Source organism: Toxotes jaculatrix, chromosome 15 (genome assembly GCF_017976425.1).
Source record: "Toxotes jaculatrix isolate fToxJac2 chromosome 15, fToxJac2.pri, whole genome shotgun sequence".
Taxonomy (NCBI): Eukaryota; Metazoa; Chordata; class Actinopteri; family Toxotidae; genus Toxotes; species Toxotes jaculatrix.
This window is the reverse complement of record NC_054408.1, coordinates 786,604-858,047: the sequence shown is the minus strand read 5'-3', so window position 1 is coordinate 858,047 and position 71,444 is coordinate 786,604. Positions and strand designations below refer to the sequence as shown.

The 71,444-nt window shown below is 46.8% G+C and overlaps 2 protein-coding genes across 2 annotated transcripts in view; one reads left to right on the top strand and one right to left on the bottom strand.

The window, feature by feature from the left end:
- lacc1 (laccase (multicopper oxidoreductase) domain containing 1) overlaps window positions 1-1,684 on the bottom strand; it is a 2,795-nt gene extending 1,111 nt beyond the window's left edge. Inside the window, exons 1-3 of the mRNA XM_041056755.1 lie at window positions 1,009-1,684; window positions 486-664; window positions 41-206 (exon numbers count right to left, since the gene is read on the bottom strand). Of these exons, the coding sequence (XP_040912689.1) occupies window positions 41-206; window positions 486-664; window positions 1,009-1,510 (847 nt within the window). The 5' untranslated portion in view covers window positions 1,511-1,684. The remainder of the gene's footprint in view (window positions 1-40; window positions 207-485; window positions 665-1,008) is intronic.
- Window positions 1,685-20,221: 18,537 nt separating this feature from the next.
- Window positions 20,222-56,604, top strand: enox1 (ecto-NOX disulfide-thiol exchanger 1). The gene is made up of 15 exons (XM_041056740.1): window positions 20,222-20,260; window positions 37,974-38,120; window positions 38,508-38,645; window positions 41,886-42,053; window positions 42,586-42,792; window positions 42,867-43,100; window positions 45,329-45,541; window positions 48,735-48,841; window positions 50,473-50,590; window positions 52,195-52,403; window positions 53,018-53,125; window positions 53,917-53,973; window positions 54,770-54,872; window positions 55,622-55,707; window positions 55,818-56,604. Exons 2-15 carry the CDS (start codon window positions 38,111-38,113, stop codon window positions 55,947-55,949), a joined length of 1,890 nt encoding a protein of 629 aa, XP_040912674.1. The 5' UTR covers window positions 20,222-20,260; window positions 37,974-38,110; the 3' UTR covers window positions 55,950-56,604.
- Window positions 56,605-71,444: the final 14,840 nt, after the last annotated feature.

The window sequence follows — 71,444 nt, the reverse complement described above, 5'->3', positions numbered from 1 at the left end:
AAGATCTGCAGCCTATAGTACAGTAAACCGAAACACCCACCTGCATGAGCAGCTCCAATGGCCTTTGACACCGGATCGGCAAACAGGATGGGCATGCAGTCCGCTCCTGGAGACCCTAGAACAACCCCAGTCTGATTGGTCACGATCCCGTCATAGCTCGAAGGCTCAGCTTTCCCCACAACCCAAACGTCGCTGCCGTGGTTCACCTGCAGGGAAATAAGAAGGGACACGAGACAAATACGAGAGTTTGCAAAGCAGATATTTCTTCTGTGTAACATTAGTTAGAAAATGTTTATAAAATAACAGCCCTAATGTAAATGTTTCGTTATGTTCTAACAGCTTGATCCATTAGGGGGAAGTATACACAAGAGAACAGTCAACTGTCCCTTCACATGTCCTAGCAGGAGAAGCATGGATTCAGATGTCTACGTGCGGCCTGTGACCTGGTGCTGAGCAGGAGAACTCATGTGGAGACGGGTCAGTACCTTGACGAGGCGTAGCGGCTTGGGGTGGAAACCAGCATGGAGGGCCAGGCGGCGTCTGTTCTCCATCACCACGGCCCCGGGGTCCCTTCTCCTGCTGCTGCTGAACAGATTCAAGGAGGACAGGGTCGGGATGTAGGACACACCGCCCGTACGGGTACTGAAGCCATGACCGAAACAGTCTAAGACACAGGAAGAGAATGTGATGAACTGCTGACAGTCACACCAATATCCATTTAAAAATCAGTCAATTTAATCGGTCCTTTCTCGTCAGGACATGGACACTTTGTTTTATAGCAATGTCCTCAACAGGTTACAGCAAGGAAAACAACAGTAATGAGGACAGAGTCAATCAGACTCAGTCAGTGTGTTAAAGTATTTATTCATATTTTACCAGGCGGGGTAAACACTAAAGTGATAAGAAAAGCATAATTAAATTGGCAGATACTTGAATGGGGTTTGGTATTGGTACGGTATGGAAAGATTCCTCTCTTTCAGCTTACAATGTCTTTTTAATTAAACCGACCTGGAATCAGTGTTGATCTCAGCACCATGATGTCTCCCTTCAGTGCAGGTAGCCGCTGCAGAAACGCCGACACTTCTTCATGGACACCTTCACCAGGTGAGTCCGTGTGGGCGGAGCCTGTGCGGCTCGGGCAGGTGAGGTCATCGGATCTAACTTTGTAATCAAACGTGTACACGGACGTAAAAAGCTGCTCCTGGTACAGAGCCAGCACCTCTCGACCCCGAAGGGTCGTGAGAACCGTAACGGAGCTCAGGTCCAGCTGGTCCACTGTCTGCTTGAACCGGTACAGACACTCCGCGGTGGAGCCGGAGTCCAGGACATGCACGCTCTTGCACGAGCTCAAAAACGGGTCCGAAAAGCCGTTTTTCTCCCTTTCTTCCCGGTAACGTTTCACGCACAGCAGAAACACGTGCGAGTCGGATGCAGATATGTCCAGTAGGGACGAGCCGGCGCATGTTGGACAGCAGCTGTGCGTCAGATCCACCAGCACGGCCTGACACATCGCAGACAGGTGTCTACAGCTCGGAGCACGGAGGGAAGCTGCAGCCGTCCCGCCCTTCGTGTGGCAGGAGGAACATGTTTGACAGCTGAAAGAACCCAGAAACTACAGCGGACTCTGGACTTCCTGCATCGCGGCCCCGCAGCGTCGCTCCGCCCAGACTGGAAACTCCTCACACTAGTGTGGAAGTTTTCTACTGAGCAGCTTCCTCGATTTCTGCTGACTGCTGCACGAACAGGAAGTTTAGCGAGGTCAAAGTGAGCTGATGAGGCACGTTAGAATTGTGGATGTGCTTTAACAATGCACGGGCTGCTGCAGCCTTCCTCTGAGACGCTGCAGAATAAAGCCACGGGACACATGCACGAAGGCTGTAAACTAATGCGTGACTCTTTTTGGTTTAGTGCACGAATTCATGCTTTCACCTGACAGCGGGTCCGGTTAAAAACGGCTGCGAATGGACATTCATTAATTTATGATCCAGCATGCATCTACTCACGTCTAGTAACCTGACCTCAGTTTATCATTAAATTGATGGATATTTGAATAGAGTTTGTTATGGGTTCCTCTGATATTGTCATTCAATTGGTAGATATTTGAATGGAGTTTGGTATGGGTTCCTCTGACATTCTCATAAAATTGGTAGATATTTGAATGGAGTTTGGTATGGGTTCCTCTGACACTCATAAAATTGGTAGATATTTGAATGGAGTTTTGTATGGGTTCCTCTGATATGATCATAAAATTAGTAGATATTTGAATAGAGTTTGGTATGGGTTCCTCTGATATGATTATTCAATTGGTAAATAGTTGAATGGAGTTTGGTATGGGTTCCGCTGACATTATCATTAAATTGGTAGATATTTGAATGGAGTTTGGTATGGATTTCTCTGAAACCTGGACGTTCTCAGAGAGAAAATAGACACATCATATGCAAGCCAAAGAAAATGTATTATACATATGGAATCAAGTAGATGCAACAGTCTCACTGGCTGTAGAGTAAATGTACAAGCAGTGGTGGACGGTAACACACTCCACAGCATTGCTTTGACAGATCATCAATGTAACCATCAATGACCAAACCAGAAATTACATTTAGCTGCTTTCAGACAAAAATGTCTGTAGTTTTGTCTGAGTCATGGCAGTAAGTCACCTGACTCAGTGACACAGCTAAATGGAATGCAGCCATGCTGAGTCTTACACCAAATACACCTGTGCTTTTTCCTTCTGTGACAAGTCAAATTTCTGCAGTGAAAACATGTACATGATAAAACTGGTAGATATTTGAATGGAGTTTGGTATGGGTTCCTCTGATATTATGGTTCCTTTGTGTTACACAGTGTGTGTAACAAAGGACACGGACCTTAAGTTCAGACTTGTTTGTGAGAACAGAAAACTGATTGTGTATATTCCATACGAGAGAACCCAACTAAAGCTGCAACACACTGAAGTATGAAGTGTTTTACACGGACTCATCAGTTTCTCCTCACAGTCAGTGTGATCTGCATATTAAAACCTTACAGCTCAACATAAACTGCTCTCATCTGTCTGCTGTGAATCATGAGGAATGCGGGAAGTTGAACTGATCTCTTTACATGTGTGAGCATGTACAGCTGTGTGGGTGTGTGTGTGTGTGTGTGTGTGTGAACCTACCACCTGATGAGCTGAGGATGTAGGAATTTCCCAGGGCTGTTTGTGAACCACAGTGTCAGTGGTTTAAATCAAACTCAGCCAAAATAAAACAATAGCCCGTGGAGAGAAAAACCGTTTCCACTGATCGAGCGCCTCTGATTGGTAGATAGCGCAGCGGTGGAAAGACCAGGCCAGACCACAGTGAGCTGTGTGACAGATCGGTATCAGTGGCTCATCCATTAAAGCTGAATCCAGAGATTTGTGGCTTTAAGAACTTGTGTGGATGAAATTTGCTTTGGAACAAAATCTCTCCGTTCACTGGAAACTGAGGAGAGTTGTCACTGTGCAGCTGGGACTGAATCACTGGAAGAGCTAATGCAGCAGCTGTTGGGGAAATGCTGTCTCTCTCCTCCCCGACTTGATTAATAAGAAGGGATCACTGAACCTCAAATTCTTCAATTTAAAATACACTTTATTCATACAAAGTATATATGGGTAATTCAGATGCAGATATCTGGAGACCTGTGACACACACACTGTACCTTCTGTCACAGATCTAAAGAAACAGTTCAGAACAGCTCATTATATATCGTAAGTAATCCCCCCCATTGCACACCAAGAATCTGACCCCTGGGTTCAATTACTTTACAACTGTTTACCAAACCCTTTTACAGTTTATGACTAGGGGTGTAACGATACACAAAAATCACGGTTCGATACGTACTTCAGTTTTGAGGTCACGGTTCGGTTCATTTTCGGTACAGTATGGGAACAAAATGCAAAACCTAAATTTGCTGTTTGTAAACCAACAATTTATTGTAACATACAAACAGGAAAATAAAATAACTGCAAAGTGCTGCCTGGTAACAAATTAAATAAAATACTCTCAAATAAACAACAAATGTATGAAATATTATAAAAAATGAATTCCTTTTAAGTTTACCCAAGTAAAGCGCAGCACTGACAGTTCCAGCATGAAGCCCTGTTCAGTTTTTGACAAGTCTTGGACAACAGAAGATTTAGCTTGTTCATAAAGGCTTGGTATTATTTTCTGGCTGAAGTGCGGACGAGTGGGTACTTCATACCGGGGCTCAATCACCTTTAGCATGTATTTAAAACCAGCATTTTCAACAACTGAATATGGTCTTAGATCCGCTGCTATAAAAACCCCAATGGCTGTTGTTATAGCTTTGGCCCGATCTGAATTACCAGGGAGAGGCTGCTTGAATGCTGATGCCAGCTGCGTTTGCACTAAGGTGTTCCTTTTTCTTGTAGCGGTGATATTTACACTCGGGTGGTGTCGTTTCAGGTGAGTTAGCATGTTTGTCGTGTTGCCGGAAACGTACCCGATTTCAGCTGAACAGTGTCGGCACACCGCTCTCGTCTTATCCACCTGCCTTTCTCCATTGCAATATTTAACTAGGAAGCCAAAGTGTTCCCAAGCAGGCGACTTTAGCGACAGGGAAGGTTCTTCAAGCTCCGGTTTAGCAGTAGCCATTATGCACACGGCCTGCAAGTGTACCTACACGTGTAGCGGCAGAATGTAACCAAAATACACACAACGTGAACTCACCCGTGCACAGCCCTGTACCGAATTGAACGTCCCGTACCGAAACGGTTCAATACAAATACATGTATTGTTACACCCCTATTTATGACACCATTTGCAGGTCAACCTTGCATGACCTAACACAACTGGTCGGACAATCAAAAACTTAGCCTTCCTATGACCCCACACAGCGGCGTTTTTATAGTCGCTTCTGAACCAAACCTGCAAGTACCTTTGGTCTCGGCCTGCGTTTGGTCCAGGCCTCTGACAGTAGTTAGCTCTGCTGAAGAAGTCTCAGCAGTGTACCAACACTGACATCAGTTTGTGTTTGTCCTTTACCTGGATAGTGCCCATGTACAGAGGAGGAAGGCGTTAGACCTTTGCTCGGAGGCACCAGCAGGGGACGCCACATAACCAGCTCAGATTTTCAGTCTTCACCAGCTTCACAGTGCTCAAACATCTGTCCATCGTCTGTCCTGTGCTCTTCCAGGCTCCTGGACAGGAAGTGAACAAAGAAGTGAATTCTACTCTTTAACTTCACATCCTGGTTTTGTTAGATTTTTTGTTCTGTCATGAAACAATGACTCCAAACAAACTGCTGCCGGGGTCAAACATCTCCTCCGCTTCACTGGACACATTCACATTTCTTCAAGTCTCTTAATACAGGACTAAATTGCCCATATGCAAGTGTGTCCTTTCCCCTGGGTGTTTTGTGTCATATACATGTTTTCGAGCGTTGTATTATTGTTGTTCAGCCTTCACAGTCCTGATAAGAGAGGAAGGAGCTGATGTGAATGTTGATGTGCTGGTCTGAGTCTCCGTCATTATCTCTGTGCAAAGCGATGAGCTTCAGGAGCAGCAGCGGTTTCGCCTCACAGGTTATCTACAGGCTAAAGTGCCTGGTGAAGGTTGGAATGTGAGTGTTGTTTAAAGACAACTGGGGGAAAAATTTGTGAAACTGTCCTTTAATCTGTGATTGGATCTCTGCTGAACGGCTCTGCTGAATCATACACGGAGCAGGAGCATACGGCATGTTTTAGAGGCCACATCCAAAATCAGGTCATGTGACATATTGTCACACAACATGCCCTGCTGCAGCTTGAACCCCCCGGTGGAGGTTTTTCTGTTTTGCCGCCCCGGCTGCTTCTGGGACTGACGCTCAGTGTGTGTGTGTGTGTGTGTTCTCCTGCTGCACAGGAATTTATTATTAGCCCTGCATTATTCTCCAGAGAGATTCACTCTGGTGCTTATAGTCGTCCGCTCTGTCGGTTTTAACATCCCAGACTGACATTTGAAATGTGGCTCTGTGCTATTAGGAAACACAAAGAGTACTTTTGATGTTAATTAAAAAACACAGGGCTGCATGTCTGAACGTAGTATTCTGATAAACTCTTTGACGCTGTATCTCACGAGTCGCTGGTGGTTGAAGTTTTCCTCTGGTTCTGTTTTGTTCATGGGGCAGAGATGTTTACCTGTAACCTGAATAATAAACATGGATCCTGAATATGAGTTTCTGAAAAAACAAAAGTGATTTAAAAACGTGATGCTCTCGATCAAAGTGAATCAGTTACAGTAAAACAGCTTTGACTTCTCGGGGCCACCTGAAAGCATATAGTACTGCAGGGTCCCCCTTTACCTGAAGACATGGTCCCAGTTTTACAAACACCACCAGCAAACATGGGTTTCAGCAGTGAGGATCACTTCCGCGTTCAAAAAGCTGCAGTTCCTCAGCTGCCGCTGGGGGCTGGATCCAGAAGTGAGCAATTCTCCATTGACCCCCATGTTAAAATAGCCAACTTTACAGCCTGAAAATCATATTTACAGCCTGGTACATTTTTTGTTTTTGGTCTCTATTGATAGTTTCTACCTCCGTGACAGTGACTGTACTAACCGACCGTCGAAGGAGTCTGTGTTGCAGTTTTTTCGGTAAGTAAATTTCTCACTATTTTACCTAATTAGCATGTATTAGCATATTTTGCCGCTAGCTTATGACTTCATTGCCGATCTCTGGTCGCTGCTGATACAGATAGAGGACCGGAGCAGCTAATGTTAGGAACGCTGCTGCGATGTGTTCCGTGCTCTCAGAGTCCGTTTATTGTGTGAATACGAGGCTACAATTTTATTTGGTCTCATTTTTCTGTTTAAAAAGTCCGACATTGCATGGACAGAGCAGCTCCGTCAGTCAGCGGCTGCCGTTGTTTGTGTGCGGCTGTAACTGTAAGTGGATAGTGGGTGGAGGCAGCGGTGAAAGCCGGTAAATATTAAATATTAAATATATAAATTTATTATTATCATTATCATTATGTTTGTTGTTATCATTAATAATAATGACAATAATAATAATGTTTTTAACGTTTTAATATATTTTGTTAATTACAGTAATAATGATTGTTTCACAGTTAAATAATAGACGTGAAATAAATTTCCCCTCACGAGTTGTAACGTTAACGTTTAAGATGAGTTTTGGCGGATTTTTTTGGGCTTTATTTCTTATGTAGTATGACCGCAATAAAATATTAATTGTTATTTCAAGAGCTGTGGCGTTATAGTTTGTAAGGAACTTACCTTCAGGTACGAGCGCTCGCTCTGTGTCGCGGCACGGGTCGGACTCGGGGATTGTCGTGTGGTGGATGTAGCTGCGTGTAGCTGCCGCTTAGCTTATTAGCCTAGCCGGTGATTAGCCTTAGGCTAGCTTGGTTGCTCCGAGCTAAGTGGGCGGGTTCTCGGCCGGCTGACCCGTAGAGTAACCGCCTCTCCGCCACATATGGAAAGTACACTCCCACTAAAATCCAAGATGGCGCAGCTCCAATGTCCATGGTTTGGTTACAAAACCGACTCCCCGAAACCAATGGGTGACGTCACGGGTGCTACGTCCATGTTTTATACGCCAGTCTAGCGCCCGCCCTGCAAACGCCATTGGTCGGCTGGCTGAGTGTCGGCGTTTTCTCATTGGCCGTTACGCTTTCAAAGTGAATTGGCGCGAACAGCAGGGGGCGTGTACAGGTAGTGCGACGGTCAAGTTGGCGTCTTCCTCTGTAGACCGACCGAACTATCAGCCGCTTTACTGACTTTTTTTTAATGAATTCATATTTATTTCTTTGAAACGCACGTGAAGACAAATCTTAGCTACGTTCTGTTTTAGAGTCTTCGGTGTTTCCCTTCGCGCGCGAGGTCAAACTTTCCCTCCACAGACGACGCACCTTGTCTGAGTCTCATTCACCTGACCACAGGGACCACAGCTGCGCGAGCCTCTGACGCTCCCTCCGATCATTTCACAGGTAAATACACCTGAAATCACAGCACAGCCGCCGTCTGTATCTGGAACATCAGGATTTTAGTTCCGGTCTCTGTTTGTGGATGAGAGCAGGTTAAACAGCTGTTTCCTGTGGCCTGAGTGAAGCTAACGGAGGTGGCTCCAGCCACGCGCTTGGGTTTGACCTGGTCTCGTTGATACACAGTCTCTAAGCTCTATTGCATTTGACATTCAACCACGCCCACACCGATGATGTCACAGAAATATTTATTACTGTCAGTGACGTGTTCCCGGTGTCATAGAGTTTATGATAATGTCTGATTGGTTTATTGAGTCAAACAGAAAACGCTGCGCCGTCGCGGAGCCTTCCTGTCCGTCTGTCTTTGCTTTATTTTATTTTGTTTATTTAATGCCATAACCCATTTCCCGCCCCCTCACCGCTGTCCCAGGCTCCACCGGTCGGTACCCGCTGACTGAGACCAGACCCGAGCGCCGTGCACGGCGCTCTCTCGGGGACGCGCTCCCGGGTTCCGTCCTACCGGAGGCAGCGGCTCGGTGAGATGCACCAGAGCGCCTGAGAGGAGACGGAGACAGACGGAGGACTGTCTCCAGCCTCACCTACACCGGGATTTATTAACGCCCAGATTCCGGAGCTCGTGTCGGATCCACTCCCCCCCCCGCTCCCCATCTGAACCGGTGAGTAGAAGTCAGCTTTGACCGTAGATGCGTTTTGTTTTCCCGGCTGATGACACGCTCCTGTCAGCCTGCTGAGCGCGGTACAGTCGCTCAGTCCATCACACAAACACCCTCCATCCGAGCCCAGCACTCAGAGGAGGGGGGGGGGGGGGGGGGGCTGTGGTGTCTTTATGATGTGTCCCCGTTAGATGAAGGAGCCTCGTCCTTAAGTTGATGTGATGCGAGTGGCTGGAGTGTGTGTGTGTGTGTGTGTGTGTGTGTGTGTGTGTGTGTGTGTCCATCCTGATGCGATGACCACACACTGTGTTGTGTTCGATTTAACGCTGTGAACGCGCTTCTGCTGAGTTTATGGTTTAAAAGTGTCAGAACCGCCGCGTTCACCCTCACACAGAGGAGGTCCGGCTGAAGTGTGTCCCTGCTCGGGATCCATGTGTAGTAACAGGAGAGAAGAGCGCCTGAGTGAGGGGCTGAGACCCGCGTGGGGCTTTGTTCAATTTCTGTTTGCGCTTCTGCTTCTAGAAAACCATGTAAGAGTCCTCAGGTTTCCACGCGCTCACAGCTGTAATGAGAGCAGCTTCATCGCAGATACAGATGTTTCCCCACTCTGCACTTCGCACCTGATACAGTGTGTGTGGCTGATGGCTTCCTGTGTGTGATGTGGTGGGATGTGTCTGCTGCTGCTGCTGTGATGGGGGGGGGGGGGGGGGGTGGTGTGGTCTGGTGGAGGAGAGGATGTCCTTCATATCCAGTCACCTTGACGACCCTTCAGCACCAGGCAGAGCTGTGTGTGTGTGTGTGTGCGTGTGTGTGCGCGCGCGCGCGCGCCATTGTTACGCTCACACGCTGCAGCCTGCTTCCCCAGTACTGAGCTCAGTTATAGTCTTGCGAGGACATCATGAATGAAGACAGTCATAGAGGATTAAAACACACACAGATCCACTGTGGTCCTCCGCAGGCAGCAGACAGCACAGGGACAAACACATACATCCCAATAATTAAAAAGCAGTACTCAGAGCGGTGACGTCCTCCTGCTCTCAGCTCACTTCATTATGTAAATCAGGTTATAAATCAGTGAGAAGCGTCGTTTCGGGGCCACTGTGAATGTGCTCTGTAATAGGCTTAAAGGAAGGTTGTTCCACATGCAGCCGCAGAGGAAAGAAACCAGCCGTCAGACGAGTGAAGCTGCCTCTGGTTACACTGACGTGACGTAATCAGTGAAAGGTAATAAATAAATGCATCAAATTATCTTAGAAATCAGAGAGAAACTTAATACAGCTGACCTTTTACTCAGCTGTTAGCTGTGATTTCAAATGATGTGACTCTGTTTACTATATATATATATATACACTAATTCATACAGTTTTATCTTCAGTCATGTGACATATTAGCCAGTGAGGTGTGCGGATGTGTGAATTCGTGGAAGGGGTTTGTCCATGAGAGGGATTTTAAATCCTTCGACATGATTGGTGGTCGTTCAGAAGCTAAATCTGTCTTCGGTGATTTTTAAGACTCCTTTAGCCAATCGGTGTCCTCTGCCTGGCCAGGTGTCTTTCACCGCTGCTCGCAGATAATTTCTCACATTGACACACACGCTCTAATTTTCAGTCTCACATGCAGAGAAAATGCTGCAGTGTTAAAGGGGAGCAGCGCTGCAGCAGCAGCAGGCTGAGCTGGACCAACACAGAGTTCAGCCACTGAACTTATTTTGTGTCTTTTTTTTTTTTTTTACTTTCCTGTAAGAAATATCAGCTGTTCCCTTCATAAAGAGGGTCGGTTCCAGGGGCCCCATGACTCCTGGAGCCCCTTGGCCTGTGCCTGGTAGGCCCCTTCAGTAATCCATCCATTATTTGTGCATTTGACAAATAAACCTTTGGATCCTTGACAAACTGCAGCAGCAGCAAACAGAAAGTTTAATCACTTGTTCGATGCCACAGATTCTCAGCTGTTTATTAAATTATAGAAACAGGGTGAAGTTCGCACCTGCTGAGCTCTGAGCGGAGCAGCTCGGTGTCTGAGCACACCTGACTCATAAACACGATGCTCTTGGTAACACATCGCCCGGGCGACCTCAGCACCATGGAGAGGAGCAGGGTTCATAACAAACACTTCCTGTTACCTGACAGGTGAGTGAGTCTCCACACATCAGCCAGCTCTGAGCTGAAACCGCTGCCTCCATGGACAACAAGTCCATGGCCCGAGACCAGGCTCACGTCCAGAGTCCACAGCAGCTCTTTGGTTGACCACCACAGACTCTTTCAATCATTACATGCCAGTCCACTAATCGTTTCAGCTGTGTTCTGATGATGTAATAATCAGTCAGCGGTCAGAGTGTAACCCGGGCGGAGTGGATCTGCTTGTCCTGGGCAGATAATGAGTGACGATAAAACCGTGATTCCCACGAGGCAGAGGAAACGCCGACACCACTCATCATCATCATCATCATCATCATCAACAGACAGCTTCTCTGTTGTCTGGAGGCAAACAGCCGGCTGTTACATCATGAACTGACAGGACGGTTTGACTGCTAAGCATCAGCACTGGAGTCACTGCAGCAGAATCTGACACCCACCCCCCCACTCTGCCCCTCCACCCCGCCTCCCCCACCCCTCCACCCCGCCACCCCCCGGCTCCCGGGTGCTGAGGCTGTGTGAGGTTGCTTTGGTCCGACGGCTGAGGGGGATTAGAGCGGCTGCGGCGGCTACGTAACCCGCCAGATTTCCCCGCAGGCCTGTGTGGTTGTCAGGGAGAGCGTGGCTGAGTTCTCAGAGGAGAGAGAGAGGAAACAAAACAAACCGGCCTCCGTCAGCACAGAGACACAGGATCCTCCCCAGTCCTCAGACCGGGCTGGAAGCCTGCTCAGCCTTCTCCTGTTGTGATTATGTTTTATGCATCTCATTACACCGCGTGGCAAAGGCAGCCTGTCGGCTCCTGTAATGCGATTATCCATCCTCTCCGTGTCTTCGGCAGATTCTTCCATGCTACCTCACAAACGCTAATTGACCCCACGCTGCAGCGCTCAATGGGGACGGCTGTCGCTAATTGCGGTGGTATTTTGAGATACGGTGGGAGCATTAGGCTGCGTTCCACCACAGGAGGAATTATTCGCTGGAGATGACTCCACGAGCATTTATGTGCGAGCCAGAGTCTGTGTGTGTGTGTGTGTGTGTGTGTGTGTGTGTGTGTGTCTGTGTGTGTCTGTGTGTGTGTGTGTGTGTGTGTGTGTGTGTGTGTGTGTGTGTGTGTGTGTGTGTCTGGTTTTCATCACACTGTGGGGACCCAAACCAGACATCCAGGTGCTCTTTGTTTTTGGGATCAGGGTTAGACTTAGGGTGAGGTTCAGAACAAAACATTCCAATCACACGTGACAGGAAGCGTACTTGTTTTGGTCATTTAAGACCATCAACGTCTTGTTGTTGTCTTATTGTTTTTGAATGGAGACAGAAGCAGTGTGACAGTCTTCTACACTACGAGGTTAGTGCGTGTTTTCAGTGTGTTTATAGTGAGTCAGGTTTAACCTGCAGGAGTTTCTGAAGCCTCCTCTAACCTGTGTTAAATAAACGTCTTCACAGCGTCTCCCGATGTCTCTGCTGCGGGGGAGGGGAGGTCTTATGCTCTGTCCCTGTCTCCTGGAAATTCTGTTTATATACAACTAGTTTGAAACAGTCACTGTAGTATGTAGGTTGGGGAAAGATCCTGGGTTCACAGTGACCAGCCCTCTCTGCAGGCACACATGCCCCCTGTAATGCCCCTGTAACCATCATGCATCTGCAGTGTCAGTCTGTAGATCAGAGCACGATACATTGCATATTGTTCCCAACACATCTCGTCAAGTGCAAACACGTGTACATGATATTATAAAAACAGAGATCAGGGTGGAGTTTTTTGTGTGAAACATCCCTTTATGGTTAGACGTGAAGAGGAGGGGGAGGGGGAGGAGGGGGAGGGGGATCGGTTAATTGAGTATTTGTGACTCATCAAAGGAGCCCCTCCCATCAGAGTGATGGAGGAAGCAGAGCAGCCGGACGGGGAAGAGCTGCTGTGACCGAAGCGCTTTCTAATTCACACAATGGCCTGTGTGTGTGTGTGTGTGTGTGTGTGTGTGTGTGTGTGTGTGTGTGTGTGTGTGTGTGTGTGTGTGTGTGTGTGTGTGTGTGTGTGTGTCTGTCTGTGTGTCTGTCTGTGTGTCTGTGTGTGTCTGTGCGTGTGTCTGTGTCTGTGTCTGTGTGTGTGTGTGTGTGTGAACAGTCAGCAGCTGTGTATTGATCCAGAGACGCAGGATTCAGACGGACTCTTGGCTGTAGAGCATCTTTCTCTGCACAGCCGCTTCTTATTCTGTGTCTTATAAATCAGCCTGAGAACAGTAGAGCAGCGTCTGGACTCAGAGCAACACAGTGCATGTGTTTGTGCTTCCTGTATTTACAGTTCAGTATGTTACAGCTGCTTCGCACAGCAGCCAGAGAGCAGATGTGCTGTCATGACTGCAGCAGTTAGTGACCCCATTTTAATTTGAGGGCTGCTCCAGTGATATGATATAACTCAAGATAAATAACAGTTGAAAAAATCTCGCTCCTTCAGGTTGTGATTTTGAGATAAAACGTGAATCCTCCGCCCTCCGTCGCCGTGCTGCCGTGTTTCAAACAGCAACGCAAAAATTAGCTGCTGATTAATTTTCTTTTGACTAATTCATTCATGTAGAGTTAAAACGATCAGTTTATGGATTAGCCTCAGAACTCACCAGCAGTTTTCAAAATTACTGATTAATATGTTTTTCGACGAATGATTTCAGCTGTATGAAAGACATACATACAGATAAGTGTGTGTGTGTGTGTGTGTGTGTGAGTGTGTGAGTGTGTGAGTGTGTGAGTGTGTGAGTGTGTGTGTGTGTGTGTGTGAGTGGCAGCACATCAAAGGAGCCTCTCCCATCAGTGTGATGGAGGAAGCAGAGCAGCCGGAGGGGAAGAGCTGCTGTGACTGAAGTGCTTTCTAATTCACACAATGGCCTGTGTGTGTGTGTGTGTGTGTGTGTGTGTGTGTGTGTGTGTGTGTGTGTGTGTGTGTGTGTACATGTCTTTCTATGGTTGTGAGGACAAATTTTGGTTTGAAACCATCGATGTGAGGACATTTTGTCTGGTCCTCAGACCTTTAAAGGTTCAGACGTGGTTTTCAGGCTCAGGTTGGACTCAGTGTTAGGGTCAGGGGTTATATCAGTGAGTGTCTCCTCAACTAATGTAAGACAAGATTGTGTGTGTGTGTGTGTGTGTGTGTGTGTGTGTGTGTATCTGTGTGTGCGTGTGTGTGGGGTTGTTTTTTTCTGGCTGCACATCAAGACTGCAGAGGAGAGTGGCAGGAAATAGGATTTACTTCCTGTCGGTGTGAGAGGCAGAACGAGGCGCTCTGCAGCGAAGCCCTGATCCTGCCGTCGGTTCATCTGTCTGTTATTCCCTCCATTTAAAAAAAAAATCGTTTGGCCAAAGATATTCAGTTTTAATGTGACAGAAAACAAGCAAACATTTCAAACCTGAGAACAGAACCAAGATCGTTTGTGCATGTGTGTGTGTGATTTTCCTTCGTATTTCAGCGCTGAGGCGAAGTGATCTGGTGCAGTAATGAGGCTGTGGTCTGCCACTGTGAGAGCTCATTTAAAATCCTGTTTGTGTTGGAGGTGGACTCCCTCCCTCGCTCCCTGACGATGGCGCAGAGTGCTGTGGTTTAGGCCCGGGCAGTGGGGCCATTCCCAGTTTCCAAACTGTCGGAACTGTTCTCAGGAACCAGCTCCAACCGTAACAATGGGCTCCAGGTTTTTAGCCTCAGTGTGTAGGCTATTCATTTATCAGCTGAATCCGCTGTGATCAGCTCCCGTTCGCAGTGAACCCGTGGATGTACACACAGCTCTCACTGGATCACTGTGACACTGAGGGGAACTTAAAAACAGCAGGATTCTCAATGGAGTTCTGTGGATATGAAGAGCTACGACTCTGTGGCTTCACATCACATTTGTGGACGTTTATTCTGGGCGATCTCAGAGAGGAAGATATTCTTTGAAAGTGTACGTCGCACTGACTCTGAAGAAAAGTGTTTCGTGTTTGTGTGTTCAGATCCGACTGAGTCGTGGTTCGGAGAGTCACTGAGATGCTGCAGTGATTTGATGCCTCGGGTTTGAAAGCAATTTAATGGTAATAACTAACTTCCTGTTTTCATAACACCTGCATGCACCTCTCTGTCCCTCTCTGTCCCTCTCTGTCCCTCCCTGTCCCTCCCTGTCCCTCCCTGTCCCCCTCTGTCCCCCTCTGTCCCCCTCTGTCCTTCTCTGTCCCCCTCTGTCCCTCTCTGTCCCTCCCTGTCCACCATCTACCAACAACTGATCGCTCAGAGCAGAGTACGTAAATGATGCATTTGATGCTAAACACGACCCAAAGCTACAGATTCAGTGAGAGGAAAGAGACTGTGTGTGTGTGTGTGTGTGTCTGTGTGTGTGTGTGTGTGTGTCTGTGTGTGTGTCTGTGTGTGTGTCTGTGTGTGTGTGTGTGTGTGAGAGAGGTTTTAGCTGAGGTGTTGTAGATAAGCAGCAGGTTCTTGCTCTTCCCATTAGGCTGGCTGAAGAAGGATGACATGACTTCCATTTCCCACACCCTCTCCCACTCATCACACACACACACACACACACACACACACACACACACACACACCCTCTCCCACTCATCACACACACACACACACCCTCTCCCACTCATCACACACACACACACACACGCTTCATCCAGCCTCTCTCGGGGGTTAAATGCAGGTTAAACATCAAGTGTCTGACACGATGTGTATCTGTGTAAGATTCATTATGGCAGACGAACACATCCATTTCCACTGGCACAGCAGAGCTTTGCTTCAGTGAAGAGCTTTTGTGTCCAGGAGTGTTATGCAGATGTGTGTCTGTGTCTGTGTGTGTGTCTGTGTATTTGGACTTCCTGAGTCCGTCTGGGTCTTGCCGTGGACGGGTTTTGTTTTCCTTTGTTTCGTTCTTCTGCACAAAATAAATACGTTACGTCAAAAGAAAAAACTAAAATGATGGATCAGTGGTCAGAATAGCTGTGTGTGCTTTGAACAGAGAACCTGTCTGTATATGTCAGATTATTCCGGGATCGTTGGAGCGTTTTTATTGGACAGAATTACAGGATTTCCTGTGGTAGTAATGGAGGAACAGTGCAGAATGGGCCTGCGATCAGTAGGTGCTGTGATAACGTTGCCATGGTTTCGGTGAGTCCTGTAGTTTCAGGCTCACGTGTGTTTGTTCAGTCTGAGTTGACCTGTGACCTCGGGCAGGTAATCATCTCCGGCTCCCATCCTCCTCCTCCTCCTCCCGCGGTTTCGTTAGCTTGACGCCACACCCTCCTCTCTGGCTTCCCTGCAGCAGCGGTGACATCAGTGCGACAGCTACGGGACCGGCGAGGACAGTGAGGGATGAGCTTTTATTAAAGAGCAGACTGCTCCGGACAAAGAAGACGGATCGTTACGCCGTCCAACACGGGGGAACAATGGAGGGAACAAGCTGCCTGCAGGCTGCCAGAACCCTCCGTTACACCGACAGCACCATCACATACGCCCTCTGTCTCTCTGCTGCTCTGTCCTAATGAACACACACCAGCTACCCTGGTTTCCCACAGCTGTATTCTTCACTCTGCTGAGTCTCTGCCGGCCTCAGTGAGACAGCTGAGACCAAGCGGTCTGATCGGACCTGCTGGATCCGCCCGAGCGATGCGACGCTGTGGGCCGAGACGGAGCAGATCAAACGTCAGTGTCTTGACTCTGCTGAACGTTGGTAGGACTGGGTACCAAGAACCTGCCGCGATTTCATAAGATCAGAGATCAAGATTCAGCTGCAGCCTTTTCACAGTGTCTCCTCTGTCCACAGCGAATCACCCGAGCAACGTAAAACGGTTCACTCTCTTCTTCTTCATCCTCTTTTCGGTCAGTGAACGACAAACAACGCAGGAAACAGACTGAAACATCAGGCCACGTTTCCTCCCCTGCTAACTGTTAAAGCGTCCGGCCTGATGAGGACGTGCTCTATGAGACAGTCAGGGACAGGGACTTTTGTTTGGGTTGTTAATGTACGAGTGTGTGTGTTTGCTTGCAGAGTGCAGTGTGTGACAGTAATGGCTGCTGAGAGCGTCTTCTGCTCTGATGGTTTCCCTGATAAATGCGGTTGGACAGCCTCTTGTCCCCTGCAGCCACATCTCTCACCACACTACACCTCCCAGAATTCATCTGTGCCCCCCCAGCTCTGCTGGTGACTGCAGAGCAGTGGGGGTTTTTATTCACTCTCCACACACGGTGGGTCCGTAGCGCTTTGAGGTGGTCTCAGGGAGAGTTGGACAGTCAGCAGCGAGGTTACATGCATGGACATCCAGTCCTTCAGGTCAGAGATAATGGAGCCATCCAGCTGCCACTGAGCAACGTTATCATCACATCTGAGTTTTCACTGATTCACTGTCCTTTAGCTGCTTTGGTTTCCACCACGGCCTGGCTGGACCTGCTTGGATTTAAATCTGTTTAATGATGTGAGCTTTTCCACGGTGAAACCAGTTCATCAGCAGTTTTCAGGCGTGTTGGAATCCGGGTGCTCTAAATTTAAAAACCAGGAACAAAATGAAAACCTGATTGTGTACCTTCCCGTTTGTCTCTCGTGTGTTCGAGCTGGTGCTCAGCACATTAAACATGCAGGTTATTTCTGAATTGTTCCTTCGTGCTGCGCGGGAAGCCTCGGCCGTGCCGCTGAGACGTCAGAGCTCATCTCTCAACCTTTACGGCTGAGGAGGGGAGCGGCTGCAGGGGATGGAAAGAGAAAACACAGAGGTTAAATAGGCCACGTCTTTTTCTTCTCCTCTGTTTCTGGCCCCCAGTGTGTGCGAGCCCACTGTCTGTGGTATGTAGAGCATGGATAAGTCACAGTGCAGACTCAGTTAAACTGCAGCTGGTAGATACACAGCTCTGTATAAACCCTAACGCTAAAGTCTGGACTCTTCTTTCTCATTTGCAAAACATTCAGTTGTAGTGAAGTGTCACTCTCTGCGTGTCTCTCTACTTCAGTCCACTGACTTGGTTCTTTACGCCCCATTTTATTCTTGATGTTTGTATAGTGCTTTTTCCTGCACTGCATTTATCAATTTATCTGTTCAAATGATCAATATTTCACTAAAAATCAGAGAAAAGTCCAAACACTGAAAACCGATCAGTGAATCCGAGCTTTGTCTTTTCTTCTTTCCCATGATTCATCTGACGACCCCTCACATCTATCTGCCGACCTTTTGTAGGGGCCTGACCCCCAGGTTGGGCATCGGTGGAAGTATCTCTCTGACGGCTCAGGATGATCTCATTTAGCTGACAATGCTTCTGTACTTTTACTGAAGTCTCTTTTTATTTTGTTGTGTTTGTACTTTTTTTTAAAATAACTGATCTGAAAGTTTCTCGTGCCGCTGCTGATGTTCGATCGCCGTCATGTTCGTGCACTCGATGTGAGCGGACCAGAATTCCTCCGCGGGAAGAAGGGGTTAAAATCTGGAAGCTTCATAGTTCCAGCTGTTTCACTTCCACTTCTCTTGGATTTTCCTCGTCGACGACAACGATCTGGAGAATAGAGGGAAAAATAATCTCGCGCGTGAAACCACAAAGTCTCATGCATCGCTGAGGTTTGCAGCTTCTGCCTTTCAGCCCAGTCGCATTTCGTCAGTCGGAAAAAGAAGAATGTGGTTTGCCCTGGCTCCTGGATCCTGGCTCCGGATCAGGGCTGCTGTGTGTCTGTGCTGGCTTCACCCTCAGCCTCAGTTTGTAAAATTTCTTTTCTCAGTGACGCTGTGTTGGTTGCTTTAACCGGTGGGTTAGGTTTAGTTAAATCCACTTGTAAGTCTTTGACTTCTCTTTGCTCTGGTCAGAGAAAGTTCAGTTGTTCTGTGCAGGACTGTGATGGACCCTGGGACACACAAAACCCAGTCCTGATGTGTAGATACAGTACGGAGGACGGATGCAGAGTTTCAGTCACCCTGTAAACTACTTTTCCTGTGTGTCCTCATTAGAAGGACACACAGACACAGTCCAGCGAGCAGGTTTCCTTACAGTGTCTTCACTAACAGGTTCCAGAGTCACATCAGGTGAATCTCTGCTTGTTTGTCCAAGACGTGTGTGAACAAACAAAAACACGGACTCCGGCGAACATCTGCGCCACAGCTGTCCTGCAGGTGTTCCTTAAACGTCTTCTTAAACTGGGCGGAAGAAGACGGGAGAGATATAGGATGAGAAGGTGTTTTCACACGAGCGCCTGTCAGAGCACGTTCACCTTATCCCACAAGTCTTTGAGTTATCAGGTTGCTTGGCAACAGGAGAGGAGCAGCTCGTGTAGTGTGTGTGTGTGTGTGCGTGTGTGTGCGTGTGTGTGCGTGTGTGTGTGTGTGCGTGTGTGTGTGTGTGCGTGTGTGTGTGCGTGCGTGTGCGTGTGTGTGCGTGTGCGTGTGTGTGTGTGTGTGTGCGTGTGCGTGTGTGTGCGTGTGCGTGTGTGTGTGTGTGTGTGTGTGCGTGCGTGTGCGTGTGTGTGTGTGCGTGTGTGTGTGTCACCTCACAAAGTTTCCTGATCGATACTCCTTACTGTAGAATAACTGTAGAATATACAGTGTTGTTTTAAACCCCAGAGGCTGCAGAGCAGATCATGAATCTTCAGCAGACTCAGTTAAATTTTCAGGGCGAGGACGCGGAGCTGGTTAAAACCTACCTTCTTTTTTTTTCTTTTTGCTTGTGAACTTGTCAAACCGAGAAGTTCTGCTGAAGTCGTTCTCAAATTGTAGCTAAACGGACACAGATCTGTGTCCAGGGTTTTCCTCAGGATGTCGGGTGTTGATCCAAGGACACGGGCAGAGCCAGAGAACGTTTGGCTGCAGCAGTTTCACCAGAAATCGAATACTTTCAGGGCCACTCAGTCGGTTTCAAGACGCTTTGAGATCTTTGTATAAATTGTTTTCAGCTCCAGAGAATGTCAGAGAAGTTTCCTGTGGGACGCCTGTAAAAGCTGCTCTTTACCGAGCTCTGATAAACCAGATGTAATGTTACAGATGTGCAGTTTGCGTGTCCATCTGCGCACACACTCATCATGCTTTATTCACAGTGACACAACCTGATGATGTTGAGTCAAGCAGAGAGAAGCTGTGCTGCTTTCACACAGCTTCTCATTCACGTGTGGAAACCATCAAATTATTTAGAAACAAACTGGGATTTCATCATAACTTCAGTCATAACCAGTGATTTCCAGCAGACGTGCTGTGGGCTGTCAGTGACAGATGTGCAGGAGCATTTAAGTTTGTTGCCGTGTCCAAACCTGGTCCATACACCGCCGTTGTGATTACATCTCCTCTGTGGCAGTGGAGTCGGCCAGAGAGCTGAGCTCATCGGCAGCATCTGCCCGGCGTGGTTTTTACACATGAAGTGAACAGAAAGCTGATCCTCTCTCCGCTCGTGTTACACACAGAACCAAACATCTGTACCGTCGGTCTGCCGCCGGTCACGGTGACAGCAGAGCCTCTGAAACCGCGAGGAACTGCCGAACGCTCCGGGAATCACGAAGTTCACGTGTGTGATCGACGGTGAGGTGGTGAGCTCCTTCAAGTCTTTAGCCTTTAGCCTTTAGCCGGAGCTAGCCTTGGTGTCGGGTGGTGAACAGTTAGACTAAGAGCTGGACTGGAAAATCATGTGTGTGTGGATGTAACACGCAGCTCGGTGTGTCCTCGTCCCTGTTTTAGCGTCGTCTCTGATCATGTGTGGACATTCGTGTGTGTATATCTGTCTTTGTGAGGACATGTTTGAGGTTTCAGGCTAGAATTAGGTTTATTAGGTTAGTGTCCTCGCAAAGATAGGAACACAAACGTGTGTGTGTGTCTGTGTGAGAAATCTTTAACCAGCCTCTGAGCCTGCAGGGCCACTGAGGATAAAAACACATTTTCACTCACACTTCCTCTTATCTTCCTTTCTAATTTTCTCACACCCTTGCATGCAGACACACACACACACACACACACACACACAGTGCAGCAGGGTTATTTTTCCACGCACACACTCTAATACATGCAGAGCAGTACAGTGATATTCAGCTGAAAGGGGGATGGTTTAAATTTTAATGACTTGTGCAGGAGGAGGCCGTTATTTCATTGGAAACACTTGGGTGCACAGGGCAAAATCTATAATCCTCTTTATTGGAGGGAGTCTCCATGGTCGTCCTATGGGAATCCTGCCTGTGTACGTGTGTGTGGTGGTGGTGGTGGTGGTGGTGATGGAGCTGCCGTGAAATCTCTTTGTTCTCATTCGGGAATATTTCCATCTGAGCACTCGGGGATAATCAGCTGCGTCTCGTGTGGAGTCATAAATGCTTGATGGCTTATTTCTCAATTCAATTTGAGTCCGACATCAGAAGGTGATGTTTCTCTCTGCTTGTCCATATGATTTATGTATGTGGGCAGGAAGCCGCGCGCTGTAATTGGACGCGATTAAAGCCGCGTTCAGTTCACACGACTCCGCACGAGGAAAAGGCAACACATTCCCCCTCTGACTGACAGCCAAGAATTCAACACCTGATTAATGAGCATGCTCAGTGCGTGAGAAACACTCTGTGTGTGTGTGTGTGTGTGTGTGTTTCGTGACGTCAGGACCCAGCATCATCCGTCTCAGCCTTTCAAATAATCGCCTTCGGTCCGAGTCAGTCGGTCGGCCGTGCGAGTTGCCACTTACAGGGCAAACCAGCCTTTCCCAGCACATCACACCAAATCTCACACTCTGCCCATCCTCATTGTACTGAGGAAAATCCTGATCAGAGCTATTTTCCACTGGCAGCCCCGAAACGTAGACAGGCCTCTGTGTCCCTGCTGCACTGACGCAGCCTTTACTGGTGATGAAATGGGCTAAGAAAGCTGCAGATACTCATGATGGAGTGGGGGGGGTGGGTGCCAGGGACGGGGTTGGGTAGCCAGTTCCATTTTGGATCTGCTTCTAGGTCAGACGCTAACAAATCTCTTTTCCCTCCTCACTCTGTTTTCTCAGCAAACAGAAGTGGAACACGTTTCACAGGATGTGCAGCAGCAGCTTCTCAAGTTCAGCTGTTCGAACGGACAGACGTCCATGTGTCCCCGTTCAGACGAAGGAGACACATGACGAAGATCTTTCCACTAATCAGAGCTGCTAGCTGCTAACGTCATATTTTAATAGGAGGACGTGGGAGTAGAATCAATTATCTGGATGGTTGCTGTCCTTATTCGTGATTGGCTGAGCCCTGTTCGAAGCACAGGTCACATGTCGCGCCTGCTTTGCTACGTTCCCATCACTGAAATACCCAGAAGCCTCGGCCTTTGTTGCTGTGGAGAAGGACGCGATCAGTTTCACGTCCATCCAAACCTCAGACTCATGTTAGCTTTTCAGAACGAGGGACATCTGAAATGTGTCCTCTCGTTCTGCTGAATGTCTTCAGGTGTTGGACGGTTATGGACCTGGCTTCTGCTGCTTCTTAATCTCTGAGATGTTTCTGGTCAATTAAAGGTTAAAAACCTCACAGAGCCTCCCCCCCGGTCTGGGACGCATCTGATAAACTCCACAAAAACCTCACCCTCAGCAGCTCTGAGCTCTGTCCCCTCCACCACCGCGTTCGTCTCGGTGTCATTAACAGTGATTTATACGAGTTCTCTCTGGAACACGGATGGTGCCAATAGGTGGGATGCTGGTACATCGCCCCAGCCGCCGCCGCCGCCCCAGCCCGCCCGCCCTCCCTGCTCACCCTGCTGCTCACTGCACCGGTGATTGATCAACACAAACACAACACAAAGCAGAGACACACATTCAGTGTGTGTGTGTGTGTCTTCTTGTTTCAGGAGACAATAGCTGCTGTGTGCAGCTGTGTGTGTGTGTGTGTGTGTGTGTGTGTGTGCGTGTGTGTGCGTGTGTGTGCGTGTGCGTGTGTGTGTGATGAATAGAGAGGCTTGTCTGCAGAGACCCGGAGCTTTATTTTGGAAAGTGTTGCTGTCTTTAGTATTCAGCTCAAACATCTGCCAACGTAAACAGCCCCGCTGCCTTTATTCACAGCTTTACCCCACATACAGACTCGCTTTCTGTTCACCGGCTTTCCCCTGTCATGAAAGACAAATATGTCATAATATATCAATGAATGAGGCTTTGTCCTGGGAGCTGTCCGTGATGTCTGCGGCTGCAGTGAAAATCCAGTAATCACGAAGGTGTCGGCTCACGTGTCAGCGGTGGATTTAAATCCCGCTCTGCTGCTGAACACGATCCCTGCTGCTTCCCTGGTCCTAGGGGTGGGCGATGTGGCAAAAATATCACCATCACCATTTTTTTTTTAATGGTAAAAAGTCCTCTCATATGGCGTGCTTTTATCAAAGGTTTGGCTCTCAGCAAATTGTTTCGGATGCCGCCTCTTCGGGTGGTTGAAGAGGTTCGCTGTGTTGCCATCCGAAGCACGAACCTTCTCTGTGCAAACTTTGCAAGTGACCGTTGTTTGCGCTTTGTCATTCGGAGAAAACCCGAACCAGTTCCATACGACTGAAGCAGAGTTCTTTTTGGGGACTAACTCCAAGCCTTCGCTTTCGTTGACGGCCATCGCTACGCGCTACACCTCGACTAAAACAGCGAGCCTAGTAAAAAAAATCAGCACTGCTCGTACTTCGCCATGATGGTCGGTTGGTCATGTTCACGTGAAGCGGGCGGTCAGTCGCCCAGTCTGTGCACAAGCATAGAGCTGCGATTAATAGAATGTGCCTTTGGACGATAATACGATCTCTCTCCTCTGGTGGATCGTCAACACTTTCTAATCCTTCACGATCTAATATCGTCATATCGCACACCTCGACCTGGTCCGAAAAACATTTATGTTCACCACTTCCTGCTGAATGTTTCGGATGCATGTGCACAGATGGGACTTCGCTCTTTGATATTAATAAAAACCTAAATGAACGCCACTCGTATCCTTTGAATTCTGCTGATCATCCTGAAGTCGTGTCCCCCTCCTCACCGTGCTGCAGGGATGCTCTCCGTAAACCAGATGCAGATTTATGCAGCCATTTGCACAACAAATGAGTTCGGCGGGTTTGAGGAAATAACGAGAGAGCGAGAACAAGAAAATTCGCAGGAGACCCAAGAGAAAAAACCCCCGAAATAACAGGAAGAAGAGCAGAGGTTTAACAAGACAGGAAGAGGGAAGGTTAACAGCTCACCTGCTGTTCAGGTGTCTTCTGAGTCGTTCTGTCAAACAGTGTCATGTCCACACTCAGTGTCGTCTCTCTTCTGCTGTCTTTTGTCTTTTCGGCAGGATTAAAACCCACACCGTTAGGATTCTCACATGACTCCAGGTTTAAAGAGGAAAAATAAAAGCTGACTGCAGATATAAATGTCTCAGATTTTAGATTCCAGATGTTGTGATGTGAGGACAGGACGGGACGTCTCATTCTGTGTCAAACTCACGGCACGGGTTTTATTTTTTTATTCTGTTGAATGTCTGTTCACCCAGCGAGTCGAGTCTTCGCCGTGCAGGTATGATAGGCGATCTGAACATGAAGGGATCACGCCAACAGAGAGTCGGACCATTTGTCCGTGGGCATGCTGGTACTGTGTGTGTGTGTGTGTGTGTGTGTGTGTGTGTGTGTGTGTGTGTGTGTGTGTGTATGTGTGTGTGTGTGGAGGGCAGCTGCTGGGAGTCCGACCAGTTAATTCCAGTCCTGACTGCTTCGGCTTGGCTCGGGACTCTTTGCCATATGGCCGACTCTGGCAATAACACACAGCGCCGTTCACTTGGCTGAACACTAAACAGTAATTAGTCACTTTCTATTCTCAAGCTTCTCCATAACTGTCAGCCGCCGGTTTATTTAATGCTTTAATGTCTTTTCATAATTTTCTTACAAGAACGGCAAATAAGGGAAACGCATCTGCCGTCCCCTGCTGCGGAAACCAGGCCACTTCCTCTGTGATCAGGCAGGTAAAGGTGAATCTGACTGGGCGTTTTAATCCGGGCTTCTTTCTGTACCTGCTTTAAAACCCAGAGCGCCTGATAGCAGCACGTCGTCAGCCATAACTCGGTGCAATCTGAACACAGAGACGTGAGACGGATTTTTAGATTTAGTGCGACTTGCAGTGTTTGAGGACGTCGTTATCTCTGATGTCCCTGAGAACGAACGCCTGTAAATACGTCTCACACTCCGAAGTAAAACCTCTGTGATGTCATCCACGGCGGATTCTGATTGGCTGATCCACGTGTCGTTGGCGGTGAGATGACTGAAGTGGCCATTTGTTTGTGGACGGCACAGATTTTTAAATTTCATCAGCTCTTTGTGTTGTTTTACTGCTTTTGTTTCCCTCTGAGCTTCTGCTGTTTACCCTTTATTTACAAAGGTCAGCACTGCCCAGCTGTGTGTGTGCGTGTGTGTGTGTGTGTGTGTGTGTGTGGATGCTGTAACTCGTATGGCTGTTTTATCAGCGCCTCAGCTCCTCCTCCAGCTCTTGCGTCTCAGGATCTGTGAGGCTAATGAACTGTCCGTCTTTGTCTCCGCGTGGGACCATCAGAGCTGAGCTGCTGACCTGAAGCAGTGAGTCTGATATCTACTGTCTTTGTCCTTCTCTGTCCTCTCTTACTTCCTTATGAGGTTTCATAATGTCAGTGTGTCGTCTTGACAACGTAAACAGAAGTCTGGTCAGATGAAAGCAGCTGTTCCGTGAGATCGGCCGTACTGACGTTTAAAATGAGTGACGAGCGACGGTGCAGCCGCGGCATCCGAGCGAGCTGCGGGCACATTTGGTGGCTGTGCACGATGTTAGAAACATGGCTGACCGGGTGCCACGCCCCCCACAGGAAGCTGACACACAGGAAGCTTTGATGAGCTGCAGCTTTTTCCTAGAAAACGACTCCATGTTAAATCCAAACATTAACTGAATAGATGAATTGCTGGTTTTATATATTTACATATATATAAAGCTGATGGTTATGGATGCCACAGGCTTGGCAGAGTTCAGTTCACTGATGGCCCCGCCTCTGCTCTCACCAATGAGCTAAGCAGCCTGGCTTGAAGACGGTGGCGGCGGCTGTCGTTGATGGTTTTCGGCGAAGTGACAAGCAGCTTGGACTTGCTGATAGATCTGGTGTCGCCGGTGAACATGCTTGGTAGTGCAGGCGTGTGTCGGTGTGTGTAGCTGGGCGGCGCTGCGTCTGTCAGGACGATGATCGATAATAACGATAGCGATGATCGATAACAGCAGCAGCTCAGGATCTGTTGTCATGATTTCATCCAGTCACCTCCAGTCACACTGACGTCTGATGTCTCCTCCACGCTAATGGGCTGTTAGTGGGTTATGATTGACGGGTCAACAATAACAACAACAGCAACAACAGTAAACAGAGAAGAGGCAGCAGGTGAAACCTGCTGTTTTCTTCAGCCTGAATTGTTAAAGAGTGGAGGGGCAGCTATAAATAAGTGTGTGTGTGTGTGTGTGTGTGTGTGTGTGTGTGTGTGTGCATTGTAGAGGCTGAGAGAAAGCAATGAGGCTGGATTAGGATGGATTAACGCTGCAGTTGCAGTCATACATTCAGCTTTCTCCTCCTACATTTTTTCCTCCTCTCCCTCCTTCCTCACTTCCTTATTTCCTGTGACCCCCCCATCTTCCTCTCTTCCCCCCTCTCTCTCTCTCTCTCTTTCCCTTGTTCCTGCTTTAGCTCCCCCCCTCCCCTCCCCCATGTTTCTAGATTCAAGATTTCTTTATTTGTCATTTCACGCAGCATTAACAAAACAGACACCACGTCTCTTCCTCTTCCTCACCCCTCATTCCCCATTGTTCCCCCTCCTCCACCCTTTCTCACCTCTCCTTTCCTCCCCCATTGCCCCCCCCATTGCCCCCCCCCACCCCCTCTGAGGACACAGTGGAGCAGCAGGGCCAGAATTTACATCTTGATATATCAGTTTCCTGCAGCAGCGGAGGCGGTGATGGATGGCGTGTTGCCGGTGCCGCGGCGCCGGCACCATGAGTTACCGCGGTGATTACCGACAGAGACGGCCACTCACTGGCCACTTCATCACCGTGACTGGTGGGGAGGCAGGCGGGAGAAGAGAGAGAGAAAAAGGAGAGAGGGGCAGAAAAACAGAAGGAGAAGTAAGAAAAACACAATCGGAGGCGAAGGCGGCGGTGGCCGGTTTGTGGCAGGGGCGGAGGAACGGCATCGTTAGAGGGAGGCTGGATCTCAACACGGACGGGTTTTAATCTGAAGACAGTGAGACATGTTGTCATATATAATGTCAGACAGACAGATGTCTTTATTTCTCACAAACCAAACACGTTGTTGACGAATTGAGAAAATAAGCAGCAGATGGATTCAGAGGGGGAAGAAGCACTGCTGCCTCGTGTATGATCATGATGTGATACATAACAGCTCCGGTGTTTGTCCAGCACTGTCCCAGCCTCGTCCCTGTCAACACAAACGAAACACGTGACCCCCTGATTTGACCGTTTCATGTCTCCGGGGGTGAAGACTACAGACAGAAATGTGGCTTTAGCTGCTTCAATTATAAAATGTGGTTCAGCCCTGTCTCCCCCTCCTCCCCCGCCTCTCCCTGTGTCTCATCCTGTGGTTGGTGATTTCATGTCTGGACCAGCTGCTGCCTGCCATCCAGCTGAGGGAAAATCTGACATGTCTTCCTCCCTCCTGCCCTCCATAAAACCCGAGGAAAAACAGATCGATGCCGGGCGGCTTCGTCATTTCGCCGTGGGCTTATTGAAACGGAAAGTTACAGGCTCTCGTCGGCTGGAGCTTCACCCTGAGAGAAAGCTTCTGTCTGCAGCACAGGTCCTTCACATAGTCACACATGTGAATATGGCTTTATTATTATTATTAATAAGTCATTTTCTTCCTGTTTCAGTCTTATTTCATCTGATGAGCAACTTCCCACCAGTTTAAATGTCTTTTATTCCCTGTGAGGACTTTAACCCTTTGTTTCCTGGAGGATAGTTTCATTCAGCCCCAGTGAAGTCACTGGAACAGCCTGTAAATCACCGTCACCATCAGGTTTAATATGAAACCATGATCCCAGTGTTTCCCCAACTCAGCCTGAACCGAAGCAACAGACGATAGAAGACGACGTGAAATCTGCTTTAATATATGTTGATGATGTGAGACAGGGATGTGCATGTAGACATACTGCAGAGTGAGGGCGGAGGTGTGTGTGTGTGTGTTTTCCTGGCTGGTGAATAATTTACTGCTGTGTGTGTGTGCTTCAACCTTGACGTGTCCTCTGTGGACTGAGCGTCCACAGCACCGCCCCCAACGCCGCAGACCTCTGTCTGTTTCTCTCTCACCTGCTTGTTCCGCCTGCTCACCTGCTGCTCGTTGGTTCCGCTGAAATCAGCCAATCAGGCCGCAGCGCTGCTGCTGAACATGCTCGTCCCTTCGCGGCTCCGCCCAGCGGGATAGCGCGCCCCATCACGAAGCAAAGTTCACCCCCAAACTGGTTTCATGACCATGACGGCGAGTTCAGGGAACCTCAGACCACCATGTGACGACTCTGTCACTCACTGACAGTCCTGATCTCAGTCTGCGCCTGATGTTTTAATACTTTATGGCGGCGGGGAGCAGGCGGCGGTGTCGGATTTAGAGACGTGGTCATGCAGAAGGACATCAGCCGTGTTAGCAGACGGTCAGGGACTCTGGTACACGTGTCTCGCCTCTGGAAAAATGTCTTTCCGAGCTGAGACGCTGCAGGTGTGTGTTACCGCTGCCTCTGTCAAGAGAAAACAACTCAGATACAAATGCACGTTGAATATAGTTTCACTGGCTGCCACCTGCCCCGACAGACGATTTTCATTATTAGTTAAACTGCTGCCGATAATTTGATCAAATATTCGATCAATCGTTTCCTCAGACCAGTGAATGTTTGGTGTTTTCGACTGAATAATAAGTGAAGGGATTAATCGTCTTTTCACCGTGCAGTTTGACGCTCAGGAGAAGAATTCCACCCGTTACATCCGCAGATGCTTTGACACGGACGTGTGATATTGTGCCTCGTGAATCTCAGCTTGTTACCACACATTACGCTGAAAGCTTTTCTCTTTCTAACAAAACGATGCCTTTCCACCTCCCAGCGCTTTGATCAAGTCACAATACGCCTCCCTGCACACGCACGAACCGGCTGAGCGGAGGCGTGAGTCGATACACAATGTGACAATGGAGTCGCACTGCAGCGGCCTCGCAAAGACTCTATCTGCATGTAGGAGGGAGCAAAGCTTTCTATGCATAACAGGAAGCCTTATCGCCTCTGTGCTCGATGCTTCCTCTGATCTCACCCTCCACCCCCACCCCCCCCCCCCACCCCACCCCCACCTTCCCTCCCCCAAAAGGCATCTGGCTGCTCTTTAATTGCTGGTGTGAATCAGATGAGGAGAAGCTGCTGTCTGCTCTTTGAATAAACGTCTCTACGCAACAGCGCTTCCTTTAAAAATCACCAGAAGGCCTGTGTGTGTGTGTGTGTGTGTGTGTGTGTGTGTGTGTGTGTGTGTGTGTGTGTGTAACAGCAGCAGCTTTAGCTGAGTGTAGCTCAGGTTGTTTGTGTGTTTGTGCACCTTGTACCAACGCAGCTGAATAAGTGTGATTGTTTTCCAGTGTTTTCATATCGTACAGAATCACTCCGCGCTCACGCCCGAGGCGGCAAAGTGCGTTGGCGGGGATGCAAAACAGAAGTCCACCTGCTGCGAGCAGTGACGGAGCCGTAATCTGCTTCTCCGCTTTTTTTCTGTCAGAGCTGCAGCTCCTCTGCTGCATCAGCGACCCAGAGAGAGAAACCAGGAATCTGAAAGTGAAATGGAGGCGCTCTGTCTGTGGGTCTGTGCGAGATGAACTCTCACCGTCACACTTTTGAGCTGCTCCCATTAACATTCAGTTTCCCCACTCGTTGCCCCTGAAGCAGCTTCTTTTCCAAGCTGTCTGACAGCATCACGTTCACCGAGGCGGCGCGGTGTTTACGCTCAGTCAGCTGCTCAAGACCTCCCGTTCCTATGTGAGCAACATTTCATCAAATGCAAATATTCTGGGTCCTGGGGGGGGCGGGGGGAGGCCGGGGGGAGGCCGGGGGGAGGCCGGGGGGAGGGGGGGGGGGACAGCCGGCCTCCACATCCACTGACAGATGATCGGAGGAAGCGAGGGAGCCTGTGACCTGTTACTCAAACCGATGATCCTGCGGCAGCAGTGGGACATGGACGGACAGACAGTAGTATGTAGACATGATTTGTGGAAGACAAGGTCGTGTGTGGACGACACCACATTGTTCAGAGCTTCCTGCTGAGCTCGGTATGACCATGAGCACCAAAGCAATCACTACAGGTGTGTGTGTGTGTGTGTGTACATTCACATCTTACTGATCCGAATTTCCAGGATCAATAATATTGAATAGTTCTGATCAGGAGAAGGTGAGCTCTCGTTCTGTGTGTCAGGGCGGCGACGCCTCAAAGAAATCCAGTGACGTCCCCCGCACCTTTTCTCAGCCGCCGGCGTCTGCTCGTCCTCCCTCTGCTGCTGCGTCCTGCTGTCTGATACCAGTCGGTGTTGTTGTGATCGGGTGCTTTTCGCGTTAAAGCAGGATTTGATTTGCGGCGCCTGGCAGACGTTCCTCGGCATGGTTTAGACCGCGAAAAGCCACTGAAAACCCACGGCGCTGCTCTCTGGCGGAGCCGAGGAAGCGCCGCAGGTTTGCGCTCGAGGCGTTAGCCTGAATGAAGGTTGTCGGTGCGGCTTTCACGCAGATTTCTACAGAAATAATCGGAGGGTAGAACCCTCCGATGACACGATCAGAGACAGCCGCGTCGTCCCGTGGCGTGGAGCCGCGGCCTCGGGATCGGCCGTGTCTGCGGCGGTGAGAGCTCAGAGGAGCCTTGGGGACGAGCTCTCCTTGACTGTAATTAGAGGGGATGGGAACAGACGGCGCCGCCTCGGCCCGCTGCTTCTGTCAATCAGCCCATTTAGCATGGATATAATACGAGGCTGTGATCACACACACACACACACAGTTTTCTGATTCCATCAGTGTTTCTTCTTCTTTGATTTGTTTCTTCTGTTTTAGCTAACTGGGACAGACATGCACTCTGGCCAGAAGTATGTGGACATGTCCTTATTTGTGTGTTTGGTGTGGCAGACTGTTCTCACAGACAGAATCACTGGTGGACGGAGTAATTACGACTCGGGGTGGGGGGCGGGAGGAGGTCAGGGTGGGTGGATGGATGGGCCAGGGCCTGTAACACCAGAGACCGCAGTCCACGTCCATGTCCAGTGTTGTCTCCGTCTTTAACGCTGCAGTAGTCTGTCTCTGGCTGTGCTGTTATAAGGACAGCACATGTTAATCAGCAGCGTTCGCCAGCTCTGACAGCGACGTGTGTGTTGAACATTACAGACGGAAAACACAGATGTGACTGTGTGTAGCTGTGTCTTTTGTATCCAGATCAGGGTCGTGGGCTCGTTTTGTTTACACGCCCCGTCCTCTCTCTGCAGCAGCCCCCTGTCCCAGCGTCTCCAGCGTCTTGTGTGTGTTTCGTTCACTTACCGTGGGTAAAATGCGGAGAACACATTTCCCCAGCTTCAGGGATCAGTAAAGGAATAAAACTATACCTCAGGGACGTCAGTTTTAGTATTTAATTTGTGGACTTGTTGGACACTTGTTCATTCTCGCCTTAAATATTACGTGGATCCAACAGATCAGTCCAGAGTTCGGTCCGTGGACGTTTCTGGTTTGAATCACTGAGCCGTGACGTTTCAGTCCCCCTCTGTGTCCACGCTCGCTGCTCTTCAATGTATTCAGCACAGAGCGTGAAGACTCTAATCTATGGACGGAGCGCAGGGCCTGCCACTTCCAGTGTGACTGGGACTCCCTCTTTACCCTTCAGCTGAGAGACAGGGTCATGGCCCAGATATCAGTCAGCGCTCGCTGCAGCAAATTACTTCTAATAAAGCCTTTAGAAAGGCACCATTAACCACGGCGACACGGAGGGAGAGACGGGCTGCAGCCGAGGCAGCAAATCCAATCAGCTCCAATCAAATCGCAGGCCAGAACACAGGCCGGCGTGGGCCCGCGACGATCACGGGGAGAAGGGGAGCACTGCGCCATCAGCATTTAAACTGCTTATCGAAGACCGCCGCTGCTCTCAGTGCGTCTCTCTCTCTCTGAGCAGTGAGACATCAGTGAGACATCTTTGATAAAAACCATCAGTAAAAAGGAAAACGTGCCTTTGTCCTCAGGAGACAGTCGCTGTGAACGTTGGAGTTTTGCCACCGCCGTGCCGAGGTGGAGGCAGATGACTCCGATCCTCGGAACGATCACTGTTTGTTTTCGTTGTGTTGCTGTTGCCACACGGCCGTTATCGCTTCGTCGGCTTACCGACCTGCAGCGAGGCTCGCAATTAGCCGGTGCCCAAAATTAGCAGTGAAAAGGCCTCATCAGGCGGGGACAAGCAGTAATCAAAAGCCTGACGCAGAGTCCAGCTCCGCAGACCGGAGGCCGAGGACAGGTTACCACAAAACATTAATTTTCTCCTTTGTGTGTGTGATTGTGTGTATGTGTGTGTGTGTGTCGTGTGATGACCGGCTGCTGCCACTGTGATTGGTGGAGCTGTGAGCGTCTCTCCAGCATCGTCCTGCGTCTTCTGGGACTGTAAACTGAGTGTCTTCAGTAAAAGCAGACTTGGACGGCGTTCTGCGGTGGTTTGGTTGTTGGGGAGCGACGCTGCGATGATCAGGTCCCTCCTTCCTGTTTAGATGGACCTCAGTGAGCAGACAGCTGGTGCTTGTCTCAGTGTGTGAGAGCTACAGCTCCGTGCATCTCAGTTACACTGCTGCTGCTCTTTAGTCTCTGAATCAATCCACCATGAATTGCTTAAAATTCAAGCAATGCTATTAGCGTGGCTGTGGCTCGTGTTTCGAATCCATTTAATCCACTTAGGGCCTGAGAGGCGGCGGAGGAGGGGGGTGGGGGGGGTGGCGGGGGCAATACAGTCGCAAGTTTGCACAAAAAGGAAATTTGAAACTGGAGCAGTCTCGTGTGTGTGTGTGTGTCTGACTAATGAGAACACGGTGATGGAGACGACAAACAGACAACATGTCTGTGACACGCGTCGGATCACACAGAGGACGCGGGACACTGCGCTGCACGCGGCTCAAGATTTGTAAAAACTGTGGTGGACTGTGTCCGTCCTCAGGTACAGGCGTCAACTACAGACGTCCTTCCACCGTCCCCACACCACGACCTGTTCTGTGCATCGTTTCCTGTGACGGGATCCCGACGGACGCGGACTCCGCGCACCACAGACGTTTCGTACATGTGAGTGTGATCCTGTCACGTCAGACCAGCTGCGCTTTGATCACATGTTCATTTACATTTAACCTGAACCTTAAGAGCTGCTGTTGTCTCTGTACGTCCACCCTGTTCACCTGTCCATCAAACACCCTTCGTTACAGCCTCTGTATTTTCCTGTACAGGTGACGTTGCTCCACAGCCTCACCTGGAGTAGGTGAGTCCTGAGTGGCAGCAGAGCCAGGCATCTGCTCCTGATGCTGATTTTCAGAGCGCCCTCTGCTGGACCTCAGGGTAAATGCTGCATCCTGCAGATGTTGTGATGCATTTACAGGCTGTAAATTTTAAAAACAGGTCATCACACTTTTAATAGAGGCAGGATCACACACCGTCACACACACCGAGGCAGGATCACACACCGTCACACACACCGAGGCAGGATCACACACCGTCACACACACCGAGGCAGGATCACACACCGTCACACACACCGAGGCAGGATCACACACCGTCACACACACCGAGGCAGGATCACACACCGTCACACACACCGAGGCGGGATCACACACCGTCACACACACCGAGGCGGGATCACACACCGTCACACACACCGAGGCGGGATCACACACCGTCACACACACCGAGGCGGGATCACACACCGTCACACACACCGAGGCGGGATCACACACCGTCACACACACCGAGGCGGGATCACACACCGTCACACACACCGAGGCGGGATCACACACCGTCACACACACCGAGGCGGGATCACACACCGTCACACACACCGAGGCGGGATCACACACCGTCACACACACCGAGGCGGGATCACACACCGTCACACACACCGAGGCGGGATCACACACCGTCACACACACCGAGGCGGGATCACACACCGTCACACACACCGAGGCGGGATCACACACCGTCACACACACCTCCAGGGCAGCAAATTTGAAATGCCACATGACTGTGTGTGTGTGTGACCAAAATACTAGACCCCACAAGTTCAAAGGGCTGTTTAAGGTTTTAGGGTTCGGACCTGGTTTCCGGGCTCAGGTTAGAACCAGGTTTAGGTCTGGCTTTAGGGGCTGGGGAATGTATCATGTCAATGAGAGTCCTCACAAAGATAGATGTACGAGGGTGTGTGTGTGACAGAGCCTCCAGCAGGCGACAACGCTGACTCACAGAGAATGACCAGATGGTGAAAGAGAGAGGAGAGGGAAAACAGGAAGGGGGGAGGGGGATGTCGGAGGGTTGCTGGGAGAGGCAGAGGGGGAGAGAGAGAGAGAGTGTTTTGTAGCTAGCATTCCTCCAGCCGTGACTGCTCTCTGCATTTTAAACACCTTCCCTTCTGTCGCTCACAGCTCTGGCTCTGCAGGACGTGCCAATTAGCATCGCTCACACACACACACACAGCAAATAAATTCTGCCCATGAATATTTACCTTTACCAGGGTGTAACCCTGATCTGCAGCAGCGTTACGATCCACAGGCTGCTAACGGTAGCATGCTAACAACAGGCTAACGTTTACGTAAGAGTCCATCTTTGGCTTTATGGAATTAAAACAGTGAGAGACTGATTTATTTTGTAATAAACGTTAATATTATTTCTTATGTTTGCTTGTGAAGCATCTGATGGATGACAGCTCACAGCGTTAATCACCAGCTTCACAGGTTTTGGGTCTGTGAGTGTTTCCATAGATACAGAGCGTGGCCCCGTGAGGATGCTGCTATATACAGCGCAGTGTGTCGGCAGACAGCAGGACACGCTCGTGTGGACACAGAGGCTCAGGCAGGACGTTACTGTCACTGCGGTATTCAGACCACCACTGATTGGTACCAAGGCCCAGAGTGAGCCCAGAAACCCCGGTTAGGGGTTTGAGCGTACCGTCTGCAGCCTCAGCAGAGAGCCACATCCCTCAGACCAGGCTAGGTTTTTTTCCCAGTCTTCATCGGTCCAGTTTGGGTGAGTCTGTGTCCACTGCAGCCTCAGGACCGGAGCCTGATGCGGTCTCTGCTGTTGGAGTCCATCCACCTCGGGGTTGGACGTGTTGTTTTCATTCTGAGATGCTTCTCTGTTCACCACAGCTGTAAACAGCGGTTATCTGAGTTACCGTAGTCTTTCCGTCAGCTCCAGCCAGTCTGACCTCTGACCTCTCTCATCAGCAGCGTGTCTGTCTGTCACCAGGTTCAAAGACTCTTCAAACTGCATCAATAAGTGGATATTGATCAGTTTTTATTGAACAGATAACGACAGATTTATGGGGTAAGCAGTGAGTTCCCATCAGCACCTGTGATGGTCACATGTCCGACCTGTTATTTGTTTCTACAGTTTCATCAACAGTCAAACTTCTGGCGCTGCCTTAAGCACTGAGAAGCCTGTAAGTGTTGCATGACAGTGTTGCGTGACAGCTGCCACCGTGGACGGTGTTCTCAGGGCTGGGGCTGCACGTAGAGCTGCGAGCTGGAAGTACGGAAATATGACGCCCTTCATCTGCTCGCTGCTGTCACCACGCTCAGCATCTGTGGACTCATTAAAGTGGGAGTCATGATGTGATATGAAACCTTGGAGTTTTCCAGCGCTCCGTTAAACTCGGGGGGAGACACTCCCTCAGCCTCTGTGTGTGTGTCTGTAATCGTTCATCAGTCGTACGCTGAGGAGGGGACATCCCTGGGAACGGGGCGTCTTTGAAGACTGAATGTTTACAGATTTCCGTCAGGGACTGCTGCCATGTTCCATCAACATTTTTAATGTGGATGGAATTTGTGGAACGTCCCAAAGCACGTCTGAGAGAACAGGAACGCTGCATGTCTCAGTCTGATGTGTGGCTGACATCAGCACGTGGGGTTCATCAGGAGTAATGTGTCACATTTTAGGTTATGAACGCATCGCGAGGCTGCAGTGGACTTTACACCAAGCTTCAGTGAATATGTGAAACTGTGCACAGAAATTTGAGCAGTGAAGTTTCCAGATGTAGTTCCTCCCTTTACTGGAAGCACGATAACGTGATGACTAAGGAGAGCTGATGCAGGGGGGTGTGATTCCTCTGGACAGCATGTTTGTTTCTCATTAGGCCTGTGTGTGTGTGTGTGTGTGGGTGTGAGTGAATGTGTGAATGATTCAGAGATGTCAAGTGAGCTCATGAATAATAAACAGGACACGCGTTCAGCTCTGAATATTTCATCGTGGCGTGAAAGTGAGCAGAAACGCTCGGCGGAGTTTGGCGTCGTCCGGTCGGCGCTCAGACGGAGGGGTGGACAGATACACAAAAACACAGGGAGGATGGGTTTTGATGACCAGAGGAGGTGAAAACATGCGATGCCGCCACGTTCACTCTCAGCTTCAGTTGCTTCTCAGATTCAGATCGAACGTTAAAAAAAACATTTGACGGGTTAAAATCACGGATACACCTCCCAGCAGGTCTGAGCCGCAGCTCTTCACACGTCTCGCTTGGTTTCATTTCAGTATCTGTTCAAACAATCAATACTTCGCTGAAACTCCAAAACAGATCAGTGAACCCGAGCTTTTCTTCTTTCCTCTCCCGTCAATCATCTGACAGCCCCTCACACTTATCTGCTGACCCTTTGGAGGCCCCCCCCCCCCCCCCCCAGGGTTGGGAACCGGATGGGACTCGACGGGAAAATGCTGCAGAGGAATTCTTCTCCATCACATTAAGCTGATGTTGCTCCATGATCACGTGCCTTGTATTCTTGTGTTTGTGTACACGGTCCAAGGGTAAACAAACACATCCGGGATGAGAGGGTGTAGGTGCAGCGGGAGGGAGGAGGGATGCAGCAGAGTGTGCTGCTGCAGGGAGGGAGACATCACGGAGGAGGTCGTCCTCACACACACACAGAACATTGAGCAGGAAACTGTTATGCAAACGTTGTGAACGAGTGAGCAGAGGAACACAGACAGTCACTGCAGACGAGACACAGCTCCAGGTGTTTGTGCCTGTTTAGATTTCAAGTAACTGCCTGCTGTGGCCCATTAAACACATGATTCTTACCTGGATCGTGTGTGTGTGTGTGTGAGACAGAAAGGCTGATGTGCTGCTCTCAGACAGCACAGAGGGAGACGCCGGCAGCTCTGCCGTCATCCTGTCGTACTTTGCATAAAGCCCTGAATCGGCCTGATTCCCGTGCGGCTCCGGGCTCGAGCTCTTCGTGTCTCTGTGCCTCGTGCAGCAAACGCCGGGAGGATCAGGTTTCTTCTTTTCTCTGAGCTGCGAGCGAAATTCACAGGTGGATCAGACCCGAGGCCCGGACGAGTCCTGAACACGTCCTCTGTCTCTGAACTGTTCCGTTGCTGAGGCATTTTTCCCTGAACCTGAACCAGGTTCCTGATCTCTCTGGTCTCTGCAGGTGGATGCTGGACTGAGATCAGAGGTTTGGTTGGAAAACACATGGACATGTTCTGATGGAGAGTCAGAGCATTACCAGAGTAACTGCAGTTTACAGAGCCGTGCTGGACAGACAGACGGAGCCGTTCTGGACGGACAGAGAGACAGAGCCGTGCTGGACAGATGGAGAGACAGAGCTGTGCTGGACAAACAGAGAGACAGAGCCGTGCTGGACAGACAGAGAGACAGAGCCGTGCTGGACAGATGGAGAGGGACTGTCAGGGACACAGGAAACGATCTCAGCAGCAGCGCCGCCTCTGAGTTTGACCTCTGCTGATCGGTGATGTGGCTGCAGCTGTAATTCTGGCCTGTCAGTCAGAACTGAGGGATCTGTCCAGCACCGCTGAGCGCTGTCACTTCCTCTGATGCTTTCCATGTGGCTTCGACAGCTGTGAGGGAGGGAACCTGGGAACGAGCGAGATGCCAGCCTGTGTGTGTGTGTGTGTGTGTGTGTGTGTGTGTGTGTGTGTGTGTGTGTGTGAATTACCTGAAGCCTGTTCGGATTTGGCGTCAGCTCTTGGCTCCATGATTCATCATCACTCCGAAGGTTTTTTCTCCACCTCCGTCTGATCTCTCTCCTTTTCCTTCCTCCGCAGGTGGACGGCGGCTGCCCCTCTGACTGGATGAGCCCATCTGCTCACCCATCCGTCCCTCCGTCCCTCTGTCCTCCCATCCGCCAAAGGAAGGATCTGATGAGAAGACTGCAGACAGAGGAGAGAAGAGACCACCTGCTATGGCCAGTGGTAGATAACAGAACCGTGATCCCGGCTCTCCAGTAGCGTTAGGGGCCCCCCGAGGGTGCTCTCTCTGCTCCGCTAACGTGGCTCCTCGCTGTGTTCAGGGGACGACAGCTGCTCGTGATGCATGGCGTCTCGGTCGTCAGATGTGTAGAAATAATCACGTAACGGCAGCTGCGTCACAGAGCTGAGGGCCGCTTTACGTCAGGATCATGGAGCATGCGTCCCACTGACCAATCAATAAACAGATTCTGATTTCACTCCTCCAGAGTGAGGATGGGAGGAAGCAGGATCAGCAGAATGGAAAGACCACCCCCCCCGCCCCAGTCTTTAACATGACACTCTTTTACCCCCCCTTGTCTCTGATGTCTCTGTCTGCTTGTCTCCGTGCAGCAGCTGATGGTGCAGGCAGTCTGGGCGGTGAGCAGAACCACCTGAGCGTCCCCGTCGCGGATCATGGAGCCTGGGCCACGGCCATGAACAACCTGGGCATCGTGCCCGTGGGCATCAGCGGGCAGCAGCTGGTTTCAGGTACCTTCTCTGAACTTTGCAGAACTCCCCCGCCGGGGAGAAATGAAAATCCAGTGGGTTCTTGTGTGTGCTCAGACGCTGCTGCTCCTGTACTTCAGGCTCTTCAGCGTCAGACTCTCTGAGCTCGGGGTTTTAGATTCTTTCCTGGAAATTAGCGGCGGCTTTTCCCGACGTCTTATCTGCGAGCGTGAGCGGCGTGCCGATGAAAACTGCTGCTCGCGGCCTTGAAACCTCAGAGGACGGAGAAGCTTTTAAATCACGGACACCGACGGTACTACTCACATTTAACCTGGTGACCTTTTGAAAACCATCCACCGTCCTGAAACCTGAAGCGTGGAGGACTCAGGATGCTTCTGTACAGGGATGCACCGAAATTAAATGAAAAGAAATTGTTAAACCAAAAGAAATTGTTATGCCAATTATTAGTACCGTTGCATTTCTGGCTACGACTGTGTCCTAACCTCACGAAAATCACAAGGCATTGCGATTACATAAATTAATATGAACGTTTCAAAGAATAAATCAGTTCTACAACATAATAGTGTATCAAAACGAAAGATTGCCATAGCCCATATGTTAACCGAAGGCCTTTAACAACAACAGTTGCACCAAGAGTCGCAGCGCTTTAAGTTTTAAACTTCTCTGCCTTTTCAAAAATGTCCTCCACACACGGAGTGGGCGTGCTCAGAGGGATTTTCCTTTTCCGCGCTGCGTTCCTCTCATATTCAGCACAGCGATAGACATGTTTGGATCTCTGGTGATAAATTAAACCCGGTGTGGAGAAATTCTCTGCAGGTGCGCCCCCTCTTGAAATTCCGACATTACAGGTTTTGCAGGTCTCGCTCTCCGTGTGTCTTTCTGAGATTGATACTGAAATACGTCCACACCGCGGACACGTTGGCCTTTCCAGACACGCTCGTACTGGCCGTGGGTTTTCGCTTGCGTCATCACAACATCCTGTTTCGGCCGCGTTGTTTCGTTGATAAAAGTCTTTCGGCTGGAAACCGAAAATGCACTTTCGGGCCGAAAATTTTTCGCTGGCCGAATATTCGGTGCGTCCCTACTCCTGTGCTCTGAGTGTGAGGCAGAGACTTTCTGTAGACTGCATGAAGCTGTGAAGAGGGCAGGGCTGGAAAGCTGCTCAGCACAACAGAGCTCCAGCATCTGGATGTGATAAACAGCTCTGTTTTGTTCCCGTTTCTTGACGTTTAAACCCTTTAACCCAACGCTGTCCTGCGGAGTCTGATGCAAACTGAGAAAAAGTCACAGAGCTTTATCAGCGCCTCAGCAGCGTGTACAGTGCAGCGTGGCTGGACTCCGCACGCCGCTTCCGCTTGTTATTTATTAAACACTACACTAAGCTCCTCGTGCAGCCGCTCACTTTCATTTTGTGGCTTAATTTCACCTGGAATCTATTCAGCAAATTGTTTTGTGAGACGTGGGGATTTCTCTGAGCTTTGCTGTTTGTGTGTCTTTCCGCCGTACAAAGGCTCGGGAGCTTTGTCATTGTGTAAGTGCTGCTGCATTGGGGGTGGGGGGGGGGGGGGGGGGTTATGAAACATGCACGTGGGGAGATTTATTGAGGTTTTTTTGTGTTAAGCCCAGAATAATTAAATGCGTGGGGGTTTAACAGAGAGGAGCTGTGACGAGGAGAGAGAGGACCGACAGCGACGCAGAGACCCGACTCCACTGGACCACAGAGGAAATGTTGAAATGATGACACAATATTATTACAGTGGTGATGCGATGCTGATCAGACTCCACCTCTGGCAACAGCTGCAGCTCCACTCCCTCTTTAAACTACATGTGGGAACAGTTAGATAATGAAAGAGGCATTAAAGGGTCAGTTCAACCAAAATCACTAAAACATATGTTTGCACTTTTTTTTTTTTTTTTTTTTTTTACAATCAGAGCTCAGAGAGAAGCTCAAAAAAGAAAATACCAAAGTAAAGTACGGGTTGAAAACAGTTTGTTGGAAGGTTTGTTTCGTGTATCCAGGTGTGCTGTGATGGCTGAGGTCTCACCCTGAGGCCGATGCAGCTCCTGTCTCTTCACGGTTCTGGTGAAAAACAATCATGAAATAATTAGAATTAAAGGCATCAATGGTGTTTTTCTTTCTTGGTCTTGGCTCTGTTTTTTTTCCCTTTTCCTTCCTCCTGTGTGTGTGTTTTATTTCTGCCTCTCTCTCTCTCTGTCCCTGGCAGACACAGCAGAGCTCAGAGCCAGAGAAATGAACCTGGCTCGAATCATTTTTGGCTCCGGGAGAAAAAGCTGTGAGCAAAAGCAGCCTTATGTGATTATGACGAATGTGTGGCACAAAGACTTGTAATTTACCTGTCGGGGTTATCGCGGGCGACGCTTTAATGAGTTTTCCTAAGACCTGAAGAATCTTTGAACGCATCCCGGCTACAGATGCTCAGATTTATGGACGATTATCTCTCTAAGTGTGTGTTTTTCCCTTTTTTCTCCCGTACAGAGTGTGCTGTGCTGTGCTGAGTAAAACTCTAAGGAAGTGTTTACAGCGCTTAGTAAAAAACACAAACACAAAACACACGCGTCTAAAACAAAGTGGAAACGTAAAAGGCCTCGCTCCCTGCGTGCTGACGGCTGTTTCAGGTAAAGACTCGCTGTGTGCTGACTGCTCATGGCAGCAGGAGTAAAAGCTTTCACACTAAATCGACAGTGCGTTCGATCAATCCTCCACGCGGAGCAGAAACATTTGTTTCTGTGAAACGGCTTTACGGGACGTTTGTCCTTTCCCCGGGGGGTGGGGGGTTCTGCTCCCTTGTTGCGGTGTTGTGTTGAAGACGGGAGCGTGCGATGCTGCACCGCCCTCCTCTCCAGCCCGCCCCGCTCTATTTTCACCCGGACAGCTGAAGCATTGCTCCTGTCGCCTCCATCCTCTCGCTGTTTATCTTCCCCCGTCTCCCTCGCTTTCTCTTTGTCCCAGAGAGCAGACATTTTCTTTTTCCCTCCCTCCCCTCCCCCTTCTCTCTCCTCTCTCTTTTCCTCCCGATAGTGATGCTTTATTTTTCTCTCTTGCTTTTTTTTTTTTTTTTTTTTTTTTTTTGCTCACGCGTGGTTCTGATTTTTTTTCCTGTATTTTGAAATATTAGGCCACACTTTTTTCTTGGTTGATGCCAAATTGGACTGAAGAAGATCAGCCGTAGGGTTCATCCTCTGATCCCCTGACGGATGGACGCTGCCATCCTCCGTTAACTGTTGTCGTCCTGTCCTCAGACTCTCTGTGTATCCAGAGGTTTGACCCCGGGCTGGGCCTCATCGCACCCATAAACCCCATGATGGCAGGCATCAGCCTGGTCCCTCCCCCACCCTTACCCCCCGACATGCCGGTCATCAAGGAGATCATCCACTGCAAGAGCTGCACCCTCTTCCCTCAGAACCCCAGTAAGACCCAACACTCACTCTGTACCACACCCACCCTCACCCACCGACCTTCAGGGACTCAACCCAGAGAAACTGGTGTTTTAATGTAGCAGAGAGTTGCGTTGTAGCGTTGGAAGGAGGGGGAGTGGCTCGAGCAGGTAGACATCAAAGGTAGATCCAATGCTCTCAGGTAGGTTCAGGACCATGAGCTGCTGCTGCTGGAAACAGGAAGTCAAAGAGATCGCAAGGTTGCAGACGAGGACCTGACATTAAAAAGCAAGTTACAAACTGTCAGAAATGATGATGTTGAATCACAGAAACAGGTTATAACAGCGGTAACAAGCTACAGCAGGCAGTAATTAATCAGGTAATTAGAGTGAGCGGCGTCTGTGACAGGGCAGGATGTGTTCAGGCTCAGAACGCGGGGAGGGTGGATGCATGGCGACGAAAACCGCTGCAGCGTGATTCTGAAAATCTAAAGATGTGAGAGATGGGGAGGGTTTAACCATCGAGTCACGGGGGCAGTGATGTAGATTGTCTCCCTGCGCCTCAGACCTCCCCCCTCCGTCGACTCGGGAGCGCCCCCCCGGCTGTAAGACTGTGTTTGTCGGAGGTCTGCCGGAGAACGCCACCGAGGAGATCATCAAGGAGGTGTTCGACCAGTGCGGGGAGATCACCGCCATCCGCAAGAGCAAGAAGAACTTCTGCCACATCCGCTTCAGCGAGGAGTTCATGGTGGACAAGGCTATTTACCTGTCAGGTGAGCAGAGTGAACACACACACACACTGTTCAGCCGTTTGTTGACCTGACACCAAGCTTTTTTCTTGCTCCAGGGTATCGGATGCGTATCGGCTCCAGCACCGACAAAAAGGACTCGGGGAGGATCCATGTGGACTTCGCCCAGGCCAGAGACGACCTGTACGAGTGGGAGTGCAAACAGCGTCTGCTGGCCAGGGAGGAAAGACACCGCCGCAAGATCCACGAGGACCGTCTGCGGCCGCCGTCTCCTCCTCCCATCGTGCATTACTCCGAACACGAGGCCGTGCTGTTGGCAGAGAGACTGAAAGGTGAGACAAAGAAACATGGACGATCCGCTGGTACGTCCGCTCTGCTCTGACCCATGTCGTGATGGGAAATAAGACGTCCACAGAGGAAGACGGGCTGGAAGGGTCACTGAGAGGCATCTCAGTGTGTGTGTGATCACCTGCTGGGGCACTTAAAAACCAGAGCAAACACTTCAGGCAGGAACCAGCACAATTATCGATCGATCGTTCTTCATCCTGGTTTGTAGCCACTGTGAAGAGACTGATGCAAACAGCCATGTGGCTGTGCTGACGGTGGTGTAACACACACCGGTGTGTGCAGGGCGGTGTGTCATCACGGTTCTGCAGCAGCTTCTTTGACCACAAGGCCAAAGGTTGTATTTACCTTTCCAGACGTTCCAGGCGTGTTATTTACTCGCCGACACGATTTTGCGGCAGTGAAACTCTTCCTGTTCGGAGGAGGGGACGTGAATCAGTCCAAAACCTGGATTAGGACAGCGGGCCGAGTTGCTGGTAATGGTTCCTCTGATGTGGTTCTGATCGCTTAGGTTCTCCAGACTTCGTTCGTCTGGTTTCTGTTTCTGTTTTTAACCACGGTCACCGGTTTTATCAGAATTATAACTGGTGATACATCTGCGTAGTACGGAGGAGAGGCTGGATGGAAAGAGATGACGCGGGGGGCGAGCTGAGGGGTGGATGAGCGAGAAGCGTGAAGGTCACTCCTCCTCCTCCTCCTCCTCCTCCGTGTTTCCTCAGCTCTGCTGCTGATTCTTATCTCCAGCACTGTCGATAGTGTTAAACTTCACTCTGTGGGTGGAAGCACAGGAGAGCTCACTGCTTCTGTTTAATGCACAGACAGGAGGCACCATCGTGAAACAGCAATAATTAATAAGCAAATAAATAAAATCTAGGTTTGAGCCTGTGCTTTAACCCGAAGCTCGGCCTCTGTGCCGCTTTCCCATCCGCCCTTTGATACCTAACATAAACAAGCATGTTTCCTGTCTGAATAACCTTTTTGAATTCATTCTTCAGCTCAAACAGCAAGGGGAAAATAAATATCCATTCTTCCTTCAGTCGTCCCCGTTCAGCAGCTCCTCATTGTGCTTGCCGTAATGTGACTGTAATCTGCTGCTGTGTGTGAATGGGGCTTTATCGGAGCGGGGAAAAGTGTCTTCTTACAGGTCGTGTTGCAGTGGGTATTGAGCTCATTAAACGCTCTCTAATTCACTCTGTTCTGCCGTCGTCCGTGGCGCAGCGACGGCGGCGTTCAATTATTATTCAAATGGGGGAGAACGCACTTGACGGAGGCCCGCAGAGACTCAGCACTTTCTACGACCGAGACCCGAAAGCGGCTCATGGTTTTGGTTGAAAAGTTGAAAATCAAAAGTGCCTTTTGTGTTCAGAGGCTGTGGCGCAATTCATAGAGCCGTGGAGAGTGTACGGCCCCGCGAGGAGGGTTTTAATCCTCCGTTATTTGTTTAGCCCGACTGAGTGTTAAAGGTCCCGTGACACAGCCTTCGCAAATCTTCAGTTCATGAAGGAGGATACCGTGGAGGGAGGTGGCCGGAACACCTGAGGCTGAAATCACAGACTTTTCAGTGACGTCCTGGAGCCTCGGCCTCCAGAGGTCGACACCCTATATCAAGGTGTGCATAATTATTAGGCAGCTTCTTCTCCTCAGGCAAAATGACTGACTCTGAAAAGTCAAAACTTGTAAAAAGTCTTTCAGAGGGATGCAGCACGCTTAAAACTGCTCAGATATCGGGGCGTGATCACAGAAGCATCAAACGTTTTGTCGACGGAATCGCAAGAAACGTGTCAAGAAAGAAAGCTGCAAATCAACAGCCAAAAGATTTAAGAATCCAACGTGAAGCTACGAGGAACCCATAATCCTCCAGTGCTGTCATATTCCAGAGCTGCAACCTACCTGGAGTACTCAGTACAGGTGTTCACTGCTCAGGTGCCAAGGTAAGGAAGACTGAGAGTGACAATTGACGGACCAGCAAGGTGGAGGCGGGGTTCAGGTGTGGGCTGGTATTATTAAAGATGAGCTAGTTGGACCCTTTTGGGTTGAGGATTTTTTTTCATTTGGTTGCGTAATAATGGTGCACACAGGTAAACTATACTTTTTCTTCCTAAAGGTAACAGGGCGGAGTACTTTCGCTGACGGTGGCAGAGAGATCATGTCGTGTACAGGTGCTGTGACTTCTGTTGCACTCTAACCTCACCCCTCCGCCGTTGTTTCCTCACAGATGACCATAAATTCAGCGAGGCCACGGCGGTGCTGTTCACCTGGATCGACCGGGGCGAAGTGAACCGCAGGACAGCCAATCACTTCTACTCCATGATCCAGTCGGCCAACAGCCATGTTCGCCGGCTGATGAGCGAGAAAGCTCAGCACGAGGAGGAGATGGAGCGCGCCAAAGAGGCCTTCAAGAACGCCCTGCTGGCCATTTTAACACAGTGTAAGGAGCCTTCTTTGTTTCCCACGCATGCAGTCGTAGTTACAGTTTGTAGGCAGACGGACGGACGGACGTGTGGCGAACCCTCACCTCAGTAACTTCAGGTAAGTTCGATTCTCATTTCACAACGCGTCATCGTGTAGAGGAGAGAGGAGGAAGGAGCAGAGATGGTCATCGTTTTTTCATTTCTCCTGCTGTGTGGGGAAAACGGAGCCGGGCTAGTTTCCAGTCTTCATGCTAAGCTAAGCTAAGCTAGCCGTCTCATGACTCAAGCTTAACACACAGGCTAAGCTTGAGTTCATTAGACAGGGCTGTATCAGTCAGGTGTACTTATTAAAGTGAGCAGAGTGTGTATGTTGAAACAGTACCCACGTCCAGACCACGAGGAACCACAGTGAAACAGATCGAACTGGACTTTCCAAACACTGATGGCTGCGCCAACAACAACGGGCTGAGCATGTGTGAATTCCCATGAGCACACAGTGTGACTGCGCTCCTGATTACAGCCCCCACCACCCCCCCAACCCCACCACCCCTCACTGCTGTAGGGTGTGGCGCAGTCACACATTACGGAGGCGCAGACTACTCAGCCGTTTTCACCACAGCCATTTTAAAGCTTTCGATGCAAGCCATTTACTCTGCCCAGTCTCCATGACAACACTCCCCCATCCGTCTCACCATCGGCTCCATTATCTTCAGCTCGCTGTGAGTGTGGGGGAGCAGGGGGAGGGGGGTGTTAGGTCAGTTGCACAGAGGCATTAGAGTCAGCAGAGCGACGGCGCTCTGACCTTTTCAGGAAATGCCGACGCACAGCAGCCGATGGCCACAGGCTGTGCTGTGAGGACGGTCCTCTGAGGATGGTCCTGTGAAGACCGCCGCCCGTAGGTCGCTGTGCGGCTGCTTTTTTACGACCTGCAGTTACCTCTCGTTGTTCGTCGAACCTCTAGCAGCCGTATTAATTATGATGGAAGCAAAGGAGGAAGTCAGCTGACACAGAAGAAGAGGGACAGCTCAGTCTCCACCGTCTCCTCGTGTTGCTGTCAGCATGTCTGGGTTTATATGTGGAGTTAACATGTACTTTTACATAAGAATAAATATACACTTTATTTTTTAGCTTCAAAGTGACCTCCGATGAAAAGGAGACAGAAAATCATGAGTCATAAAACGCAGAGACAATAAAATCCTATCAGATAACAACGTGAAACAACACGATTGGAGATAAAAGCCGATTAAACACATTAAATATTCATAAATTCATGAAGCACCACAGAAGTGAAACTAAAAGCATGAACAAGCTAATTCACATCAGCAGGAGACGGAAATGACCTGATGTTTCCCTCCGACTGAAGACGTCAGACAGCCGCTCGCCTTCACCTGTAACTGACCTCAGACCTGGTTCTTGTCGTCCCACCCTGATTTGGATTCGGGGGTGAGATCTTCACACGGAACCACGGTGAACTGGTTTCTGAGCCACAGCGACAGGGGCTGGTCTCCGGGCAGCCGGGACACAGCGGAATATGTCTGACACCAGGTCACGCTCTGGGACGGCAGCTGATTCAGAATAAACAGGAAGTTTGGCATCAGTTCGCGCTGTAGCACTTCCTGTAAGTCTGAGTGAGGAAGGCTGCTGGGGTCCAGAGACCTGCAGGGGAGTAAGTATGGCACTGTCCCCGTCTCTGTCTCCGTCTCTTTGTTCACACTCCATTTCTTTGTGTCCGTCCATCTGTAGGGTTTGGTCTTTGTGTCCGTCCAGAGCACAGGTGTGGGTTAGGTGTGCTCAGGTAAATAAAGACGACGTCGCTGCTGGAAATGTTTGAGTGGAAGGCAGCACTGAACACAGCATGAGTGGCTTTTTAACTCGTATCCGTTCCAAACGGACGCGAACGAATTGCACCGTGATTCTACTTAAACCTTCCACATCACGTGTGCGTCGACTGTGAAAAGTCGCCATCCATTCTGGATCAGTGCTGCCTTCATCAGTCCTGCAGGGAGCGGAGCTGCTGATGAGGAGATGTAAGTACAGAGCACTGGCCAGGAGAGAGACCTGCTCATCACGACACACCCGAGGCGGCGACTGCCAGCCTTCAGGGATCCACCCACTTTATTCCGACCTGGTGTCGTTTCCCATAAATTCGTCTGTAGTCGTGTCTCCTCTGGACGTGTAACGAGGACTCATCAGAACTGCGTCCGTCTCTGCAGAGCGTCCAGCTGTGGCTAACTGTAAACCGTAACGCTCGCGCGGAGTCTCGTGCGCTGTAAGGGCGTCTTCTTACCGTGTGTTGAGCAGAGCATCAATCCTCGCCGGCCTCAGCCGTGACCCCCATGTTTTCAGGTCGACTGTCTGTCCCACTCGAGGATGAACTTGGAGGTCAAAGGTCACAGTGACCTCACACAACTTTGTTTGCGGATATTGGGCTTCAGTACACTGCCTCCATCTGATCCGGTCCGACGGATTGTCTTCACTCAAACCACGTCCTCATAATAAACCACCCCCCCCACCCCCCCGGGGGCGTGGAACGCTCATGCTCATGCTCAGCGCACGAGTCTTCGATTCATCAAATCTCTCCTGAGGTGTTTGAGAGATAGAGTCTGGAGTCACGGCATCAGTTTATGGGAAATACACCAGGACATAATGTTTCATTTATCATATAACATTATCTATATAATGGACATTTGTGATTTCCTCTGCTGATCTGCAGTTCAGTCCGTTCTCCTCTTTAACCCTCTATGTGTGAATTTGCATCCGATGAATATTTATATCCTGAATATTCCTGAAACCGATGAATTTCAGTCAAGTGATTTATGAAAATAACATTTGCTTTATTGATTCTACAGATAAAAGTTTAGACATTCTGGGACAAAGGAGCATGTCTCAGTCCAGACCCTGCTCCCGTTACCTGAAATCGGAGCAGAGCCAGTGATAGGAAGTTCAGAGCCACTGTTTTCCTTTTTGTTTGAACTGTTCCTTTAATGTGAGAGCCAGGTCCAGCAGACAGGTCCTGCTGTGTCCCCCTCCTCCTCCCAGCCTGTGGTCAGTGTATGTCCACGGTCTCTCCTCTGTCTGCTGTACGAGCTGAAGTCAGTGCTACAACGCTACATAAACGGCTTGTTTTGTCTTGACCCTCCCTCCCTCCCTCCCTCCCTCCCTCCTCCTCCTCCTCCTCCTCCTCCTCCTCCTCCCTTGTTCACCCCAAAGTCGAGCAGATCACCGCCGTTTTCACCGCCGCCACCAGGCAAAAGGCATGGGACCATTTCTCAAAAGCACAGCGCAAGAACATAGACATTTGGCGCAAGCAGTGTGAGGTTGGTACCCCCTTTTTTTTTTCCTGTTCTCTCCTCCCACCGACCTGCTGCTTTCTTCTCTGCTGTCACTTCTGAGCCCTCAGGACAGGGCTGACAGGCAGCCCTGTGGGATCTGCTGTGTTCAGTGCCCTTGTTCTTGTTTCTCTGGATGTTTTTGTCCTCAGTCAGACAGACAGACCGTACTCTGTCCTTTTCCTCGCAGCCCAGATGTAAAGCAGAGATGAGTGAGGTGCTGCTATGGCAACATCGCCGGGGCTAAGTTTCTGATAAATTATTCATCCAGAGTCAACTCTAGATAACAAGTGAGAACATGAGGATGCTAAGTATGTGGGGGTGGGGGTGGGGGGGGCAAAGTGAAATGTCAGAATAAAAGCAAATCAAAGACATGAGAAATAACTCTGTATTTCCCTTTTTATTTATTTAGTGCGTCATAGTTAAACACTGTAGGCCATTTGTATTCGACACCTCGGATGTTACCGTGACATAACTTTTTCATGCCACATTAAAATGGAATGAAAATGTTCCAAGCATTACACCGGCCCCCAGCCCTGTGAGGTTGTGTTGATCCCACAGTGTTTGTTAAGCACTGATTTTAATGGTCGTACTTTTGAGTCAGCAGTAAATATTATAGGTTATGGATTTAACGACATGATCGCAGGCGGCGAAGCCATGTCGCCACGGTGGACAACTTGTTAAAGTGAAGCTGAGTAATTCCACTCACAGCAGGGTGCGTTCAATTCCGCTTCCCTTTTTTGTTTGGTTGGTTTTTATCTCTGCGTTTGAAATGCTCCTGTGCCACAGTCAGTCCAGTCTGATGAGCGATGAGCAGACTCGGTATCGACACAGAATAATTCTGATCAAACAAGAGGTAAGAGACAGAGACGGCACACAGCTCACCATCTCTAGCATGTCACTGCCCCTCCTTTAACGGCTAGTATCCGTGGTAAGTCTCCATGTACTCATGTCTCTATAGCAACAGCGCTGGTCTTTGCTGCTAAGTGTGTGGACACGTGCTGCATACTTCCCTCTGTGGGCTTTGTTCTGTCAAGAAGTGCTGTGAAATCACAGCTGACAAATGAAGAGATAATGAATCTGGCAGCTGGAAGCAGAGCTGATTATCCCACAGGGCGTCTGCAGAGGTGATGAGAAATGATGCAGCAGGATGAGGCTCATTTCCTCACATGTATGTTCTCCTCTTTATGAAGGTCCTCAGTTGGTGGGCGATGCTCTGAGGAAGAGGGCCGCAGGTGCTTGTTCCGACTGAGGTTTTATTCAACTCAGGAGGGAAAAGAATGAGGATTTAGAGCTGAAACAATTCCTCAGTTCGTCCAAATGATCGAGATTAGAATCCAAATTCTCCCTGAAAGCTGAGTCTCCGTCACCTGAGACCAGAGACACTGTCAAGAGGAGACAGGCTGGGTGAAGGTCAAGCATCACACGGAGAAAGTGTGAATGCAGCTGCACCTTCATGTTCAAGTTTACAGAGACAACATCTCAGCGTGGAACATGTGGCACCACTGGGAGTGACCGTACAAACATCAGAGGACATCTTAGTGCTCCGTGAGCTGTGTGTGTTGTGGTGCTGAGGGCTGCTGTCGCTCTGTGTGTGTCCGCTGGTTGTGTTGTTTCAGGAGCTGAGAAATGCTCACAGTGAAGAGATCATGGGCATCAGACGGGAGGAGGAGATGGAGATGTCAGACGACGATTCGGACGAAAATCCCTGCAAGAAGATGCGCACTGAGGAAAATGGTACGATGGTGTGTCACACTGTTACAGTGTGTTACAGTGTCTCAGTGTTACACTGTCTCAGTGTTACGGTGTGTCACACTGTTACAGTGTGTTACAGTGTCTCAGTGTTACACTGTCTCAGTGTTACACTGTCTCAGTGTTACGGTGTGTCACACTGTTACAGTGTGTTACAGTGTCTCAGTGTTACGGTGTGTCACACTGTTACAGTGTGTTACAGTGTCTCAGTGTTACACTGTCTCAGTGTTACAGTGTGTCACAGTGTCTCAGTGTTACACTGTCTCAGTGTGTCACAGTGTCTCAGTGTTTCAGTGTGTTAGTGTGTCACAGTGTCTCAGTGTTACAGTGTCTCAGTGTGTCACAGTGTGTTACAGTGTCTCAGAGTGTCCCAGTGTGTTACAGTATCTCAGTGTGTTACAGTGTTATAGTATCTCAGTGTTACAGTGTGTCTCAGTGTCACTGTGTCTCAGTGTTACAGTGTGTCACAGTGTCTCAGTGTTACACTGTCTCAGTGTGTCACAGTGTCTCAGTGTTTCAGTGTGTTAGTGTGTCACAGTGTGTCACAGTGTCTCAGTGTTAGTGTCTCAGTGTGTCACAGTGTCTCAGTGTGTCACAGTGTCTCAGTGTGTTACAGTGTTATAGTGTCTCAGTGTGTTACAGTGTCTCAGTGTTACAGTGTCACTGTGTGTTAGTGTTACAGTGTGTTGCAGTGTTAGTGTGTTACGGTGTCACAGTGTGTTACAGTGTCTCAGTGTTACAGTGTGTTACATTGTGTTACAGTGTCTCAGTGTTACAGTGTGTTACATTGTGTTACAGTGTCTCAGTGTTACAGTGTCACGGTGTGTTAGTGTTACAGTGTGTTGCAGTGTTACAGTGTGTTGCAGTGTTACAGTGTTATACTGTTAGTGTGTTACAGTGTCTCAGTGTGTTGCAGTGTTACAGTGTTACAGTGTTATACTGTTAGTGTGTTACAGTGTCTCAGTGTTACAGTGTGTTACATTGTGTTACAGTGTCTCAGTGTTACAGTGTGTTACAGTGTCACGGTGTGTTAGTGTTACAGTGTGTTACAGTGTTATACTGTTAGTGTGTTACAGTGTCACGGTGTGTTAGTGTTACAGTGTGTTGCAGTGTTACAGTGTTATACTGTTACAGTGTGTTACAGTGTTATACTGTTAGTGTGTTACAGTGTCTCAGTGTTACAGTGTGTTACAGTGTCACGGTGTGTTAGTGTTACAGTGTGTTGCAGTGTTACAGTGTGTTACAGTGTTATACTGTTAGTGTGTTACAGTGTCACAGTGTGTTACAGTGTTATACTGTTAGTGTGTTACAGTGTCTCAGTGTTAGAGTGTGTCACAGTGTCTCAGTGTGTCACAGTGTCTGTGTGTTACGGTGTTATACTGTTACAGTGTGTTACGGTGTCTCAGTGTTACCGTATTACATTGAGACGAAGAATAAAAGAAAGGTGTGAAGCTGCAGATCAGAACTCTGACACAGTCGCCCCCCTCTCCTCTCCTCCCCTCCCCTTCCCTCTCCTCTCCTCCCCTCTCCTCTCCTCCCCTCCCCTTCCCTCTCCTCTCCTCCCCTCTCCTCTCCTCCCCTTGCTGCAGGAGTGTGTGATCAGAGCCAGGCCTCTCTGAGGGAGGAGAACGACTCCCTGCGCTGGCAGCTGGACTCCTACAGGAGCGAGGTGGAGCTCCTGAGGAAGGAGCAGAGCAAAGTCCGTCCTGATGACGACCACACGCATACGCACAAACACCCACACAGTCCAGAGGCTCAGATCCAGCTGCTGCAGCAGAGCATGCTCAGCATGCAGCAGGTAAACGACAGATAACTGGAGGGATTTGCCTCATTTGCTTTAATTGACTTTAGACTCCGGCAGCAGAGCTCTCACTACTGACTCAGAGATCTCCCATCGCTGCACTGATTTCATAAAGCAGCACGGAGAGCTCTGTTAGAACACGGAGCTTCGTTTGCCACGAGTTCGCCTGATTTGACTCGACTTCCTGTCTTTCTTTATCTAAAGTGACAGCGCTGATAAAACACGGCACATTAGAGACAGCACACACTCACACACACACACAGACACACACACACACACACACACAGACAGACAGACACACAGACAGACAGACAGACACACACACACACACACACACACACACAGACACACACACTCACACACACACGCACACACTCTCTCACACACACACACACACACACACACACACACCATGCCCTGCTGGCTTGCTGTGAACGTGTTGCTTACTTGTCCTCTAACAGTGTGAGTGAACGTCACGACGCTGTCGCTTCTCGTTTGTCACCGTAGCTTCTGGTCGGTCCGCTCAGACGAGCTGCTCCGACAGTTCACTCTGCTTCATTACAACATCACGATGAAATGATGAACATGAACATGGTGTGTTTGTCTTCCAGCAACTCCTGAGCCTGCAGGAGAAGCTGATGAGCAAGGAGGCGGAGCTGGAGCAGGCCAGGGAGGAGCACCGCTGCCTGGAGGGGGAGGTGCTCACGCTCCGAGACAAGGTGCGTCGCATCGCGATGGTCGTCCAGGTGACCCCCAGGAGAAACAGGGTCAGCTGTCACCCCACACGGGCAGAAGTTGTGGGCTGCTTCTGTTTCTGTTGCTTCAGAGAAATGTTTACGCTCCTCATCCTGAATAAATCCACCGATTTTTTTTTTTATGTTTCTGAATTATGGAAAATGATGCCAATTTTCTCCCAATCTGTTTCTACTGATTCTCTCAAAGTGCTTGTACACACTGCAGCACTCAGCGCAGCCAGAGAAAACACAAGCAAGGGCTGAATAAAAAATTCAGCTTGATTTTTTATTTGGGTTTGACTTAATGCACCCGTCGATACACCTGTCTCCTGTTGGTAGAAGAGGGCGGGTGGGGGGCGGAGGAGCGTTTTATTTCAGCCCAGATGTACAGGTACACATGAAGCCAGCCAACCTGTGCGCAGGTGAGCCATGTCACCAACGACACGGGCGCCCACGTAGGAGGCTAGGAGGTAAACCAGCATCACTGAGAGTTTATGAGAAGATCAACCCACTGTCACTGTGAGTTCAGACTCTGTGATCAGTTTTTTTTAATCTCCCGGTGCATCGACCCGGTCTGTGATGGGAAAGCTCTCCAAGCTCCACTCCAGCCTCGGCACTCAGGCCTCTCCATCGCCACACGGTCGTTTTCCTCCATCGTGCATCTTTAATCATTTATCAGATCAGTGTTTTTCCGGTGAACAGATGTAACAGACAAACGGAGCCTTTCTCCTCTCAGAGAACAGTCCAAAAAACCCTCTCTGTCTCTGTCTCTGTAGCTGGTGAACAGCACGGGAGACGCCGTGGAGGGGACCAACGGAGAGCTGCACGAGAAGGTAAAACCTGGGACTGGAGCTGAAACGATTAGAGAATGAATCTCCAGTGATTCTGATGATCAGTGGGCGGCTGTAGTCATCAGTCAAGCTGAGCTCTGTTGGTGTTTGTTTGCTGATTGGACGATGCTTTCGTGAATAACGTGAATTGGTCACAAGTCATCAGACTTGTTGAGTGTCTGTGGGATATGAACATGTCTCCTGTGAGACATCACACACAGCAGATACGGATCAGAGTGAGGCAGCGGGTTCATATATACGTCTCATCTGTCTCTCACAGCACTTAGTGACTTTCAGAGAGCCTCAGGGACATAGCATGTCCACACACACACACACACATGAATATATCATGGGAAACGAACTTTTAGCCCCAAACCTGCTGAACTGGAAAGTGATTGAGGTCAGAGGGACGTGGTTTCATAAAGCATGCGGAGCCGAGCTGTTCGCGCAGCTCGACGACGTCTTTTATTAAATCATGATGTTTTGCTTTCACGTTTGTCCTTCACGATGTTCTTCAGCGAACAAGATGTCCCGCATGTTTCTGTCAACTAGTGGTGGAACAAGAAATCAGATGCAAGTGTTATCAGCTTCCTGAGCTTCAGATACAGCTAGATAGTTTAGTCCGCTGGTTCCCAACCTGGGGCGTGGGCCCCTCTGAAGGGTCGGCAGAGGAATGTGAGGAAAAGACAAAGCTCAGACTCGGGTCTGGATTCATGTCTCAGACGTTTTTCTCTGTCTTTATTTGATAATTTTCCGTTACACCCATGTGTGTAACGTGTGTGTGTGTGTGTTTTCACAGGGGATCAATGGGTGTGTTCCTTCACTGTACCACAGCAGAGACAGGAGGGCAGAGGTCATCATGAGGGGAGGGGTCGCATCAGAGAAGGAGGCTCTGCTTCTGGGTAAATATGAGCTGGTTACTGAGCTGCCCTCCCCCCCCCCCACACACACACACACACACACACACACACACACACACACCCCCGGCCTGCTGCTGCTGCTGTCTCACTCCTGGAGCAGCACGCAGGAAAGCAGGGAGCGATCTGTGTTTGCACTGAAGCTGCTGCTTTGTCCGGAGCAGAGGAGAAACAGCAGCACATTCATCTCTGTTAGTGGGGCAGAGAAAATCCAGAGATGAAGGAGGGAGGAGGCGCAGCGCTCCATCTTCCTGCCCCCCCTCCACCCTCCCCGGGCTGCTGCAGGAGGAAGATGTGGCCGTTGTGTTTCCACACAGATGGAGATCGCGCTGGTAGAAAGACTGCAGTAACATCTTTAACTGGAACACACACACTATCAGCCCCCCCCCCAGCCTACAGTCAGCAGGCCTGTCTGTAATTGCCAGCGTTTCACCACATAAATCAAGGAAATAAATAGTGTGTGCTCAGTCCTCCAGGGGAAGCCACTCTACCCCCCAACAATCAGCTGGGGCAGTTTCTGCTCAGCTCAGGCTGTGAGGTGCAGATTGGCCTGAACACCCCCTCCCTCTGTTCTTAGTTCGACAGGCCTGCGTCCTTAAAGCTCTCATTCACACTGACGACAGATCCTGAATCTCCACGATTCAAATCTCAGCCCAAAGCACACGATGAGTGAAGAGTGGTTTGCCTCCATGAAGACGGCAGCTGGTAACCCTGACCTTTCTCCTCCTCTGCAGGTATCATATCCACCTTCCTCCACGTTCACCCGTTCGGGGCCAACCTGGAGTACCTGTGGTCGTACATACAGAGGCTGGACTCAAAGGTAAAGCAGGTCTCACGGCTCTCTGCTGCCCTGTCCTCCTGTTCCTTTAAAAGAAAAAAAAACGTTTGTCTGTCTGATGTGTGCTGTCCTCCTGTCCTCCTGTCTCTCAGGTCTCAGCGGGGGAGCTGGAACGCCTCATGGTCCGTCTGCCCGGCATGTTCAGGCAGGAGCTGAGCGGCGTCGGCGCAACTCTGGAGAAGCGATGGAAGTTCTGCGGCTTTGAGAGCCTGGGCTCGGCGTGACGCAGCGAGGACGCACACACACACACAACGTGGAGAGACGCACGTGACGCCTCAGACCTTTGACCTACCCTGTGTGTGTGTGTGTTGGACGAGGTGCAGACACTGGAAGCTGTGGAAGGGCCAGACAGGTCTCACCCTCCGTCTCTGGACCTGAGTCTGTTTCAGCTGATCCTTCACTTTGACTTTGGAGGTCGGCGTCCCGCTGCGCTCCGGATCCGCCGCAGTTTCAACATCCACCGGCGTTAGCAGGCGTCTCAGTCTTCAAGGCTCGTCCCCTGTCACGGAGACGGACTCAGGTCTGAGACTCCGGCTCACCGCTGTGGTCCGGGACATGAACCTGGACATGAACCTGGAAGGGGTGAATACCTGTGGAAAGGATGATGGAAGGAGAGTGAAGGAGATACTGTATGAAGCAAATCACTGAAGCTGCCGCAGGTTCCAAGCTGAAAAATACTGATGCTCCGGACTGTGTCTTACTTTTTAACGTGTGCTTACTAACAGTTTAATAATCGTTTAGCCAGCGTGTTTTTTTTCCGTGTGTGTGTGTGTGTGTGTGTGTGGTGGAGGAAGGCGGCCAGGCTCCAGGTCCTCGTCTCTCTCAGCGCAGTCAGAGTGAAGTTAGCGACTGTTCTGTTTTTCTTATTTAAATAAAGATGCTCTAATTCAAACATGCACACCTCCTGTACGTCTGTCCGGCTGCTGTCTCTGACTCCGACTCAGCTCAGAGGTTTGCGCCACGGAAACAGCTCGGCTCTCGTCGAGCTACGGGCAGATGTGGCCTAATCCAGATGTGGCCTGTGTTTGTCAGTCACTGTTGATTCTAAGCAGCATTGGCTTTAGCCGGCTGAGCCTGATCAGCTGCCAGCTGAAGCACTGATCTACATCGGTGCAGGTGTATTAAACTGCAGGTAACCATGGCAACGCTTCTACCAGTTTACCTTCCTCTGCCCAGTGACATCAGCCTGACCATGGGATACGCTGACGACGGGCTCTTACCCTGTGGAGGGTTTTGGGAGGCGGGTTCATTTCCTGCAGGACCAGGTCGACCTGGAAGCAGCTGATGGAAAATCAATCTCCGATCTGATATTGATTCATCGATTTGTGTCATTAAAAAAGGAAATCAACATGAAAATGCTCCTTTGTTGCAGGTGTGTTGCAGGTGTAGTGCCGGTGGGTGAGCGGACAGCCCCGGTCTTCTTCGTCTCCGTCCATCCCATTGGTCCCCGGGGTGTTAGACGTTGTTGCGAGCTCTTCTTCGGTGGTGGCGGCGAAGGTGATGACAGAGACTCAGACAGAAGTTCAGTTTGTGTCCAGGCTCTTTTCTCTGGCTCGTGATGATTTTATTCATCTGAAATGACATAATCTCATTATGAGGATCTTTGTAATTACTCCCACCGTCATTTTTTATGCCTTTGGCGTCAATTTGAAAACATTAACGCTGTAAATGTTCTTCGGTTTAACCTTGTGACATCGATTAAAGCAGCGTCGCTTCCAGTTTTAACACATTTTTCATTTTTGCAGCGTTGTGCTTTGCAGGCGTGTGTCAGCGGTAATGAACGCAGCGTGTCCGATTAGTTTGCATTATGAAGTGACAGGAGCGTCTCGTCCCCACATCCCCACCGCTGCTGTCTGTCCACGAGTTTCAGCAGCACGCTGTCCTCTCTCTCTCTCTCTGTGGACCCCCCCACCCCCACAAACTCAAAAGCAGCTTCAGTCTCTCCTCCTCTTTTGTCCCAGTAATCATCACTGATTGGCTGATTAACTGACTGACTGACACCTGACGAACCAATACAACATACGCGTTTAAAGGTTGTGAAACAGAAGAGTTAATTTCGAAAAGTGAAAACGAGACTAAAACTAAATAAACGGTCAAATGAGACCTACGGCCACGTTCACGTCATTTGAATAACTGGTCGTTAACGAGCTGATCAGTTTCCAATAATAATAATAATAATATCTGCTGATCAGAAGCTGATTCATCTCTTTGACCTGCTGCACTGATGCAAATGAGAAGTCTCCGTAATGTTCTCTGAGGAACCACATCTATGTGGACTCATCTACTGTCCACTGAGAGTTGGACACGAAAACCTGCCGGAGCTGTGGAGGAGACACTAACGTTCCTCTCAGTCGCATCCTTCATGTTTCATGTTCAGGATCAAACGTCTAAAGCTTCCTCCTTCTCCCCTGAAGACAAACCCAGACCGAACAGAGTCTCAGTGTGTGTGTCTCTGCAGCAGCGACCTGTTGTCTGGAAATCCATCATTTTCATTTCATGCATTTCATGTTGTGTGTTTACTACAGAACTGACTCACATGAATGTGGTGGCAAACACAACCTCAAAGTCAGCTGACGTCTGAAACACCAACCTGCTGAGACAAAAATGAGCCGAGCTCTGTGTGTGTGTGTGTGTGTGTGTGTGTGTGTCTCTGTGTGTCTCTGTGTGTCTCTGTGTGTCTGTGTCTGTGTGTGTGTGTGTGTGTGTGTGTGTGCGCGCCCGCCCTCCGTCAGCTGCTCCCTAATGAAGCCTGTTGACAGCGGCTGTAATTAGCCTCGGCTCTTTGTGTTCTCTTTGTCGACGGCGGTGTTGAGACATTTCTCCACATCCCGTCGCAGATGTCGTGCCTCGTCACTGACGCCCGCTTGTCATTACGCCTGGCAGCCATTACTGTGAGAAATCTCTTGTGTGAAGCGGTATGTAGGCCGCTGTGATGCTGCTTTGGCTGAGAGTCGTGTGAATGACAGAACCAAACACTAAATCCAAAACGTGTCCTGGTTCTGACTGATGATCCCGCTGGGAACCATGGACCATGGAAGTTCTCCAGAACTGCTCCGGGTACAGGAGATTTTCCTGGTCCTGATGTAGGCCCAGGGCGTTCAGTGCCTGTAACCAGAGCGAGAGCTGTGTCCGTATTCTTGGCAGGAAGTCAGACATGTTCCAGGGTTCCCCCGTCCCCAGTCAAGATTTCAAGGCAGAGAGGGGGGGGGGGGCCTAGAAACAGCAGAATTCCTTCTCTGCTGTGGATGTGGTTCTGTTGGCGTCATCACACCTTCAATTTTATATATACAGCTCCTCAAGATTGTCTCAAAGCACAGAGAGGAGGCAGCTGAGCCAGAAGCCAAAGCTTTGCAGCTGTGGTCACGAGCTTCAGGCAGAGACTCCTTTCATGTTGTCACAAAAAAAAAAAAAAAAAAAAAAAAAAACGTGATTATTGAGCTTTTTTTTTTTTTTTTTTCTCTGGTGACATGGTCAAAAAAAAAAATTAAATTGTGGCCACAAAGTAGCTATAACGTGCGCACGAATACTAACTCGTTCGCTTGAAATACTAATTTGTATAGGTATAATATGCGCGCAAAATACTAACTAATACTATTAGTATCATTCTTGGACAACTGGGTAAGCAAATCGAGCGCACCGTTTCTACAACCTGCAATTATCTGCGTACAGGGCAGGTTGTAGTGAGGGTGCGCTCGATTTGCTTACCCAGTTGTCCAGACTTAAAATTTCCATTTTATTTTTTTCTACATTGTCATGTGATTCAGTCTCACATGTTTCTATCAATATAAGTATCAATAAATACTATAGATATTAATGACTCACACACTCGTGCTGCATTCAGAAGGTCTGTGGACAGTGTCCGCTGGAGGCTCCTGTCCCTGTCCCGCTGTCGGCTCGTTCGTGAGCAGCGGTGCGGCGTCTTGTTGTTGTATAAAGACAACACAACAACACAATGCTGCACAACAGTTGCTTAGCAACCTCTGCCTGGTCAGTGTTCGGAGATTCACAAAGCAGCGGGCCTCGTCAACGTGGAGTCCAGTGTGTCTCTAACAGATCTCTTTTTTCTTGTTTTAACAAGTGTTGGTGTCACCTCTTTTTAACTATTCATAAAATTACAAACTGTCTAAACTTCAGAAAAGCAAACAGGAAAACAGTCGTTATTTATCTGAGACTGGAAGCTGAACTGTTTTTTTTTTTTCAGTTTACGAAGGTCATGAAGGTCATGAAGGTCACGAAGGTCATGAAGGTCATGAAGGTCAGTGTTTTCCGCACTCTCCTTTTCATTTTTCAGTTCTGTTTCTTCGGAAGCTTCGGATGTGATTTGTAAACTGGACTGTTTTAGATAAAGGTTTTTAAAAAGGTGACACCGGGACAAACGTCACTGTAAGCTGTAAGGGCGAGGGTGTGGCTTTAGTGACAGTGAATCAGAGAACAAAGACTGTCTCCAGCTCAAACAGTGAAGACAGAGGACACATTGTCCACACCTGCATCAGCACCTTCCTGTTCTGTTCTCTGAGGCAGTTTTACACAGTGGTCACACTGACACCCTGAGGCCATAGGTTCAAACTGCATCTTATCCAGGCACTGGCTTCACTGGCTGTGACTTCAGTCAAGTTGAGAAATTATGATAAGAAACAATTTTAAAGCCAACCAGCTTTTCTTTAGGTTTCTGATCAGAAACCTGCAGAGCTAACGACGTTCCCATCAGCCTCAGCTCGCAGCTCTGTGGCTGCCGCTGAAAGTTAGAAAGGACAAGAAAGGAAAACCACACAAATTCCCCTCCTTCATTTTTAAACGTATGTATTTATGCTCAATACACCAACAAAACCAACACGGAGCCAGTAAACACTAATATAAACAGAGCAGCATGCTCTGGATCTATGGGAGCGCATCCAGCTTTCCTCCCAGCTGCATTCATAATGATCCTGAAAGCCTTAAATCTAGCCTGTTGAAACCTGTCAGCAGAATTCAGCTTCACATTTTGTCAATGAAGTCATCTCCAAAGCTGATGATCATTCTCAGAGCGTTCAGGATCAGCGCATCAACCACCTTAACAATGGAGGTTTCTTCACTGTAGTTCTTCACAGGAAAGATGCAGTTCAGTGGAATTCCCATTTTGCGCTGAAATCGCACATCTGAGTTTTAAAGGACAAAAAAAAAATCCAGTCAAACATCGGTTCAGGGCGGACGTCCACAGGTTGTTGAGCTCTTCTAACAAAGTTTGTGAAGCTAAATTATTTACCAGCTGAGATTGTTCCACATTTATGTAACAGAGAAACTCACCTTTTTCTTTACGTGCTTGCTCCTGTAAACATTCCTCAGATTCTTTTCAGTTTCCTCAAAGGCCTCATCAATTTTGGTGATAATAGCCAGTTGGGGAATTCCTGCCGAATCAGAGATTCACTCTGTGTTAAAAGCTGATATTTCTGGACTGGTTCAAAGGCTACTACTCTTTTCTGTGCTCTTACCAATAGCGTAGGCTGCCTCTCTGATTTCCCACATCTTCTTCAAAACTGAATCATCCTTTGGAATGTGCACGTCTCTTCTAAAGACTTTTTATGACTCTGTAGTAGCCTCAGCTGCTGGGGAGCGGGCAGGAAGAGACTGAACAAGCTGGTCAGGAGGGCCAGCTCTGTCTTAAGCTGCCTGCTGGACACTGTGGAGGAGGTGGATGAGAGGAGGATGTTAGCCAAGCTGGCATCCATGATGGACAACACCTCTCACCCCCTGCACCAGTCTGTGGAAGCGCTGAGCAGCTCCTTCAGCGGCAGACTTACTCATCCACAATGTAGGAAAGAGCGCTACGGCAGGTAACAGCTAACATGCTTGATTATTTTCTGGGTTTCAGTGTGTGTGTGTGTGTTAGATTTAGTAGGCTCTTGATGTAGAGGAAATATTAAAGAGTAGGAAGGCTTCAAAATAGACCAAAGAAGTCAAGAATAACAATACTAAAATATTACTTTTTTTTGGCCGATTTTGACGCTTTACTATACTATGACCATTTTTATGACATTTTGAGGTAAAAATTTTTTTTTGACTTTTTTTGGCCGATTTTGACGCCTTACTATACTATGTCGTTTTTTATGACATTTTGAGGTAAAAAAAAAAATTTGACTTTTTTTGGCCGATTTTGACGCCTTACTATACTATGACGTTTTTTATGACATTTTGAGGTCAAAAAAAATTTAGACTTTTTTTTGCCGATTTTGACGCCTTACTATACTATGACATTTTTTATGACATTTTGAGGTCGAAAAAAATTTGGACTTTTTTTGGCCGATTTTGACGCCTTACTATACTATGACGTTTTTTATGAGTTTTGGAGGTCGAAAAAAATTTTGATTTTTTTGTCCGATTTTGACGCCTTACTATACTATGACTTTTTTATGAGTTTTGGAGGTCGAAAAAAATTTTGACTTTTTTTGGCCGATTTTGACGCCTTACTATACTATGACGTTTTTTATGACTTTTGGATGTCGAAAAAATTTGGACTTTTTTTGTACGAAAAAAACGCCTTACTTTACTATGACGTTTTTTATGACTTTTGGAGGTCGAAAAAAATTTAGACTTTTTTGGTCCGGAAAAAACACCTTACTATACTATGACGTTTTTTATGACTTTTGGAGGTCGAAAAAAATTTAGACTTTTTTTGTCCGAAAAAAACGCCTTACTATACTATGACGTTTTTTATGACTTTCGGAGGTCGAAAAAAATGTTGACTTTTTTTGTCCGATTTTGATACCTTACTATACTATGACGTTTTTTATGACTTTTGGAGGTCAAAAAATTTTTTGACTTTTTTTGTCCGAAAAAAACGCCTTACTATACTATGACGTTTTTTATGACATTTTGAGGTCGAAAAAAATTTGGACTTTTTTTGGCCGAAAAAAACGCCTTACTATACTATGACGTTTTTTAGGACTTTTGGAGGTCGAAAAAAATTTGGACTTTTTTTGACTGAAAAAAACGCCTTACTATACTATGACGTTTTTTATGACATTTTGAGGTCGAAAAAAATTTGGACTTTTTTTGTCCGATTTTGACGCCTTACTATACTATGACGTTTTTTATCAGTTTTGGAGGTCGAAAAAAATTTTGACTTTTTTTGTCCGATTTTGACGCCTTACTATACTATGACGTTTTTTATGACTTTTGGAGGTCGAAAAAATTTGGACTTTTTTTGTCCGAAAAAAATGCCTTACTATACTATGACGTTTTTTATGACTTTTGGAGGTCGAAAAAAATGTTGACTTTTTTTGTCCGATTTTGACGCCTTACTATACTATGACGTTTTTTATGACTTTTGGAGGTCGAAAAAAATTTTGACTTTTTTTGTCTGATTTTGACGCCTTACTATACTATGTTGTTTTTTATGACTTTTGGAGGTAAAAAAAATTTTGACTGTTTTCTTCCGAAAAAAACGCCTTACTATACTATGACGTTTTTTATGACTTTTGGAGGTCAAAAAAAATTTTGACTTTTTTTGTCCGATTTTGACGCCTTACTATACTATGACGTTTTTTATGACTTTTGGAGGTCGAAAAAAATTTTGACTTTTTTTGTCCGATTTTGACGCCTTACTATACTATGACGTTTTTTATGACTTTTGGAGGTCGAAAAAAAATTTGACTTTTTTTGGCCAAAAAAAACGCCTTACTATACTATGACGTTTTTTTATCAGTTTTGAAGGTCGAAAAAAATTTGGACTTTTTTTGTCCGATTTTGACGCCTTACTATACTATGACGTTTTTTATGACATTTTGAGGTCGAAAAAATTTTTGACTTTTTTTGTCCGAAAAAAACGCCTTACTATACTATGACGTTTTTTATGACTTTTGGAGGTCAAAAAAAATTTTGACTTTTTTTGTCCGATTTTGACGCCTTACTATACTATGACGTTTTTTATGACTTTTGGAGGTAAAAAAAAATTTTACTTTTTTTGTCCGATTTTGACGCCTTACTATACTATGACGTTTTTTATGACTTTTGGAGGTCGAAAAAAATGTTGACTTTTTTTGTCCGATTTTGACGCCTTACTATACTATGACGTTTTTTATGACTTTTGGAGGTCGAAAAAAATTTGGACTTTTTTTGTCCGAAAAAAACGCCTTACTATACTATGACGTTTTTTATGACTTTTTGAGGTAAAAAATTTTTTTGAATTTTTTTGACCGATTTTGACGCCTTACTATACTATGACGTTTTTTATGACTTTTGGAGGTCGAAAAAATTTTTGACTTTTTTTGGCCGAAAAAAACGCCTTACTATACTATGACGTTTTTTAAGACTTTTGGAGGTCGAAAAAAATGTTGACTTTTTTTGTCCGATTTTGACGCCTTACTATACTATGACGTTTTTTATGACATTTTGAGGTCGAAAAAAAATTGGACTTTTTTTGTCCGATTTTGACGCCTTACTATACTATGATGTTTTTTATGACTTTTGGAGGTAGAAAAAAATTTTGACTTTTTTTGGCCGAAAAAAACGCCTTACTATACTATGACGTTTTTTATGACTTTTGGAGGTAAAAAAATTTTTTGACTTTTTTTGTCCAATTTTGACGCCTTACTATACTATGACGTTTTTTATGACATTTTGAGGTCGAAAAAAATTTTGACTTTTTTTGTCAGATTTTGACGCCTTACTATACTATGACGTTTTTTATCAGTTTTGGAGGTCGAAAAAATTTTTGACTTTTTTGTCCGATTTTGACGCCTTACTATACTATGACGTTTTTATGACTTTTGGAGGTAAAAAAATTTTTTGACTTTTTTTGGCCGATTTTGACGCCTTACTATACTATGACGTTTTTTATGACATTTTGAGGTCGAAAAAAATTTGGACTTTTTTTGTCCGAAAAAAACGCCTTACTATACTATGACGTTTTTTATGACTTTTGGAGGTAAAAAAAATTTTTGACTTTTTTTGTCAGATTTTGACGCCTTACTATACTATGACGTTTTTTATGACATTTTGAGGTCGAAAAAAATTTTGACTTTTTTTGTCAGATTTTGACGCCTTACTATACTATGACGTTTTTTATCAGTTTTGGAGGTCGAAAAAATTTTTGACTTTTTTGTCCGATTTTGACGCCTTACTATACTATGACGTTTTTATGACTTTTGGAGGTCGAAAAAAATTTGGACTTTTTTTGTCCGATTTTGACGCCTTACTATACTATGACGTTTTTATGACTTTTGGAGGTCGAAAAAAATTTGGACTTTTTTTGTCCGATTTTGACGCCTTACTATACTATGACGTTTTTTATGACATTTTGAGGTCGAAAAAAATTTGGACTTTTTTTGTCCGAAAAAAACGCCTTACTATACTATGACGTTTTTTATGACTTTTGGAGGTCGAAAAAAATTTTGACTTTTTTTGTCCGAAAAAAACGCCTTACTATACTATGACGTTTTTTATGACTTTTGGAGGTCGAAAAAAATGTTGACTTTTTTTGTCCGAAAAAAATGCCTTACTATACTATGACGTTTTTTATGACTTTTTGAGGTAAAAAATTTTTTTGACTTTTTTTGTCCGATTTTGACGCCTTACTATACTATGACGTTTTTTATGACTTTTGGAGGTCGAAAAAATTTTTGACTTTTTTTGTCTGATTTTGACGCCTTACTATACTATGACGTTTTTTATGACTTTTGGAGGTAAAAAAAAATGTTGACTTTTTTTGTCCGAAAAAAACGCCTTACTATACTATGACGTTTTTTATGACTTTTGGAGGTCGAAAAAAATTTGGACTTTTTTTGGCCGATTTTGACGCCTTACTATACTATGACGTTTTTTATGACATTTTGAGGTCGAAAAAAATTTGGACTTTTTTTGTCCGAAAAAAACGCCTTACTATACTATGACGTTTTTTATGACTTTTGGAGGTAAAAAATTTTTTTGACTTTTTTCGTCCGATTTTGACGCCTTACTATACTATGACGTTTTTTATGACATTTTGAGGTCAAAAAAAATTTTGACTTTTTTTGTCCGAAAAAAACGCCTTACTATACTATGACGTTTTTTATGACTTTTGGAGGTCGAAAAAAATGTTGACTTTTTTTGTCCGAAAAAAACGCCTTACTATACTATGACGTTTTTTATGACATTTTGAGGTCGAAAAAAATTTGGACTTTTTTTGTCCGAAAAAAACGCCTTACTATACTATGACGTTTTTTATGACTTTTGGAGGTAAAAAAATTTTTTGACTTTTTTTGTCAGATTTTGACGCCTTACTATACTATGACGTTTTTTATGACATTTTGAGGTCAAAAAAAATTTGGACTTTTTTTGTCCGAAAAAAACGCCTTACTATACTATGACGTTTTTTATGACTTTTGGAGGTCGAAAAAAATTTGGACTTTTTTTGTCCAATTTTGACGCCTTACTATACTATGACGTTTTTTATGACTTTTGGAGGTCGAACAAAATTTTGACTTTTTTTGTCCGAAAAAAACGCCTTACTATACTATGACGTTTTTTATGACTTTTGGAGGTCAAAAAAAAATTTGACTTTTTTTGTCCGATTTTGACGCCTTACTATACTATGACGTTTTTTATGACATTTTGGGGTCGAAAAAAATTTTGACTTTTTTTGGCCGAAAAAAGCGCCTTACTATACTATGACGTTTTTTATGACTTTTGGAGGTCGAAAAAAATTTTGACTTTTTTTGGCCGATTTTGACGCCTTACTATACTATGACGTTTTTTATGACATTTTGAGGTCGAAAAAAATTTTGACTTTTTTTGTCCGAGTTTGACGCCTTACTATACTATGACGTTTTTTATGACTTTTGGAGGTCGAAAAAAATTTGGACTTTTTTTGGCCGAAAAAAACGCCTTACTATACTATGACGTTTTTTATGACATTTTGAGGTCGAAAAAAATTTGGACTTTTTTTGTCCGAAAAAAACGCCTTACTATACTATGACGTTTTTTATGACTTTTGGAGGTCGAAAAAAATTTTGACTTTTTTTGTCCGAAAAAAACGCCTTACTATACTATGACGTTTTTTATGACTTTTGGAGGTCGAAAAAAATGTTGACTTTTTTTGTCCGAAAAAAACGCCTTACTATACTATGACGTTTTTTATGACTTTTGGAGGTCGAAAAAAATGTTGACTTTTTTTGTCCGAAAAAAATGCCTTACTATACTATGACGTTTTTTATGACTTTTTGAGGTAAAAAATTTTTCTGACTTTTTTTGTCCGATTTTGACGCCTTACTATACTATGATGTTTTTTATGACTTTTGGAGGTCGAAAAAAATTTTGACTTTCTTTGGCCGAAAAAAACGCCTTACTATACTATGACGTTTTTTATGACTTTTGGAGGTCGAAAAAAATGTTGACTTTTTTTGTCCGATTTTGACGCCTTACTATACTATGTTGTTTTTTATGACTTTTGGAGGTAAAAAAATTTTTGACTGTTTTCTTCCGAAAAAAACGCCTTACTATACTATGACGTTTTTTATGACTTTTGGAGGTCAAAAAAAATGTTGACTTTTTTTGTCCGATTTTGACGCCTTACTATACTATGACGTTTTTTATGACTTTTGGAGGTCGAAAAAAATTTTGACTTTTTTTGTCCGATTTTGACGCCTTACTATACTATGACGTTTTTTATGACATTTTGAGGTCGAAAAAAATTTGGACTTTTTTTGGTCGAAAAAAACGCCTTACTATACTATGACGTTTTTTATGACTTTTGGAGGTCGAAAAAAAATTTGACTTTTTTTGGCCGAAAAAAACGCCTTACTATACTATGACGTTTTTTATGACTTTTGGAGGTCGAAAAAAATTTGGACTTTTTTTGTCCGAAAAAAACGCCTTACTATACTATGACGTTTTTTATGACTTTTGGAGGTCGAAAAAATTTGGACTTTTTTTGTCCGAAAAAAACGCCTTACTATACTATGACGTTTTTTATGACTTTTGGAGGTCGAAAAAAATGTTGACTTTTTTTGTCCGATTTTGACGCCTTACTATACTATGACGTTTTTTATGACTTTTGGAGGTCAAAAAATTTTTTGACTTTTTTTGTCCGAAAAAAACGCCTTACTATACTATGACGTTTTTTATGACTTTTGGAGGTCGAAAAAAATGTTGTCTTTTTTTGTCCGATTTTGACGCCTTACTATACTATGACGTTTTTTATGACTTTTGGAGGTCGAAAAAAATTTGGACTTTTTTTGTCTGAAAAAAACGCCTTACTATACTATGACGTTTTTTATGACATTTTGAGGTCGAAAAAATTTTTGATTTTTTTTGTCCGAGAAAAACGCCTTACTATACTATGACGTTTTTTATGACTTTTGGAGGTCAAAAAAAATTTTGACTTTTTTTGTCCGATTTTGACGCCTTACTATACTATGACGTTTTTTATGACTTTTGGAGGTCGAAAAAAAATTTGACTTTTTTTGTCCGATTTTGACGCCTTACTATACTATGACGTTTTTTATGACTTTTGGAGGTAAAAAAAAATTTTGACTTTTTTTGTCCGAAAAAAACGCCTTACTATACTATGACGTTTTTTATGATTTTTGGAGGTAAAAAATTTTTTTGACTTTTTTTGTCCGATTTTGACGCCTTACTATACTATGACGTTTTTTATGACATTTTGAGGTCGAAAAAAATTTGGACTTTTTTTGGTCGAAAAAAACGCCTTACTATACTATGACGTTTTTTATGACTTTTGGAGGTCGAAAAAAATGTTGACTTTTTTTGTCCGATTTTGACGCCTTACTATACTATGACGTTTTTTAAGACTTTTGGAGGTCGAAAAAAATTTGGACTTTTTTTGTCCGATTTTGACGCCTTACTATACTATGACGTTTTTTATGACATTTTGAGGTCGAAAAAATTTTTGACTTTTTTTGGCCAAAAAAAACGCCATACTATACTATGACGTTTTTTAAGACTTTTGGAGGTCGAAAAAAATTTGGACTTTTTTTGTCCGATTTTGACGCCTTACTATACTATGACGTTTTTTATGACATTTTGAGGTCGAAAAAAATTTGGACTTTTTTTGTCCGATTTTGACGCCTTACTATACTATGACGTTTTTTATGACATTTTGAGGTCAAAAAAAATGTTGACTTTTTTTGTCCGAAAAAAACGCCTTACTATACTATGACGTTTTTTATGACTTTTGGAGGTCGAAAAAAATGTTGACTTTTTTTGTCCGAAAAAAACGCCTTACTATACTATGACGTTTTTTATGACATTTTGAGGTCGAATAAAATATTGACTTTTTTTGTCCGAAAAAAACGCCTTACTATACTATGACGTTTTTTATGACTTTTGGAGGTCGAAAAAAATTTGGACTTTTTTTGTCCGAAAAAAACGCCTTACTATACTATGACGTTTTTTATGACTTTTGGAGGTCGAAAAAAATGTTGACTTTTTTTGTCCGAAAAAAATGCCTTACTATACTATGACGTTTTTTATGACTTTTTGAGGTAAAAAATTTTTTTGACTTTTTTTGTCCGATTTTGACGCCTTACTATACTATGACGTTTTTTATGACTTTTGGAGGTCGAAAAAATTTTTGACTTTTTTTGTCCGATTTTGACGCCTTACTATACTATGACGTTTTTTATGACTTTTGGAGGTAAAAAAAAATGTTGACTTTTTTTGTCCGAAAAAAACGCCTTACTATACTATGACGTTTTTTATGACTTTTGGAGGTCGAAAAAAATGTTGACTTTTTTTGTCCGATTTTGACGCCTTACTATACTATGACGTTTTTTATGACTTTTGGAGGTGGAAAAAAATTTGGACTTTTTTTGGTCGAAAAAAACGCCTTACTATACTATGACGTTTTTTATGACTTTTGGAGGTCGAAAAAAATGTTGACTTTTTTTGTCCGATTTTGACGCCTTACTATACTATGACGTTTTTTATGACTTTTGGAGGTCGAAAAAAAATGTTGACTTTTTTTGTCCGATTTTGACGCCTTACTATACTATGACGTTTTTTATGACTTTTGGAGGTCGAAAAAAATGTTGACTTTTTTTGGCCGATTTTGACGCCTTACTATACTATGACGTTTTTTATGACTTTTGGAGGTCGAAAAAAATTTGGACTTTTTTTGTCCGAAAAAAACGCCTTACTATACTATGACGTTTTTTACGACTTTTTGAGGTAAAAATTTTTTTTGACTTTTTTTGTCCAATTTTGACGCCTTACTATACTATGACGTTTTTTATGACTTTTGGAGGTCTAAAAAAAATGTTGACTTTTTTTGTCCGATTTTGACGCCTTACTATACTATGACGTTTTTTATGACATTTTGAGGTCAAAAAAAATTTTGACTTTTTTTGTCCGAAAAAAACGCCTTACTATACTATGACGTTTTTTATGACTTTTGGAGGTCGAAAAAAATGTTGACTTTTTTTGTCCGAAAAAAACGCCTTACTATACTATGACGTTTTTTATGACATTTTGAGGTCGAATAAAATATTGACTTTTTTTGTCCGAAAAAAACGCCTTACTATACTATGACGTTTTTTATGACTTTTGGAGGTCGAAAAAAATTTGGACTTTTTTTGTCCGAAAAAAACGCCTTACTATACTATGACGTTTTTTATGACTTTTGGAGGTCGAAAAAAATGTTGACTTTTTTTGTCCGAAAAAAACGCCTTACTATACTATGACGTTTTTTATGACTTTTTGAGGTAAAAAATTTTTTTGACTTTTTTTGTCCGATTTTGACGCCTTACTATACTATGATGTTTTTTATGACTTTTGGAGGTCGAAAAAAATTTTGACTTTTTTTGGCCGAAAAAAACGCCTTACTATACTATGACGTTTTTTATGACTTTTGGAGGTCGAAAAAAATGTTGACTTTTTTTGTCCGAAAAAAACGCCTTACTATACTATGACGTTTTTAATGACTTTTGGAGGTCGAAAAAAATTTTGACTTTTTTTGTCCGAAAAAAACGCCTTACTATACTATGACGTTTTTTATGACTTTTGGAGGTCGAAAAAAATGTTGACTTTTTTTGTCCGAAAAAAATGCCTTACTATACTATGACGTTTTTTATGACTTTTTGAGGTAAAAAATTTTTCTGACTTTTTTTGTCCGATTTTGACGCCTTACTATACTATGATGTTTTTTATGACTTTTGGAGGTCGAAAAAAATTTTGACTTTTTTTGGCCGAAAAAAACGCCTTACTATACTATGACGTTTTTTATGACATTTTGAGGTCGAAAAAAATTTTGACTTTTTTTGTCCGAGTTTGACGCCTTACTATACTATGATGTTTTTTATGACTTTTGGAGGTCGAAAAAATTTTTGACTTTTTTTGTCCGATTTTGACGCCTTACTATACTATGACGTTTTTTATGACTTTTGGAGGTCGAAAAAATTTTTGACTTTTTTTGTCCGATTTTGACGCCTTACTATACTATGACGTTTTTTATGACTTTTGGAGGTAAAAAAAAATGTTGACTTTTTTTGTCCGAAAAAAACGCCTTACTATACTATGACGTTTTTTATGACTTTTGGAGGTCGAAAAAAATGTTGACTTTTTTTGTCCGATTTTGACGCCTTACTATACTATGACGTTTTTTATGACTTTTGGAGGTGGAAAAAAATTTGGACTTTTTTTGGTCGAAAAAAACGCCTTACTATACTATGACGTTTTTTATGACTTTTGGAGGTCGAAAAAAATGTTGACTTTTTTTGTCCGATTTTGACGCCTTACTATACTATGAC

Bases quoted from the DNA above. Each gene is read 5' to 3' on its own strand.
- enox1 (XM_041056740.1), top strand. The intron at 38,646-41,885 runs GTACCTTCTCTG...TCCTGTCCTCAG, and splicing joins CGGGCAGCAGCTGGTTTCAG to ACTCTCTGTGTATCCAGAGG. The intron at 53,974-54,769 runs GTAAAACCTGGG...GTGTTTTCACAG, and splicing joins ACGGAGAGCTGCACGAGAAG to GGGATCAATGGGTGTGTTCC.